General features: G+C 43.2%; 4 protein-coding genes and 1 long non-coding RNA gene across 7 annotated transcripts; 2 read left to right on the top strand and 3 right to left on the bottom strand.

Annotated features, from left to right (window-relative positions):
• The first annotated feature begins 19,473 nt into the window (after nt 1-19,473).
• On the top strand, nt 19,474-20,225 carry LOC116175628. The gene is made up of 3 exons (XR_004146334.1): nt 19,474-19,618; nt 19,675-20,125; nt 20,172-20,225. It is a non-coding gene; the product is annotated as an uncharacterized LOC116175628 (long non-coding RNA).
• A 4,120-nt stretch (nt 20,226-24,345) lies between these two features.
• LOC116175606 lies at nt 24,346-38,605 on the top strand. Of its 3 annotated transcripts, XM_031493828.1 has the most exons (10): nt 24,346-24,535; nt 24,587-24,769; nt 27,448-27,519; nt 27,773-27,823; nt 27,880-27,936; nt 27,993-28,070; nt 28,119-28,326; nt 28,380-28,542; nt 31,849-32,011; nt 37,903-38,605. In XM_031493828.1, exons 1-7 carry the CDS (start codon nt 24,394-24,396, stop codon nt 28,145-28,147), a joined length of 612 nt encoding a protein of 203 aa, XP_031349688.1. In that variant the 5' UTR covers nt 24,346-24,393; the 3' UTR covers nt 28,148-28,326; nt 28,380-28,542; nt 31,849-32,011; nt 37,903-38,605. The 3 variants fall into 3 exon arrangements, with proteins under 3 accessions (XP_031349688.1, XP_031349682.1, XP_031349672.1); XM_031493822.1 differs by lacking the exons at nt 24,346-24,535; nt 24,587-24,769; nt 27,448-27,519; ... (4 more) ...; nt 28,380-28,542; nt 31,849-32,011 and adding exons at nt 36,465-36,724; nt 36,805-36,945 and having other exon boundaries at nt 37,903-38,097; nt 38,134-38,605; XM_031493812.1 differs by lacking the exons at nt 24,346-24,535; nt 24,587-24,769; nt 27,448-27,519; ... (4 more) ...; nt 28,380-28,542; nt 31,849-32,011 and adding exons at nt 36,465-36,724; nt 36,805-36,945.
• On the bottom strand, nt 29,119-31,065 carry LOC116175620. The gene is made up of 2 exons (XM_031493841.1): nt 30,869-31,065; nt 29,119-29,887 (listed from the first exon to the last, which is right to left on the bottom strand). Exons 1-2 carry the CDS (start codon nt 31,044-31,046, stop codon nt 29,139-29,141), a joined length of 927 nt encoding a protein of 308 aa, XP_031349701.1. The 5' UTR covers nt 31,047-31,065; the 3' UTR covers nt 29,119-29,138.
• LOC116175603 (putative nuclease HARBI1) lies at nt 36,938-39,049 on the bottom strand. Its single transcript, XM_031493798.1, has 2 exons — nt 38,601-39,049; nt 36,938-37,816 (listed from the first exon to the last, which is right to left on the bottom strand). The coding sequence occupies exons 1-2, from the start codon at nt 39,021-39,023 to the stop codon at nt 36,995-36,997; spliced, it is 1,245 nt and encodes a 414-aa protein (XP_031349658.1). The 5' UTR covers nt 39,024-39,049; the 3' UTR covers nt 36,938-36,994.
• Nucleotides 39,050-52,382: 13,333 nt separating this feature from the next.
• LOC116158967 lies at nt 52,383-55,548 on the bottom strand. Its single transcript, XM_031471848.1, has 4 exons — nt 55,021-55,548; nt 54,637-54,881; nt 52,898-54,113; nt 52,383-52,841 (listed from the first exon to the last, which is right to left on the bottom strand). Exons 2-4 carry the CDS (start codon nt 54,774-54,776, stop codon nt 52,383-52,385), a joined length of 1,815 nt encoding a protein of 604 aa, XP_031327708.1. The 5' UTR covers nt 54,777-54,881; nt 55,021-55,548.
• Nucleotides 55,549-71,325: the final 15,777 nt, after the last annotated feature.

Raw genomic sequence — 71,325 nt, 5'->3', positions numbered from 1 at the left:
TTTTTTTTTTTTTTTTTATATAGAGGTTTGGGAAATCCTTTATGGACTACCCCCGCTTGCGGTCATAGCGGGGGGGCGTGCGGGACTCCCTTCCATCTAGGTAAGGTTTACCCGCTAAAACCCTTTCCTCTGCCAGGTGTGACATGGCCGGGTATCACCTCCCGGTATTCTTCTGCAGCCATGTCCGGCCGGCGCACCTATCGTGCGCCTGGATGTTACCGCACCCTCCTCTCTCTTGCCCTGGCTTCTCTTTCCCTTATGCCTCCGATCTTTTCTATCAAGGCCCCTATCGCACGCCACTTCCTGTCTTCGCTAATCATTTGCCCAACGATGCTCTCCGCCACGAGGCGAGCTCCTATCTCACTCTCTAGTATGATCCTTTCGCTCTCCCATCGCGCACACTCCATCACCGCATGCCCCGGAGGGTCCTCCTCTCCACAATCTGCACATTTATTGTCTTGCCTCTTCTTGATTTTCTGAAGATATTGTCCGTTTTCACCATGCCCTGTCAGAAACTGGGTCAGATAGTATCCAACTTCTCCATGTCCCCTTTCGCACCACTCGCGCACTCCCCGCACTAGTGTCCTAGTCCAGGAGTTCCTCACTTCCCACCTCCTCTGCCATTCCAGATATACCCTGTCCTTTGGCCACTTTTTTGCCCTTGCTTCAATAGCCACTTCCGCCGGGCAGATCCCCGCCACAACCAGCACATCGTCTAATTGAACTGTCCTGTACGCGCTACATATACGAATTGCCAGCAGCCGAATGACTTTGTTCGCCGCCGCCATTGCCACTCCCCATTTCGTGGCCGGCAACCACACCTCTGCCGCGTATAAAAGACTCGACAGCGCCGCGTACGCAATCACCTTTCGCTTACTTGCCCTTGCTCCTCCAGTGTTTGGCATAATTTTGCTGAGCGCCCCATACACTCTCATAGCCTTTGCGCTCGCCTCTTGTGCGTGGGGGATGAACGACAGATTTTTGTCGACCCACACCCCCAGCACTTTTATCTTGCCTTCCGAAAGAATCGTTTGTCCCAAGGCTTCAAGTCGTACCACCGCAATTCTTCTTTTCCCCGTGAGCAGAGCCAGTTTCGTTTTCCGTGGCACCAGCTCCAGACCTCTTCCTTCCATCCACTTTCCCACATTCTCGATTGCCGTAACCATTTTCCTCTTCGCCCTTTCTAGTTCCCTATCACGCACTATCAAAGTTATGTCGTCCGCAAAGGCCACCGTAACCACCCCGCTTTCACCTGTTAGGCGCAAAACCCCATCGTACATCACATTCCAGAGCAGGGGTCCCAGAACCGACCCCTGCGGCACTCCCGCACTATTTATGAATGTGTACGATGCACCCGACGGCATACACGCGCTCACTTTCCTACCCGTGAGGTAACTACGCACCAAGCGCACTAGCTTCCAGGGCACTCCAAACTCCCGCAACTCACTCACGATCGCCTCCCGCGAAGCCGAGTTGAATGCATTTCTGACATCCAACGATGCCACGAGGCACACTTCTCTCCTTCTCCAGGTCCCCTGGTTGGCTCCTTCCACTTGTTCAACTATCTCCTTGAGGGCCTCCACGGTTGATCTCCCTTTTCTAAAACCGTACTGTGCCCCGCTAAGTCTAGGCTCGACCACCGCCTCCAGCCTCTTCTTAATGACCTTCTCCGCCACCTTCCCGGCGAAATCCGTGAGACAAATCGGTCGGTGTCCGCCGCCGCTTTTAGGTATTAGTACCAGTCGGCTATCTTTCCATCTGCTAGGGTAATTACCAGTTTCAATCGCCCGGTTAATAGCTGCAACCCAGGCCTCCGGAATCGTAGTAGCAGCCGCCTTCACTACACTAGCAGGCACCCCATCAGGCCCAGGGGCTTTCTCATTTGGAAGGGTCTTGGCTACCTCAACCACTTCCGCCTCCACCACCTCCTGTATACTTTCCTCCGGGTCACCCGCCTCCTCGCCTGGCCCTAGCTCCGGGTGGGCGGGAAACAAGCCCTTTACCGTTTCCAAAAACGCCTCATCTGTCCATCCTACCTCCTTAACTTTTCTACCGATCTTCCCCGTCACAATCTGGTACCCTTTTCCCCAAACATCAATATCAAGCTCGTCACACAGCTGTTTCCAACAGCGCCGCTTACTATCCTTGATCATGTCACGCAGCACTCTGCGCTCCCCTTTCCAGACTTCCTTTTCCTGCTCCGACACCCTCCCTGCTCGCAGCCCTCTTTGGTGTATCCTTCTGGCCACATTGCATTTTTTGCGCTGGAGAGCGATCTCCTGCGTCCACCAGTAGACCGCCCTCTTCTTCCCCAACCGTCGCCTTGTCGTCACTTCTTTGCAGACCTCCTGGAGCAGTTCGTCGATCGTATCAGCTTCCCACCTCGACCTTTCAGTAGCTTTCATCTCTAACAGTTTTGTCGTAAGCATCTCTTTGTTAATCTTCCTCGAGTTCCATGGACTGTAAGGGTCGGCCCGTTGCCCCTGTTCTATTGTCGCCTTGGGACTTCCCCAACTCCAAACTATATAGTTATGATCGCTGAAGGAGTCTATTTCCAGCACTTTCCACCCCGTCACCAACTGTTTAACTTCATCTGCCACCACCACAATGTCTATTATGGTCCCGCTGCCCCTCCCCTGGAACGTGGGCAGGGTTCCTTCATTTACGCAGACCATCGCCAAAGCCGCGACCCATTCCTCCACAACCTCCCCCCTTCTATTGGTGTGCGGCGCCCCCCACATAGGGGATGCCGCATTTACATCCCCCGCAACGATCGCTTTTGCACGACCGTTCTCCCTAACTGCTTCACCTAAGCCGTCTAACCTCCATTCCAACTGCACTAAAGTGTCATTTGGCGGTAGATATACACTATATACGAAAACATTTTCTAACAACACCCACACAAATCCAACCCCTTGTCCAACCTTGTCCACAATAAGCCTGTCCCCCGTCACCATTATACCCACCGACCCAGTCAAATCCTTAAACACTTGCACTCCCCTCGTGTCCGGGCCTACCTCCGAAAGCACAAGCACTTCCGCTCCCACTTCCCCAGCCACTCTCACCGCCATATCCAGGGCCACCCTGCTGTTGTTGAGATTAATTTGCAGCGTTCTAAACACCATCTTGGTTGGGTTTATCTATTTCCTCCTCCTGGTTTTGGACTACCTCTTCCTCAGTTCGTGCACCGGCTTGCTCGTCCTCCGGTGCCCAATATGGGTCGTCTCTGGCTTGGGCTTGGCTCCGGGACACCTCTTCCTCCTCCTGTTGGGCTATTTCTTGCTCTTTCGCTTTTTTCCTGTTTTCGTACTCGCACCGTCTGGTGAAGGCTCTGTGTCCTTTACCGAGACCTTGCTCGAGCCCCTCACAACGCCTGCACGTTGGCTCTTCCTTGCAATCCCTGGCCTGGTGTCCGGATTTGCCACAGTTGAAGCACAGGGCGCTCCTGTCGACCCCCGTGCACCTGGCCGCGGTGTGTCCAACCTCCCAGCAGCGAATACACCTCACGAGCTCCGCGCTCAGCCGCACCCGGCAGGACGTCAAACCCACCCGGAGATACCCCTTCTTGGCGATGGAGTCAGCAGCATCTCGATTAACCTGCACGTATGCCACCTGTTGCCCACGGTCAACTGGCACCATCTGTTTAAACCTGCATCTTGCTTCTGGCGACGTCGCCCGCATTATGGCCTCAAGCACCTCCTCGCGGGTGGTTACTGCGCCCAGATCTCTGATGCATAGAGTGCAGTACTCTTCCAGCATCGTCACCTCCCTATCGCTTATCGCAGCACGGATCTTGCAGAGCACCGGGTTCGCTTTGCCGGCACCCTTCTCCACCCTCAGGAGAATATCTCCTGTCCTCGTCTTCTGGATACTTTCGATTCTCGTATCTACTCCGGTCATGTCGGTCTGTCTTATTCGTTTCAGAATGTCATCGCTGTGGTTTCCCCCTTTCAGTCGGACCGGCACCGCCTCCGCTCGTGGCGCCCTACGTTTGGTTGCTGATGCCGCCCCCTCGCTATCGCTGGTCGCCTGTCGCTGCTCCTTGGCTTTGCCCTTCTTCCTGCCGACCTGCCTCCACTCTCCCTCGGACTCCGCGTCGGTGGGGGTTTGTGTCACCAGTCGACTCTTCTGTGCCCTGGCCCTGTTTACTGTTGCCACCGCTTGCGCTACAGTTTCTTCCTCTTCTATCGTGGTAAATCCGGCAATTTCCACCCTCTTCGTCGTTTGCCCTTTGCTGATAGTCCCTCGTCCACTCATCCCCGAGGGTCCCGGCCTCGCGGTAACCGTTGCGTATGTGCTCGCGACTTTAGGACTCGTCTGCGACTCCGTGGTTTTCGTCTCTTTCGTGATCCTGGGTAGTTTGACTGCATGCCCCATATGCTGTAGCCGAACCACCGGTGTACTGCCCTGGACTTGGGTTGTCACTCTTAAGCTGCCGACGTATCGGCTCCACTTTTGTTCCGTAAGACTGCGGTGGTTTTCCAACGCCGTGAAGGTTTTCCCAATTCGTTGGCACAGTGTTTTTAAAACGTTATTTGTGTTTCTTGAGCTCTTGATAAAAGCCAGCGTCTCATCTATCGCGTGCTGCACCTCCGTGGCCATGATTTGACCCTCGGTTTGTAGTTTTCGGATGTCCCCCAAATCGCCGATGGCCGATTTAGGGGAAACGATCACCGTGTCCTCCGTTGTGCTGGCGCGTTTCGTTCGTTTCGACCGGCTCCGACCCGTTCTTACGTTTGGGTCCGTCGTCGTGCTGTCCTCGGAATCGCTGCTCGTATCCTCGCGTTTACGACTCGCTTGCTTTTTGGGAGCACACCCGTCCGGTGTCTCCGGAATCTCCTCATCTGACTCAATCTCCGTGGTCTCTGTGGTCTCAGTGGTCTCCTGTGCAGTTCCTAGCGACTGTCCTGGCCTCTGCCCCGCCGGTGGGGTCCGCAGAATCCTGGGTCTGCTCTGCATAACTGTCGCATCCCTTTCTGCCGTTTCCATGTCCGCACCAACCACCTGTCTACTCACTGGGGATTTCGCGCCTCCCCGCGACCGCTAGGTTTGTTGTGCCACTACACTACTATATAAACTAAAAGTTAAGTTAACAAACACTATATTAAGACGTACTCGCGCACTATCCTAACAAACCCGGTTTTATTATCCACTAGCGCTACCAAAAGCGCTGTACACTCAATTAGGACGTCCTCGCGCACTTTTTACCGAAACCACCCCCTGTTAGGGGTGTCTTCCACCAAGGGGTGAACCTACCCCCTGCTTGTGGGGTATCGTTGCAACCGCCGCGCGGAGACGAATCCAACGACACCTCCCACGTGCCAATGCGACGCACACCGCCTTCGCTACGGGCTTATCTGTGCTAATTTTAATTAGCACAGATAACGTTTGTTTACCTCGATAACAAGCACTTATAATAATTGTTTATTTTGTAAACAACTTATAACTTGAAACTTCGAAAAATCACTACGCCCACAGTTACTGTCCGATCTTGGTGCGGTTTTTTTTAAAAATCGTGGTTTGAAAACCCGCGTTTTTTAATACCACTCCCGTAGAAAACAAACAATAACTTCCGCAACGCAAAATAAACTCAGCCGGAGCTCACGAAAACACGTCTTACGCCTTTGAACGCTTCAGCCAGACTAACCCAACCTAACCTAACCTAACGTAACTTAACACTAACTCAACTTAATCGTTCACGAATGTCTTTTAATTGGTTTCCTTTTGCATTTCAAAATTTGTCCTCTCATCAGTTAGGTTAGATCGAGATGTGTTATTGAGTTAAATCGAATTTTTTTACTTTGAACTTGATCTTGAACTTTGAACTTAACCTAACCTAACCATTTTACTTTGAACTTGATATTGAACTTTGAACTTAACCTAATCTAACCTTTTTTTTTTAATTGAGGTTTGGGAAACCTTTTATAGGCTCCCCCGCTTGGCTCTATGGCGGGGGGTGTGCGGGACTCCCTCCCATCTCGGTGAGGTTTACCCGCTAAAACCCTATCCTCTCTCTAAGACTTTATAGCTCGGCCGGGTATCGCCTGTTGGCATGCTTCTCAACCGAGGACGATCCGGTGGCTGGTGTTCGCCACCTAGGTGTTAGCCTAGTTTACGTGAGATCCTCGCTTTCTTCACTGGCCTCTTCTCCGTGCCTCTTTCTCCCTCGTTTCTACTACTCTGATCACAAACCGTGCTATCAGATTCCAGAAATCGCTCTCGTTTGGTGGAAAGTAAACACTATACACGTATACGCCCTGAGTTAGTATCCATACAAATCCCCTGCCCTCGCCTACACGGTCCACACCAATGCTCACGTTTACACAGGTCCACAAACATCCCCCCGCTCGCGCGCGCACTACCGAACTCAGCGAGAACTAGGAGGTCCCTTCGTGTCTCTTGAGCTTTTTGTACGGCCAGATCCAACGCTTCCGCCCTGTTGTGTAGATTCACTTGTATTACTTTAAACATGGTCTACTTGTTCTTCGATGTCTCGGTCTTGGTTCTCTTGCCCGGCATCCTGCTGTGCCGTAGTCCCGCTGCTCTGCGCCCCGATAGTTACTGCTGCCTCTTCCATTTCTTTCCTCTTTTTTTCGTTTTGGCATCTTCTCGTGTACGCCCTGTGTCCGACTCCCATGCCCTTTCCCAGTCCCTCGCACCTGCGACACGTGGCCTCCACCACGCAGTCTCTGGCATAGTGGCCAGTATTGCCGCAATTATAGCAGTGCGAACTGCGGTCTTCACCTTTGCATTCCGTTGCAAGGTGACCAACCTCCCAGCACCTGCTGCAGCGCACCTGTTCGAGGCTAAGTCTTAATCTGCAGGAGGTCAATCCAACTCTTTAAGTACCCCTGCCTAGCAACCACCTCGCCTGCTGCCCTGTTTATACTTAAGTACGCCACTTTCAATCCCCTTTCTACTATTAACATGGTTTTAATCCGACATCTAGCATCTGGGCAGACCCCCCGTATGGCCTCTAATACCTCCCCTTCCGTCGTAATCGCGTCCAAATCTCTAACCGCCAGGGTGCAGTTGTCTTCTAGCAACGCCACTTCTCTGTCGCTAATCGCCGCTTTGATCTTATTCAATACTGGCTCAGCTTTCCCTACGCCTTTCTCCACAGTCAGCAGTATGTCCCCATACCTTGTTTGCGTAATGCTTTCGATTTTGGTGGCGACTCCGGACATATCCGTTTGTCTAATTTTCCTTAGTATCTCTTCCATATGGTTTTCCCCTTTTAGTTTAACCACTACCGCTTCCGCCCTTCGGGGCCGCCGCCTCATCTTCACTGACGTAGTTCCCTCGCTACCACTCGCTGAGTCTACTTTGCTCTTCTGTCTTCTCCTTTCCTTTACCCGCTGCCACTCCCCTTCCGTTTCCGTACCAGACTCTCGGTCGTCCGTGGTCGTCTTGTCTACTAGACGCACCTTCTTTCTCCTTGCCGTATTGATTTGATCCGTTATCGTGCTTACGTTCTGCTGGGGTAACTCCATTCTTTCCAGCCTGACTACTGGTTCTCTCTGCACTCTTCCACCGGCCGCGATCTTGGCGTATGAGTCCATATCTGCTCTCGCCTTCGCTTTCTCCACCGTACACGTAGCCGCGTCGCGCGTGAACTTCGGCGACATCCCGGTTGCCGTGTTCACCCTTTTTCCCCCAGATCCGTGTATGTCCGCGTCGCGAACTGATGCCACTTTCAACCCTCCCACATACTTGGCCCACTTATTCTCTGTCAAGAGCCTGTGGTTTTCCAGCCTTTGGAACTCCTGGTTGATCTTCTGAATTAGTTCCTTTAGAACATTGTTCGTATTGGTCGATTTCCTCGTAAATGACACTGTTTCGTTTATACGCCTCTGGACATCTGCCGCTAGAATTGCGCATTCCGTCTGTAATTTTCGGATATCGCCTAGGTCTCCCATTGACGACTTGGGAGACACTATCACTGTTTCGTCTCCGCTTCGCTCTCTTTACTTGTACTTGAACTGGGTTGTCGCTATCAGTCTCCGTCCCGGAATCTTCCCTTTTCCTCCTACCCTCGACCGGAGTCTCGGGTACCACGTCGTCATCTGTGGTTTCTTTCTCCTCCATAGCTCCCGGCGTTTCTGGTACGTCGATTCCACCTTTACCGCTGGGGGGAGTCCTTACGGTTCTGGGTTGGCCGGCCCACGAAAGGTAAAACGAACCATCCCTGACATTCATATTCCGCGCTCACAAAAAATCGGACCCCTGCGGTCCCATTAAATCTACAGTATATTCCTGTAACCTCCGCCTTCCGGTCATAAGCGCCACTTTCGTTTTAGCAGGCACTAATTGAAGTTTTCGTGCCCGCATCCACTCGTTGATTTTGTCCACCGTACTGCGCAGTTTAGCTCCCGCGCGTTCTAAACTGCGGTCACGAACCACCACAGTGAGATCATCCGCGAAACCGACCACAGTCACTCCACACTCACGCAGCAATCTTAGCGTACCGTCGTACATCACTATCCATAGCAGTGGCCCCAAAACGGACCCCTGCGGCACTCCCGCACTAGCTTTAAAAGTGTACTTCTGTCCCGACGGCTTCTTCACTGTCACGTACCTCCCGGTTAGGTAACTGCTCATGAGATTGACCATGACGTCGTCGACCCCCAGTTCCCTCACCGCTTCAACTATGGCCTGTCTCGACGCGAAGTTGAAAGCATTCTTAACATCCAAGGACGCCACAATGCAAACCTCTCGCGTCCTCCACGTACCGCTATTTGCGTCCCGAACTTCTCCAACTATCTTTTCCAACGCGTCTTTCGTAGACCTCCCTTTGCGGAAGCCGTATTGGTCCGGGGACAACCTGTCTTCGATTTGTTTAAGGATCCTTTCCTTGAAAATCTTTTTTAATATCTTCCCGGCGAAATCTATTAGGCATATCGGCCTAAGCGCCCCTGCTGCTTTTGGAATCGTCACCAGGTGGCTCCTTCTCCACTGCTCCGGGTATACTCCGGTTTCAATAGCTCTCGTGCCGATTTGTGTCCAGATCTCCGGTCTTGCCTTCGCCACTGCCTTCACTATTTCCGCCGGAATTATGTCTGGTCCTGGTGCTTTATTCACTGGAAGCCCTGCTGCCGCTGCCAGCACCTCCTCGCACGTCACCGGCTGGATCTCCATTGGCCCGCCTGTCGCGTTTGGTTCGAGATCGTCGTGCTCCGGGAAGAGCTCCTTGACTGCCTTTACATATTCTTCATCGGTCATTATGAGGGGCTCCCTTCTTCCTATTTTCTGGGTCACAATCTGATACCCTCTCCCCCAGACATCGCTATCCAGTTCATCGCAAACCTCTTTCCAAGCCGCCTCCTTGCTATTCTTTATCAGATGTTTCAGCTTTTTTCTCTCTTCCCACAGCACTCTGTCACCTTCCGACACGTCCCCGCCACTACGTCTCCTGTGCTGAAGTTGCCTTCTCAAGTTCACGCAGACTAATCTTTGTGCGGCGATTTCCTCACTCCACCAGTACGCTGGTGGTTTCAGGCCCTGTCTTCTTTTCGGCATTGTGCTATCGCACACTTCTCGAAGGTACTTGGTTAGCTTGGGTACCTGCCAGTCTTCATTTCTCTTTGCCTTCTGCAAGATTTCCCCCAGGGCCGCTCGATTTATCTTTTTGCTGTTCCATCCTGCCGTGGATGCCTTCGACGTCTGCCGTGGTCTCGGTGTGAGAGGGCTGTCCCCTATCTCCCACAGAATATAGCGGTGGTCGCTCAAAGACTCATCCTCCCACTTCTTGACTCGCTCTTGTAGTCCATTCGCGACAAAGGTCACATCGATGACGGACCTCCGAGCACCTTGCTCGAAGGTAGGCGTGTTGCCCCTGTTGAATTCCTCTTCTGTTGACAGCCGTGGCACCCCACGTCGGAGATGCCGCGTTGACGTCACCCGCCACTATTAAATCGCGCGCGCCGTTTGCTCTCATGTCTCTTTAACTTTTCGAGCGTAGCCTCAAATTTGTCCGTCGTATCGTTTGGTGGAAAGTACACACTATAAATGTACTTTCCCCTAGTCTGAACCCACACATAATTGTCTCCCAGTCCACATTTATGTACACAAAGATCCCCGTTAACTAAAACTATGGCCACTTTTCCCGTCAGGTCCGTCAGTAACCCTCTCCTCACCTTAGTCCTCCCCAATTCGGAGATCAACACCAGGTCAGCGTTATAATGTCTGGCTGTCTGGATCGCGAGATCCAGCGCCTCCCGTCTGTTATTAATGTTTACTTGCAGCACTTTCGTCATTGTTCGTCTGTATGTACTACTGTGTCCTCTGTCTTGTCCGTCACCTGCACTTCACCTCTAGCACCCCCGTTCTCAATTCGCTTGAGATGTTCCGCCCTCAGTCTCTCGTACCCGCACGCCTTGGTGTACGCCCTATGCCCATCACCGCGCCCTTGCTCCACTCCGTTGCACTTAAAACAGGCCGTCTCTTGATCACACTCCCTGACGAGGTGGCCAAGCTTTCCACAATTGAAACATCTGTTGCTGTGATCACTCCCGCTACAGTCCTTAGCCACGTGCCCAACGTCCCAGCAACGCCTGCATCTGAGCTGGTCTTCCTTAACCCTCACCCTACATGAGGTTAACCCAACTCTCAGGAATCCTCTCTACTCGGAAGTGCGCAGCGGTGATGCTATCTACGCTCACGTAAGCTATTTGTTGCTCGCGTTCAATCTTAATCACCCTCTTCACTCTACACCTCGCTTCGGGGCACACACCTAGTATTTCCCTCAGGACTTGCTCCTGCGTGGTAACCGCGTCCAAGTCCCGTACCTCCAGCGTTTTATTGTCCTCTAGAAGCATCACTTCTCGGTTCGTGATTGTGGCCTTGATTTTGTTCAGCACTGGTGTAGCCTTACCGACGCTCTTCTCCATCCGCAGTAGCAGGTCTCCGGTCCTGGTACGGCTTATACCCTCAATTTTCGTGTCGACGCCTCCCATATCCATTTGTCTAATTTTCTTCAGAATATCAGTCATGTGGTTTTCGTTCCTAAGCTTGACTAACACCGCCTCCGGTCTCGGCCTAATCTTTCTCCTGGTGGTCGCCTGCCTGCCTTTCTCGACCTCGCTACCGCTAGTCGCCCCGGTGTCCCTCTCACTGTCTGTACGCCTGGGTTTTCTTTGCCTTCTCTTGACCGCCTCCCATTCCTGATCGGTGTCCGTCTCCACCCCTTTCTCTACCATCGTGACCTTAGCAGATCTTCTCCGGTTGGTCTCTTGTATCCAATTGGTTGGTCCAGCCACTTCCCTATCCTCGTAGGTAACTCTCTTTCCATGGGGACTCGTACCGTGTTCCTTGTAGGTCCTTGGGGTTACGCTGGTGCCCGCGTCCCTCTTGAGCACTTCAGCGTACTGCACTCTCTTTACGGGGGTAGCCGTTTCCTCATCGTCAGTTGTCGTAAAGATCTCCCGATTTAGCAGCACCCTGAGGGTAGGGGTAGTATCCTTTGGCGCCGGAACTTTTGCGATCCGAAGCCCTTTTACGTATTGGCCCCATTTTTGTTCTACCAGCTGCCTCTTACACTCCAATTCGTAAAAAGAGTTGCTGATCACCTTAACAAGATCCTTGAGCGTGTTGTGAGTGTTTTTCGAATTTTTGATAAAATCCATGGCCGCGTCAATCGCCATCCTCACCTCAGAGGCCTGTATCCCCTCTTCCGTTTGGAATTTCCGCAAATCACCAATGCAAGTAACATTCCCTTTCGGCGACACAATCACTACTTCTTCCTGGGTTGCACCCCTTCTTTTCTTCCGGCTTGCGTCCTCGTCGCTGTCGTGTCTCTTGCGTGTCGTCCTAGACGCACCGGCGGGCGTCTCCGGCACCACCTCTTCCTCGTCCGGCATTTTCCTTGGGCACTCGCGCACTTTACGCGGCACCAAGTGTCTCGCGCTGTCTTATCACTATTCACGTACTACTACCCTAGAAAACTATATATGCAACGTCGCATAAGAACTAACTTAACCTACTATTTACAAGTTCGCACTTCTTCCCCCAAACAGCACTGCGCGCAGGGGTGTCCCCCACCCCCTCGAGTGGGGTGTCAAAAGACGCGGCTTTTTGCACCTAGCCGCACTGCACTGCTCCCTCAACAACGTTCTCGTAATAATTTTCCACCAGCCGGCAAAAACCTCCACCGAAAAACACAACCCTTAGGGGTGCTCCCCCCCCCCGAGTGGGGTGTCCACGGATTCGTCTTTTCGCCCCGGTTTCAAAAAAGTGTGCCCGGTCGAGATCCCTCCACCCGTTCCGACACTACACCCCTATCAGTCTTCTATGCACGGAAGCTGATAGGGCTGCCACTCCCGAACGCGTGCACCGATTTATACGGACCGCACCTCTAACTCTCCGCCGCACCACCACCTATCTAACGGCACTAGTTTTAACACCGCCCGACCCCTCTTTCCGCGCCCCAAAAACCACGTGTCGCGCCCTTAGCGTGCGCGGAAGGGGCTGCGCTACCCCCTCGAGTCAGGTGTCAAAATGCTCGTCTTTGCGCGCCCAACACCAAAAACTAATTCCTACTTCTCTAACACTTACCCCTGCGCCCCGGTGGACCGATCAGTGTTTATCGCCACCGCACAGATAGCCCTCTAGCGCCTGCGGGGGTGACCCGATAAGGTCGACCCGGTGCGGGTTCGACTCCCTGTGCCAAGGACTGTCCAACGACACCTCGCTTGTCCCGCTCACAAGTCGTTTACCGCTTCTGCCAAAAACGTGGTCCACACGTAAACAACTTTCTCACGAGAAAACTTAAAAAATTCGCTGCTCCTGATGTACAGGTCCGATTTTATCGCGGTTTGCACCAAAAGAAAGGTCTTTTAAGCGCGCACACGTTGACACCACTCCCGTATTTTTCTTCCGAAAGCTTAACGTAACTTCGTTTTGCGAGCTCTAGAGCGCTCTACAACACGTCCGCTCAGTACGAATCCTCGCGCGCGACTACCCTAATCTAACTTAACCTAACCTAACCTTTTTTTTTCTCAAGTGGGGATGGTGGAATGCCTACGCACACCTCCGCCTGATAAATGGGATCTATGGCGGAGGTAGTGTGGGGCTTGCACTCACTAAACCACTTCCCCCTTCGTTTTCTATGAATGCGACCTCCTCTGGGCATCGCCAAAGCATTCTTCCAGAGGTGCGCTTGTGGTCCTTGTTTCTAAGTTATTGCGGCGAAACCGGGCTCCCTTGCTTACTTTTCACGTGTCTGAATCACCAGTTGTATGTATTGACTAATCTTCGTCCATTTGCGAGGGCTCTCCAACATTGTTGGGACTATATTATCAGAGTCCAGAAATTCACCTATCTCTATGTACAATCTCCAGCGGGCCGGCTCCCATCTGGTGTACTGCAGAACAGCATGACCCTCGGTGTCCCTTTGTTCACAATCTCTGCATTTATGGGATCTTCTCTTTTTGAATCTGTGTAGGTACACGCCTACCTCTCCGTGGCCTGTCAGGAATTGTAAACCAGTAATTGGTTTCCCCATGCTTACGTCTAACCCATGGCCTGAGGTCTTTAATAAGTATTTTCGCCCACGAAGTTCTGGCTTCCCACTCTTCTTGCCATTTATCGATTGTCTCGGTCCTGTTTCTCCCATTCATCCTCTTCTCTATCAGCAGCCTGAGGGGCGGGGTGCTTGCTACCACAAAGATGTCTTCTGTGGAGACCGTTCGATATGCCGCTGCGATACCGAGCGACACTTTTCGCTGCAGCTTGTATATCATCTCGCGCACTTTCCTGGTTTTTACAGCAACCGCCCACACTTCACATGCATACATCACTATGTTCATCACTGTCGATGCAAGCACTTTTCTTCGCCCTTCCCGTGGGCCGCCACAGTTCCAAAAAAGTCGTTGTATTTGTGCCGCCGTCTTGCTCGCCTTTTCTATAACTCTCTCTGCGTGTTTGATATATTTTAGACTACAGTCCAGTCGAACTCCAAGGATGTCAATATATTTAGCGAGTGTGGTCTTGGTTCCATCTACCTCCACTAACCTAACCTAACCTAACCAAACGTAACTTAACACTAACTCAACTTAATCGTTCACGTTCACGAATGTCTTTTAATTGGTTTCCTTTTGCATTTCAAAATTTGTCCTCTCATCAGTTAGGTTAGATCGAGATGTGTTATTGAGTTAAAACGAATTTTTTTACTTTGAACTTGATCTTGAACTTTGAACTTAACCTAACCTAACCTTTTTTTCATTCCCGGAATTAAGGGAATGCCTATCGCACACCCTCGCCTTGAGTCTTCGGTGAGGGTAGTAGTGGCCGGCTCGCACCCACTAAACCCCTTCTCCCTAATCCCAGTTCTTCCCTATTTAGGTATCCACCTCTGGGCATCGCTATCGCATTCTTCCAGAGAATGTCCTTATTCCTCCATACTACTCTCTAGCTTCCCTCTCCTGGCATGAATCACTATTTCTATGTAATTTGCTAATTTCTTTCCCAACTTAGCCGGCCTCTCCAAACATCGTGTCCACCAGGGCCCCAACGGGCAGTTTCCCATTCGTGGGACTGACAGATTGCGCTGCCCCTCCGTGTCAGTCTGTCCGCAGTCCCATACCACCTATCGGCTCCCTCTATTGATTTTAAAAAGGAGGTTCCTACCTCTCCGTGCCCGTTTAGAAATGGAGTCAACCAGTAATAACTACTCCATGTTCTCCTTCTCACCCATGGTCTAGTCTCTTGATTAGCTTTCGTGTCCAGGAGGAGCGGTTTCCCATTCCTCCTGCCATATTTCATGGTCTCCTCTCTTTTTCCTCCCCGTGCCTTCTCTTCCACCAAGAGCCTCAGAGGAGGGGAGCTCTCCACTACAAAAAGATCCCTTCGTGGGACCGGGCGGAATGCGACGCTATTCCAAGTCATTTTACGTGGTACTTTATCTAATTGGTCCCGCACCTTTCGGGTCCTGAGCGCTCGCGCTCCCCACAACCTCACTTCAGAATATAGGATAACATTATTCACGGCTGCGGACAGCACCCTCCTTCTGCTCTTCCCGAGGGCCCCAGTTCCAGAACAGCCTTATGCAGTTAGGTGTGGCCGTGCGATTGGCCTTTTCAATCACCTTTTAACTACCGTGTTTGATATAGTTGAGACTGGTATGCTATTCTAACTCCTAGCACGTCGATGTATCTACCGCGGCGTTATTTGTGTCGCCTGCTACCTCGGGACGTGGATAGGAGAAGTCTTCTTCTGCCGGCATAGGATGCGCTTGTTGTTTTGGCCCCCACCAGCTGGAGGCCGTGTTCTTCTGTCCACGTTTCTTGAATGTCTTCTACCGTCCTATTGGCTAGTCCTTACTGCGTCTCGAGGCTTCCTATCCGTCCGCCTATTACCGTCAGGTCGTCCAGCATACGCAACCAATTCTACTCCCTCTAGGGACCTTCAGCTTTAAACGGCGTCTACGCCGCGTTCCATAATAATGGTCCCAGGACCGGAGCCCTGCGGAACTCCACCGTTAGATCTCAAAGTGTGCCTCCGCCCGACCGGTATAATTTGGCCCCCGCCTTCCCTCTCTACACAGGAGCTACTGTAACTAGTCGTACAAATTTCGATGGTACCCCCTTCCTCTCCAGAGCTGCTCCCTATTACCTTAGTGGGTACGCGTTGAAAGCTTGCGGAATACCAGAGATGGTCACAACCGCCACCTCCCTGGTTCTCCATGTGCCCCTTAAGGGCTTTTCTGCGATGACGTGGATCTTTTTCTTTGCGTTCTTGGTGCCGGTTCCTTTTCGGAAGCCGAACTGTCTATCCGATATATTCAAAAATCGCCTCGTATGCCAGGATCCTTCGAAAAGTTTACCCAGTGACTTATAAGCGATATCGGCCTGACGAGTCCTGGGTCCTTTTTGATCAGGCACCACCGTCGCTTCCTTCCACCTGCTGGGTAGGTCCCTTTCTAGAGCTCCATTAAAAGTCAGGTTTCAACACCTCCGAGCCTCTCGCGCAAAACCATAGCCACAAATTCGCGGTGGAAAGCCGTCCGACCAGGAGCTTTCTTCTTCGGCATTCTTCTAAGCCGCTTTCTATTATCTCATTTATCGCTAATTGCTCGACTCCGGATCGACCGCCATTCTTTAGGACCCCCGTCCTCGTCCTTGCCTCGATATAGTTGCCGTATTTTTTCAATAATTCCTCGCGTACCGATACTCTCTAACCAACCTAACCTAATAACCTTTTTTTTTTATAAAGGAGTGGAAATCCATAATGGACACCAGGCGCCTTAAGGTCTTTCAGCGCAAGGTAGTGTGGGACTCGCACCCACTAAAACCACTCCTGGCCTTGTGCTTTATCTGACGGGCACTGTCTCGCACTTTCATCCGTCAGACGTGGCCAGTTTAGAATTATTTCCTCTCTCGATCGTCCTCCTCTTTCTGCGAGATGATCATCTCTACGTATTGTTTAAACATCTTCCATATATTGTGGTTTGTAATTGCCTTCGTTACAATGCTCTCTGGTGTAACCTCCACCATCGCTGTCCAAAGCTTATCCCTCTGCTTCGTCCACTTCTCGCATTTGAAGAAGGTGTGTTCCGGGTCATCCACCTCTGCGTCGCAGAATTTACACTTGGTGGTCTCCCTTTTCCCTATTCGGTTCAGGTACGATCCGAAACATCCATGCCCAGACAGAAATTGGCTAATATAATAATGAGTTTCCCCATTTTACTGCTCACCCATACTTCGATTTGTGGAATCAAGCGTTTTGTCCATTCCGCCTTCTGTGTATCATCCCATTGTCTTTGCCACTCTTCGTATAATTCTTTATTTGCAGTCTCAGTTCCGTCATAGCATACTTGTTCCATCATCTTCTTCCTTTTCTTGGCAAGAAGCTCTAGGGGTTGCATCTTGCTGATTACGCATAATGCTTCTGCAGACACTGTCCTATAGGTGGATGCAATTTTAATATTTATCTGCCTCTGGGTTGTCTTTATGATTTGGTTGTACTTTTTAATTCTCATAGCCTTGAGCCAGATTGGGGCTCCGTACATAATTATTGACTGGGCCGCCAGTGCTATTACTTGCCTCTTTGCTTGAGTGGGTCCTCCAATTCTGGGCATCAGTCTGCCTAGGTCTCCCATCAGTTTTAGCGCCTTGTTCGTAGCTGCTATTACATGTTTTCCCATAAGCAATCCTTTATCCAGGATCATGCCCAAGTATTTAACTTCCGTCTTTATTGGGATTACTATCCGCTTATGTACTATACACACCCCCTTCAGTGGTAGGTGCCTATTTAGCACCGCCGCTTCTGTTTTTTCAGGGGCTATCTGGAGGCCGTTCCTCCTCATCCACTCGTCCACAACGTGTAAAGTTGCGCAGGTCTTAGTATTAAGGCTGGCCACGCTTTCCGCCGTAGCCCAGATTGCCACGTCGTCCGCGTAGCAGATCAGTTTGACTCCTCTGGGCAGCACCACACCCATCAGTCCGTCGTACAGCACATTCCAGAGATCTGGCCCGAGCACTGATCCCTGTGGGACCCCTGCATACACCGCCCTTGTTACTCCCTTCGATACCGTAATCACTCTTTTTCTAAGATAGTCTTCAGTGACGTTTTGTAGATATTTATCTACCTTCCTTTTAGATAAATTCTCCGTAATTAACCTCCACGATGCCGCATTGAAAGCATTTTTTACGTCTAAGAGCACTACCACGCCGTATCTCATCTTTCCGTATCCCGTTTTCTCGGCCTCCTCGCTGAGCCTCCTATTTGCTGTTGTGGTTGACCTGCCCGTCCGAAACCCATGCTGATTATCATTTATGCCACCATTCTTTTTTATGTTGGCAAGCAGTCTCGTCTTCAGTACATTTTCGTAAACCTTTCCCATTACGTCCAGTAGACATACCGGACGATGTTTGACTTCCGCGTCTGTTATTTTTTGGGGCTTTGGAATCAGTACTAACTTCGACTTCTTCCAGCATTCGGGGAATCTATTCGTCTTTAGAAGTTTATTATACATTCTCATAAAGATATGTGGTTTAGCCTATCTCCGGTAGAAGTCCGTCAAGCCCCGGTGCTCTATTCGTCTTAATCCTATTTACTGCGCCCTTGAATTCTTCCATGTCTATCTCCTCGACGTCCGCGATATTTGGTTCTTCTTGTGTGTCGCTATTCTCTCATCTGTAGACGAAGAGTTTCTCGAACTCTTCTTCTTTCTGCTCGGCCGAAAGCTCGACCCTGGCATCTGGCATTTTGAGGGACCGCGCTACTATCTTGTACGCTTGTCCGAAGGGATCTTTGTTTAAATCGTTGTACAGGTTTTTCCATTTCCCCCTTTTTTCTTGACCTATGGCCGTCCGTAGTTTTTCTTAGCTGATCCGCCATTCTACTCGCTTTGTCGATTGCTCTTTCTACATGTGGTATAAAGCTTAGACTCCTGTCTATTTTAACCCCTAGTATGTCTTATTGTTCTCTCTAGGGGAACCCTCGTTTTGTCGACGACCAGGCTGGCCTCCGGTAACCTTCTTTTACCGGCCATTAGAGCCGCTTTCGTCTTTGCGCCAACTAGCTTAAGGTCTCTCTCTTCCATCCATTGTTGTGCTTTCTTTATCACCTCCGTTTTTTGCACCGCCCTATCGAGCTCACGGTCTCTTACCACCACACTATCATCATCCGCGTAGGCCACAAACTCCACTCCCGGCGGCACTCCCAATCTCAGCACTCCGTCGTAGGCAATATTCCATAGTATTGGCCCCAGCACCGAGCCCTGCGGCACTCCTCCGTTGGATTCAAAAGTATACCTCCTCCCTGTCGGCAGTTTAACTGTGTTCCTCCTATTGGTGAGGTAAATATATCAGTTTTCTTAAGTATCTAGGCGTATTCTTTTTCCCTAGTTCCTCCATAATGACCCTCGTCGGATGTAAGGGTTTTTCGGTGGGCATGCGGGTAGCTGCAGTCGTGCCCCAGAGTCTCTAAATAAAACTTATTTACACACCAGTTTTCTTTTATTTTGGACACCGTGTATCTACACCACAGAATACAGAAATAGTATTTAGTTGGTATCCCTGGTTTTGTTGTCGATACTGTAGTATTCTGCTATGCCGTTGCCTCAGTTTGCGGTCTTAGACCATATAGTACATGGACTGCTAATTGTAACTAAAATATGGTCAAGGACATCGCCTGGGTATGTGCGTTTCAGGGTAAACGAGTCTGTCCGAAATTGTCCGTTGAGACACGATTTGAGGCTGTCAACCTATAAATTCACAAACGTCAATTAATTAATAGTGTAGATATGGCAAAAAAAGCAAACCTATTCTTATTTGTGGACGTATAGAAGATAATCAGGAGTATTTAAAGCTTCCCGTACTACGCCGTTACCATAAAAGTTACTATTTACGCGATCCGAGTCGTGTTCATACGGCATTAGTTTACCCTGAGATTCACATACCCACGACTACAGTGCCCTCTATCCGTGACCACCCATTTTGTATTGAAAGCATAGGGCGATAGCAGTCCATGTACTATATGGTCTAAGGTTGCGGTACAATGGGCAATGGCGGCGATCTCAGGTGTCGAGATGTCGGAGCTGTTCGCTTCGGCTCAGCGGTACTCTAAGTTGGCCGGTAGCTGTAAGTTTATCGATTAGCGGGTTTTTATCCGGGAGTTGGTAAGCTATCGATTAATCGGGGTGCGAATGATTGGTACCGCCGGGTTCTATTTCAGGTGAATGACACCAGCACTTCCGAATACTCGGCCCGTCAGTGCGGTATGGTACTTATGCTAGAGGTGGTACACAGGATGTGACACGGCCACGACCCCAGTACACCACGCTCTAGGTTGAAACAAAATCAACGTTCGCAAACTGGGGGAATGCAGGTCGAAGGCCCCACAGTTCCCAGTTTCCGTACGTTGACTCGCTTCGTATCTAAGGTACTGGTGATAGTATGGTAACGAAAAGCAAGATGTGACACGGCCACTACCTCCGCTTAACGTTCACAACCTTACGACTAAATCAAGCAAGCGGGAGTTGGCTACATGCGGGTCACAGGCCCCACAGGTATCGAACTTCCGGGTGTTTGAGGGTTCGTCTTTCAAGGACTGGATGATTTCTAATGAATGGCGAGGTTAAGGGTGCAGGGACAGGTGGGTTAAGGATATAAGCGGAACGGAAACGGTATCGAATGCAAACGGGAAATCGGATGAATGATTATCAGTTTTAGGTCTGGATTCAGGTTTTCGGTCATCAAATGACAGGATAGAAGTGTCTTCTAAAATCAAGGGATCCTCCTTTTATACAGCCATGATTAGACTACGACTAGGAAGTGGAAATGACACTTGGTTAGGTTATCATTTATGATTAGCTAGCGACATCTATTGATGTCAATGTAGTGCATTTGTAAAGGAGCGTTTACACGCTCCATAAATAAAGGCACGGGTACATTGTTACCTTACACGGAATTGAATTAAAGGCATTTTGCACATCTAGTGAGGCAATAATTGCTACCTCCCTGGTGTGTCTGGTACCGCTCATGGCGTTTTTGGTAGTGTTCTTAATCCGGCCCAGTGCCTCTCCCTTTTCTAAATCCGAACTGGCTTTCCGATAAATTTGCATATGGCGCTATTCTTCCTGCCAGTACTCTCTCCATCAGCTTTCCCAAGTGGCTTACCAGAGAGATTGGTCTCACCGATCCCGGTTCCTTTTTTGGTATACGTACTACGTTCGCCTCTTTCCACTTCGCTGGGTACTCTCCCGTGGACATAACCTCATTAAACCCCTTTGTACACCATTCCGGTCTCGCTCCTGCCACTCTGCTAACCAGCTCCGGTGGCAGCCCATCCGGGCCGGGTGCTTTCTTCTTTGGCATTTTTTTAACGGCGTCCCTTATTTCCTGAACGGTGACTTTACGGGGGGTTTCTTCTTCTAGTTTCGTGTCCCATGCTTTCCATTCCGTGTCTTTATTTTGTAGCGGGAATAACCTATCTGTTTTTGCGATAATATCAGCGTCTGTACCGACTACCTTTGTTGTAAATTGCTGGACATATATCAGGGTTGTAAAAAACAAAAGAGAGTGGAAATACGCATTTTTTAGTAGTTATGTCAATTTAATTGTATCGTGAAAAGAAATAAAAAACCCAAAAGAAAACGGGTAGTTTTCATCAAGCTTTGTTAACAACCTTCGATCTTTTTCCCAGTTTGCCAGTTACAATTTTGTAGGCCCTTCCCCATATGTCCTCATCGAGTTCAGCACACAGCTTACGCCAGAAGGTCTTCTTTTTCTCTTGTATCTTTTTTCTTAAAGTCTTCTTCATATCTTTGTATATCGTGTTTAATGTGTGAGTCTCTTCCTCTCCTCCATTGTCGGCTCTCCTGTGTACTCTAGCGATCGTTCTCCTAAGGGCCATGCATTCCTTCCTCGTTGCAGCAATTTCCTCGTCCCACCAGTATGTTGCGCGTCTGCCTTCTCTATTCTTGCGCTTGGGCATGGAATAGTCTGCAATCTGCTGCATAACTTGCTGTAATCTTTCCGGAGAGTTAGGAGCGTCGGTACTTTCTAATATGTCTTTTAGCTTCTTCTCATCCAGCCTTTTAACCATCCATCCCGCATTATCGATGGGCTCTATTGTTCTCTCTCTATTATTTTTTTATTTTATCTCCCAAGAGATGTATTTATGGTCGCTTAATGTTTCCATTTCTTCCACTGCCCACATTACCACCTCACTGGTAACCGCCTCGCTACCCATAGTGACGTCTATAATCGATCGCCTACTCCCCCTCTCAAAGGTTGGAGCCTTGATTAAATACCACCAGGTCCAGCGCAGCCATCATCTCCTCAACTATTCTTCCCCTGGTGTTTGTCACAGTGGCGCCCCAGGTGACTGAGGCAGCGTTAACGTCGCCTGCTAGCAGCACTCTTCTGCTTCCCACTTTTCGCATGTCTGCTACCAGATTGTTGATTGTTCTGTTGAAATCCTCAAGGCTATCATTGGGCGGAAAGTAGCATCCGCACACCACTAGCCCTGCTACTTCCACCTAGATGTAATTTTCTCCAACTCATATTTTTTCCACGGTTGCCTTCTTATTCAAAACTGCTACTACGACACGGCCCGTACTATCTTTATACATATCGGATTTTACAGTCCTACCCACTTCAGATACCACTAGCAAATCTACCTCCCGCTCATTTGCGGTGTGCCAGAGCAGGTCAAAGGCCGCTCTTGAGTTATTAATGTTGGCCTGGATTGCCTTAACACTACGGTATGGAATTTTGATCATTATATAAATTTAACAGGGATTACACAACACGTTAAAAGGTTTCGGCTTGGCACCAGGTACAGTTGACACGCACACGAGTTAATAATAACTGATTATCACAGACTAATATCACGAGTGACTAGTTTTTCCTTGGGGCCGAGCTGTTTATTAGCCTCGACGATCTTCGTTTAGCCTCAGCATTTCTGACTGCTTGTTTGAACTTGGCGCACGCCATGGTCCAGGGCACATGTCCGTCCTCTTCACACATGTAGCATCTCTTCGGGTTCTCGCATTTTTCTTTGACATGGTCCGTTTGTCCACAGTTGTAGCATCGTTTAACGGACGCTTCTCCCTCTCTGCACTTGTGCCCTGGTTCATAGAACTCCCAACACTTGAAGCATTTTTCCACCTCGACCCTTTTCCTGATACGGCAGGGGACAATCCCTATCCAAACTCTGCTGTGGTTCTCCAGCTGCTGCTCTAGTGTCTTGTCCACCAGTATCGTAGCGGCCCTGCTGCCTCCCTCCGGTCCTCTTATGGGCCTTACCACCAGCTTATCAGGAGTGTCCGATTTCAGCAATGCCATTAGTGCCTCTTCTATTTCTCTCTCCGTCGTCACTTCGTCAATGTCCCTTAGGTGGAAGACCGCTTTCTCTTTTTCATCGCCCCTGACTGTGCATTTCGAGCCCATTTCGTTCTGGAGCTTTTCTTTGGCTCCTTTGATGTCGGATTTAGTTTTGTCTAGGACGAGGCGTAGGTGACCATTCCTGGTTTTTTGGATCGCCTTCACTGCGTGGCAGGGCTCTCCTACCAGCCCCTTCTTGGTTCCCTTTAAAAGGTCCGCGTACGTCTTCCCCTCTTCCTTTATTAGGAAAGATACTTCTTGCCTCTTTTTCTTTTCTTTGCGCATTCCGTCGAAGCAGTTATTCTATCGACTTGTTGTACAAGACACATTCTGCCACCTTCATCCATATGTCCCTCTCCTCGGGTGCGGTAAAGAATGTGACGTGTTTTTGCCCCTTGGCGCTCAGCTGTAGTGCTGCTTTCTTGACTGTGTTGATGACCCCTTTGGCCTTCTCCTCATTGGTCTTGCCTTCGATGGCTGCCACGAAAATGTATCTTTCTTTACCGTCTCTTTCCTCGTCCCCCTCCTCTATGACCGCCTCGGATTTCCGGAAGGTGGTTATACCTCCTTTAAACGTTTGGAGCCCTTTTACATGTTTTGCGAATTCCGGATGACGGCCCGCCAGCTCTTCCCGGACCGTATCGCCTTCAGCCGTTCTATACAGCACGACTTCACTCTCTATCCACGCTTCCCCGGCGTCCATCATTCCCCGTGCGCTTCCTTCGGGCCACTTCTTTTTAACCACCTCCCAAATCTCCTCGGTTTAGGATTCGTCTATTTCTGCCTGGATTTCCTCGCGTTCTCGATCTTCGGCAGCGATCACCGTCTTGCACCTTTGGCACTAGTTGGAGACCTGCCGGGCTGCTTCCTTTTTGCGTGCCATCGGATTCTTCTCCTCGATGAAGGCTCTTATCTCGTCATTCGCCAACTGTGAGACCGCGCTTCTTAGTTCTATGGCGACTTCTTTAATTTCCCTGGTCGTATTTTTGGTAATGAGCTCATCTAGGCGCTTGACTTTCTTTTGCACTCTTTCGATTAGTTGTATTATCTTGACGTTCAGTGCCCTTACCCAGGTAGCATACTGACGTACACTTGACGTTAGTTTTAAGTAAAGTTTCGTCAGTGACGTCATTCGTCGATTTCCTCGTGCGGCTCTTCAATATCCTGTGTCACGAACCGATCTCTAATCAATGTTAAAATGGCCGAATTTTGGCGCGGTCGGTGTGCTCAACAGCGATTTGCGCATAAACTGCAGCACGCAGCAGTGGTTTATGTTTATTTAATGGCGGTCTGCGTGTGTTAAGTTGTTAACACTTAACATTTAGGTTTGGTTTGGTTATTTGTAAGATAGTGTCGTGGCGGTTCCTTAGTACTCATATATAGGTACATCGATTGTACGTTTGTTACTTGTAAGTACCCACTTTCGTAACCTATCACCTGTAGCATGTGCACATTTTGGTTATCAGCTATATTATCAAGGATTTTTGCAGAGTGTACATATCATGAACACGTTTATAGGCATCGAGTTCGCAGACGAGGGAGCAGTCGCAGTAGTACATAGTTCATGGTTGACGCCAAAAAAAAAGAAGTGTACTGGCCCCCATACAAGCAACAGTATAAATATGACCAGGCTTTGATAAAAGCTGAAACTCCAAACGAACAACAATGGAAATTGCACACTGTTGCACGCTGTTTTTTTGATTGTGGTACTTAAATTTGACGATTGTATACCTGCGTGTTTCAATTTACATTTCTAGATGACTTACATAAAGCATACCAAAAGTTGAGACAATGCCAATACAGTTCGGACGTACAGAGTGAGGTTGAAGAAACAAAAACTGAAAAAAGAAAACGTATCCCTGTAAAACGAATGATTAGTAGTGAGGACGAGTCATCAGAAGCAAGTTCCTCTAAACTTCCTCGTCCTCCTAGATTTGACAGTAAGTTTCTTATGAGTAATTTATTAATAACACATTCATGGACACGATTGCTATAGCCGTCTTGCGTTTGGTGACAGGACGGCTATAGTCGGCATTGTTTAAATTCGCACAACGGCGGCACTGTCACGGAACGGAGGACGGCTATAGCGTCCATGGATGTGATAATATCGGTAGTCACCAGGAGAGGTTCATAGTCCATTTGACAGAACTGTTGTACCCAAGGATACTATACAATATAAGGATTGCTCGATCACTGAATTTTTTCGCTGCGTCTAGTGACGTCACTGTCGGACCCAGACGCACTGCATGCTTTGATTTTTAGATTTGTGCATCACTGTCATTTGTATTTTATATTATGTAAGATTCTAAGAGCTCCTTCTCACGATGCGTTTTTGAAACGCTGCGCAGAGTGGAAATTTTCTTCGAAAAAAAGATACGGTTATGCGGAAATGTCAGATGAGTAAGAACAGAAATTTATAAGTCTCTTCTGTACAATTTCTGTTATAATTTTGGATTTGCCACACCGTGCTACAATGGTTTTTACCACACAATATGAAGTGTTTAGTCTAATAGAGCTTCGCCTTCCTTCAACGGTCGAACTACAACCCCCACATATCAGTAATAACAAACTTAGCTTTATATACAAAATATCAGTACAAAAATATGTACGCTCTTTACTAAGGCACAAGTAAATCAACTCTCCTCAAACCAGACACAATTTTTTTAAAAAACGACGCCCTTCTTGGTACGTGCGCTTTTGTTGCGTGAAGGCGCTTCTGAAAAGCGCTTCGTGCTACTTGTGGCGCTGCAAATCGCACCATGTGAAGGGGTCAAGCTACCAGCCGCTTCAAAAAACGTCTGCTAAGAAGGGGTCTAATACGTCCAAATGGATGTTATAGGTAGGTATTTATATTAGAAACACTTGTAATTCATCGTCTACAAATTCTCCTTCGGTTTTTCGCATACTCAAAATATCGTGAACCCATTTCATCCTGCGTTTTTGGTTTTTTACTCTTCATCATCCATGGAAATTGCAGCTAAATCGGGTACGTTACGCTAATAAGCCCCCCAGGTATGATCATGAAATTGATAGAAATGGATAGAGGACACCTTAATAACACGTTTAGATTAAAAAAAATTGCGGAAGAGGGCCTAAATTTTCCACAATCTTAATTAAAAGCACCTCATTTTCTGGAAATCTGGTGTTATTTTACGTATATTTTGTAATTCTTAAGTTGGTGAAACTGAAAAATTTTATGTGACAGCTCTTTTTCCCCTAATAAACAAAGGTGACAGTAAATTTTTGTAGGAGGTTATGTTAACTCCTTCGCCTACTAAAATGAAATATGTTGGGTTTAACGTGTATATTAAGAAAATGTAATAAAAGTAGTACAACAGGTATAATATACAATACAATTTTAGGTTTTGTTCGACTTAAACACCAAATAAGCGACACTTCCATGTGACTGACATTTTAATAACACCACTTTTTGAAGCTTATACAGTCTAAACTTGAATGCATTAGGGAAGAAGGATGTCGTAGAGAAGGTTGCATGTGGCAACAATTTCTTGGTATCGATCACCGAGAGGGGAAACCCGGACACTTCCTGCATGTTTTATATGAATCGACGCTTAGCTTCCACCGCCTAATACGGTCGAGAGGGGAAGGAACATCTCTCGCATTTTCCATGGATCGCAGCTACGTTAGCGATCGCTGCTTAACTTAGAACGCCTTTTCCGTATCGATCGCCGCTTAGCATCCACCGCCTAATACGGTCGAGAGGGGAAGGAACATCACTCGCATTTTCCATGGATCGCTGCTTAGCAATGTAGGATGTAGAGAACTACTTACTGCTATTATGGTATAATTAAAAACATTGTATATCATTGTTTAAAGTTAATTAAATCGTGGAAAAATAACATAACCTCTTAAGAAACTAACTAAAGTTGGCACTCAGGAATGTTAAGAACACCAGTACCAACTGAAAAACAATCATGAAATTTGGAGTAATGTAACCTCACTTACGACGAAATGAAGTGAACTTTGAATGAAGATTGTGGAAAATGTAAGGCTTCTTCCGCAAATTTTTTAACTGATAACATGTAATTAAGGTGTCCTCTATCCATTTCTATCAATTTCATGATCATACCTGGGGGGCTTATTAGCGCGACGTAACCGCTAAATCAGTTTATTTCAACTTTGTCCATCTTTAAAATAACGATTTCTCGACGTTCTTCTTGACACTGGCTAAAATGAGCGCCAGTTGAGTGTAAAATGTGAATACTACCCCAAATTGTTATTACAGTCCCGTACTGCACGCCGGCGTTCAAGCATTTTTGTTGCAATATAGCGAACACATACACACAGTTATAACGCTAATGCAAAAACGTTGACAACTTAGCAAATTATAACTGTCAATTCTGACAGCCAGGTCCGTTGGTGACGTCACATATGACTTAAACTCGGGCAACATTACAAGTATAGGGATCGAGCAATCCTTATATTATATAGTATCCTTGTGTTGTACCTATGTTGCTTACGATTTCCCGCATGATTTTATGTACGATTCGCTTTTTCGATATACCATATGATTACGACCTCACGGTAATCACTCCTGGCGACGATATTGTTTGTATTGGTTTCTTTTCCTTGTACTCCCAGTAATTATTTCTTCAAGGTCCTATTAATACCTTCAAAGGGGATGGACCACGAAACAAAATTTCCGAGCCTTCAACTCCCGGAATTCAAGGTAAAAATAAAAAAAAGGTTACTTCACGTTTTTTATACATATAGCAATATAGTACTATATATTCAGTGCTCCACCTTCGTGGTTTATCATACATCAAATGAACTGCTAATATTAAAATTGACATTTCTGATTCTTGAAAGTACACTCGTCTTTAGTACATGTGAGGTACAGTGGCGTATAAATTTTGGATTCTTATTGTATTATGTAAATCATGATGTTTGCTATTTCTTTCAAAATATGTAACTTCTTTCAGGTATTAATAACACCAATCTGGAACATACATCATGCATAACCATCCTGTCCGGTATGTTAACCGTGTATCAGACCATAAACAATTTGTTCATTGCTATTAAACTTTAGATGCAGCACGAAATACCTCAGTTACTACTACTTCCACGCCAAGATTAGATCAAGCCGGTGGGTTATCGTTATCACTACAACAAACAATTGAGTTATTGTGTATTCAATTTTAGATTTTGAGCATATTAGTGAAGATATTAGTGGACTAAATACACCTGTAAATACTCATACATCACGATTAAGCCGAACAGGTGGGTTTAATTTTCATTAATTTCATCTATTTTTTTTATTTTTTTTAGGTTTTGAAAAAAATTCTTATCTTTATTAGTTCAAATAAATGAGCAAAACAAAGAAATAATATCTTTGCTAAAACAGGGTTATAATGGAAACACATCTGGTAATACATCTCGGCGACTAGAACTACCTATAAAATTTCCCATCAATTCCAACGAAGAATTGGCACAATTGGAATCTTATTAGGAAATTGTGGCTAATGCTTCTAATTTGGTAAGCTTTTTAAAACATGTTATTTCTGTGAATTTTTTCATTTTCTTCTACAGGTATCATTCTTATCTTCGATTGGTGGTAAGGATGCCACATCGAAAACAAACAGGATTTTAAAATATATTATTACAAATAACTTTGCATCACAATTTTCCTTTTATGGAAAACGGTCGCAAAAAATGCCGTTTGCAAATTTAAAATGTAAAAGTGTTGTAGTTGGTATGAAACTATTCCTTCTTTAAATATGTTGGTTTATCATTTTTTTGTTAGATGCTGTGAAGAAAACGTCCCCAAATGCAACTCTTAGGCTAGGTTCAGATGACAAGCGCTCAGCGCGCGTTGAACGCGCGTTGAATTTTTGTATAGTGTTCACATGGTGCGCGCTTGTCAGGCGTTAAACGCGCGTTGTTGCGGCCAGTTTGAGTTCTACATTTGTCGAAGATGGACGTAGAAACAGTTTTATCCGTGATTTTATACAGACGGCAGAAACGACACAACAGAAGACGGAGATATTGGGTTCACCCAATTTTGTCAACCAGGCTGACTGAAAGTCAGTACATTATTTTATATCCTAAGTTAAGGCAATTTGAGCCCAAATTCTTTAACTACTTCAGAATGTCCATCAAGTCATTTGATGACTTACTGACTCTCATAAACGATGAACTCGTAGCAGATAAAAACGCTGTGCGATATAGCATTTCACCGGAAGAAAAACTCATAATTACATTGAGGTAAGTTTTTTAATAATCAACATAATCTATAAATCAAATTAACTTGTTTAGGAACAATTTTTTTAAAGAAAAAATAACATTTTGTTACTCGCAGAATAACTCTAACTCTGATTCATTGCTGACATTAGTTGGTGCTGGCGATGGAGTAGGTGTTACTGGCGATGGAGACCCCATTGCTGTAGTATAACTATAATGTGCAAAATTATTTGACACACTAGACTGCTGTGATCTATAATCATAATAACGAAAGCCTTCAACAGAAGCTGATGACTGATGACGCTGCTCTTGTGATGAATAATTTCTTCGTTGTGATACCGGGTAATTTTGATATTCATATGTCTGTTGTTGTGGTCCTTGAAATTCATTTTGGTTTTGCAAAATTAAATTATAAATGGCAATTTTAGTTTGAAGTCGCCTATATTCCGGAATTTTTTTAATCTCTTTAACGAGTGACAAACAAAACAGCTTGTCTTCATCGTCATCTTCTTTTGGATGAGACACATTTTTCTGTGCTAAACTCTGCTCTAATATGTTTGCAAATCTTTCATCAGCAGGATTTAATTTTTGTTTTTTTCTTGAAGTAGATTTAGGACTCTTAAAGCCAGAACTTATTTTTACTTCAGCAACCTCTGACGAAGTTGATGCATTATCTGCATCGAAACTACTTTCTGTATCTTTGTTGGCAATTGATGCCTGTAGAAATTGTAGTCTATTATAATGAATATATGTCGAAGTTTTGGAAGCTCCTGATCCAGATTTGACAGTCTTTATTTTCTTCACCTCTCTCATATAATTATCCCGTAAACTCTTCCACTTTTTTTGCAGGGATGACGCTGAAAAAAAAAACAGTATTTAGTAATAGTTTATGTTTGTTTCCAGATATTTGGCCATTGGATGTTCATTTGGGACATTAAGCTACGACTATAGAATTGGCAAATCTACTGTGGCTACTATAATACCACATGTATGTGAAACTATTTGGAAAAAATTAAGGCCCGTTGTTATGAGTGAACCAACGAAAGAAAAGTGGTGTGAAATATCCACGATATTTGAAAAGAACTCAAAGTTTCCCAATTGTTTGGGAGCCTTGGACGGGAAACATATACGGTTAATCCAGCCTGAACACACGGGTTCTATGTATTATAACTATAAAAATTATTTTTCGCTAGTTTTATTGGCGCTAGCGGATGCAAACTATTGTTTTGTGTGGGTTGACATAGGTGCCTACGGTAAAAACAGTGACTCAGGTATATTCAAGAATTCTTCATTGTACAAAAAGCTGACAGAAAGGTCATTAGATCTACCTGAGCCAAAGGCATTATTAATACAAAATAGACCGACAACGTTGCCATATGTGATAGTGGCTAATGAAGCTTTTGGCATGATGGAGAATTTAATGCGTCCATATGGGGGAAGGTCACTAACTTATGCTAAAAAAATATTTAATTACCGTTTGACATTAGCACGCCGGTATGTTGAATGTACTTTTGGCATAATGTGCAATAAATGGCGCATTTTACACAGGCCGTTAGATGTTAACATCGGTTTTGCAGAAAAGATCGTAAAAGCGATATGTACACTAAATAATTATGTCAGAATCAGGGATGGCTACAATTTTGAAGACACACTTTATACTCCACCCCTGGAAAATCTAGCCTCACATTATACCGGACGTGCTGTGCGACAGGCGGATAATGTTCGAGTACATTTAACAAACTATTTCATTAATGAAGGAAAAGTAGATTGGCAGGATCGTTATATTTAACTTGTAACACAAATCGATTGTAAATGTAAATAAATATATATATACTCACATAATATTTTCTTCTTTTCTTCATTGTCATGTCCTTCACAAAATATAAGGACGAGTTCTTCCCAAGCCCGTCTTCTCAAATTCTTATCTGAATAATCGCTACTTGTCATGTCCCATATCGCAGGACGTTTCTCTATTTCATCAATTAATAATTCCGTATTAAAAGCTTCGGTTTCCATTTCGGACGATTTTCGGACGAACTTGACGAACCCTAAAATACGTCTATCCGCGTCGAAAGCGCGCGCTCAACTGAACGGAAACATAGAAAACCAATGATCTCAAAGCGGCGTTGACGCGCGCTGACAACAGTCGAGCGCTAGCGCAGCGTTGAACGCGCGCGTTACTAAAACGCGCGTTAGCATGTGTACGGCCTGAATAAAATGTATGTAGTTGTAAACGCGCGTTATCAAAACGCGCGTTGAGCGCTTGTCATCTGAACCTAGCCTTAGCCGAACAGGTGGGTTTAATTTTCATTAATTTCATCTATTTTTTTAATTTTTTTTAGGTTTTGAAAAAAAATTCTTATCTTTATTAGTTCAAATAAATGAGCAAAACAAAGAAATAATATCTTTGCTAAAACAGGGTTATAATGGAAACACATCTGGTAATACATCTCGGCGACTAGAACTACCTATAAAATTTCCCATCAATTCCAACGAAGAATTGGCAAAATTGGAATCTTATTAGGAAATTGTGGCTAATGCTTCTAATTTGGTAAGCTTTTTAAAACATGTTATTTCTGTGAATTTTTTCATTTTCTTCTACAGGTATCATTCTTATCTTCGATTGGTGGTAAGGATGCCACATCGAAAACAAACAGGATTTTAAAATATATTATTACAAATAACTTTGCATCACAATTTTCCTTTTATGGAAAACGGTCGCAAAAAATGCCGTTTGCAAATTTAAAATGTAAAAGTGTTGTAGTTGGTATGAAACTATTCCTTCTTTAAATATGTTGGTTTATCATTTTTTTGTTAGATGCTGTGAAGAAAACGTCCCCAAATGCAACTCTTAAGGATATAGAAGATTGCATTAAAATTTGGTTGAAGCATTCACCGCAACGTTTTAAATTAGAGGGAAAAGCCAATTTGATGGAGAATACAAATCAAGGCCTCCAATAGAAAGTTTTTCCGCCGAATAGGTAAATTTTAATTCTGTATAAGTAACAGTTTTTTGTTAGTTTAGATGTACGTATAAGTACATATTTTTATTTTAAGTTTGTTTTACATGATATCCAAGTTTTGTCATAGTTTATAGATTAATCAAAACCTTTTATAGTTTAGTGTTCAATCATTCGTATTCTTAAAATGAGTTCTCATAAAAAGCAAAAACTGGTATACAAACATAAATATCCTGTAGGAAGGCGACAGTTGTATCGTCGTGTTGCAGATGCAGTTCAAACGATAGCTACAGAAATCAATATTGAATCCTCCAATTATAATGATAGTCAACATTTAGAAAATAACAATTCAAGAGACTCTGAAAATTTGTGTAGTACTTCAAATGATTTTCAAATTAAAGAATGTATACAAGAGCAATATTTTGAAAGTAAAAACCTCCCTACTGAACTAAATAGTTCTGATAATTCTACAAACTCTTATGATGACCAATGCGTTCAAAGTGAAAATTTTAGAAGCTCTGATGAAAATAATATTTATGATAATGCATGCAGTGATGATGGTATTATTAATGATGACCAGAATAATGACCTCGCCACTTTACTAAGATCATGGACAATTCAGAGTCGCTGAGTCGCATTCCTCATGTTAATGTTACCGAACTACTGCACATTTTGTCACGTTTTCATCGTGAACTGCCATTAGATTGCAGAACACTGCTTAAAACTCCTGTCAAAACTATTACAAAAAAACTAGATAATGGCGAATACTGTCATATAGGGTTAGCTCATGGTCTTAAACATTGTATTTTGAGTTTCCCAAATTTAATAAATTCTCCAATAAATATAAGTATCAATGTTGATGGTATTCCTTTATTTCGCAGTTCAAACATTAGCCGGTGGCCCATATTAGTTCTCATTAAAAATATTAATAGTAACCCTTTCCCTATTGGAATATTTTGTGGCACTCAAAAACCATCACCATTAAATGAATATCTAAAAGATTTCGTAGATGAAGCTAAAATATTAACAGAAAATGGTTTTGTAGTGAACCAACGCAAGTATGTGATTAAAATTCACAGTGTCATTTGCGATGCTCCCGCACGAGCCTACATTAAGTGCGTGAAATCCCATGGAGGATATTCTTCATGTGACAAATGCAGTGAACATGGGGAATATTGTAATGGTAGGGTAGTTTTACGGGGCATTTCGTCTTCACTTAGAACTAATGAAACGTTTTCACAACAATTAGATGAAGATTATCATTTAGGGACATCACCACTTTCTGAACTTTCTTTGAATATGGTCAAGTGTTTTCCAATTGACTATATGCGGAGTTATGCGTAAATTGTTGAATGTGTGGGTTAGTGGTCACCCTTTACAAGTGCGACTTAGTGGTAGAATGACAAATTTACTATCTCAGCATTTATTATCATTGAAACAGTATATTCCGTGTGAGTTTAACAGAAAGCCGAGATCGCTCTCAGAGTTATCTCGTTGGAAAGCGACAGAGTATCGAACATTTCTCTTATACCTAGGGCCAGTTGTATTAAAGGACATTCTTGATGTATCAGTATACGAGCATTTTTTGCTATTTCATTTTGCTATATCTATTCTTTCATGTAATCGCCATATCACTCATTTTGGTTGCAAGTTACCAGGTGAAATATTAAATAAATTTGTTGTACATTGTGAAAAACTGTATACTTCACAATTTATGATATACAATGTTCACCTTCTTTGTCATTTAAGTGCAGATTGTGAATTATATGGAGAACTAGATGCATTTTCAGCATTTCCTTTTGAAAATTTCTTAGGAAAATTAAAGAATCTTGTTAAAAGCCCCACAAATCCCCTACAACAAATCTGTCGAAGACTGTCTGAAGCTAGATGGTTACGACTAATAACCGAAAGAAATACTACGAATTTTTTGTATCAATATGAGCATAATATGGGTCCATTACTGTATTGCACAAGTGTAAAACAATATAAAAAACTGATTTACAAATTTGCTACTTTTTGTATCTATACTCATTCTGCTGCGAATGCTTTCTGTATGGTACAAGGAAATAAAGTGATACAAATTTGTAATATTGTAGTTGATACTTCAAATCACATTAGCATACTCGTATTGGGACGTAGATTTTGTACGTATGAATCTTTATACCACTATACTTATCATTCAAAGAATTTAAATATTTTTATTGTCGGTAATCTGTCTGATGAAATAAAAAGTTATGCTATGAAAGACATTGTTGCTAAATGTGTTCTGTTTAAGTACAGTGATAATTTAATTTCTTTTCCCATAATTCATTCTTTGTAGTGATTTGAAATGCATCTGAAATACAACATATTGCTTGCGCCACCTATACTTGGGTATAACTCATTGATGTATATCGTAATAATATGCTTACTCTTCAAGGCGTCTCTTACAGTCTCACACATATTACAACTTATTAGAAAAGGATGAAAAGGATGCCAATTTGTAACTTAAGTCTGTTGTGCAATTCATTGGCCGGTCGAAAACGTACGTCTTGCATCTGCATTGTTTTTCATCTACTTTTGTAATTCACCAACCCACCTCAAATTATTACTCTTATATCAAAATAATGATAATTGCCTTTTTGATTTGCAACCGAGTATCAAATCTACGATATAAATTCAAAATTTGACGGATTACAGTAGAGACATCTAACGGCGCGTATTATAAAAAAACGAATATTAAACCCCTCACTTTTAAAAATGAGTCATACCCAAGTATAGGTAACCCAGACTATATCAATTTATTATGTTTCTATTAGATGTAAGTATTGCCATGTATTCTATTATTAGGATGTTGGTAACAAGATTACATAATAAAGGTTTTAATTAATCTGTATTTCAATTGTTACAAAGTCAGTATATAGTGATTTATTAGGGTGTTTATGACGTCATACCATATCACGTCAAATATCTGTGACACAAGTCATTTTAGACGTTCTTTTTAAGTCATCGTATGACGTCTTTTACGTGATTGTCGTCACCAAATTTCTTGGCTGACGGGAGCCCCTCTCCGGCCCCGTCGTGCTTTCTCTTAGGTGTCTCTGCTGGCCCCGCTGGAACCGATTTCCCTTCCTCCTCGGACCATCTGAACTCCCAGGATCCTACCAGGGGAGAGTTCGGTTCGGTGCCCTCTTTTTCTAAGACCGCAGCGATCCCTTCTGCCAGTGACGGCCTCCGTTCTTCCGTTCCAGCCGGAGTTTTCCCCGACATTTCCACTTTTACACTAGCCCCCCGAAAAGGGGTGCGCGCAGGGGGTGCAGCTGCCCCTCCGTATGAGGTGTCTGCGGACGCGTAAAAAGCGCCAAATACAGCGGGCCGAGGACCGGGTAAAACCGACCGCTCGTGGGGTGTTTTCTTTGCCTCCCCAAAAAACGGGGGGTGTAGCTACTCCTTCGTGTGGGGTGTCTACTGATGCGTCTTTGCTGCAAGGTGGCCAAAACGAAAGAAATCCGACCGCGCGTTTGGCTTCTATGGCCCTATCAGCGTTCACCGCGATCGCACTTTGTTTGTTAGTTTATCTACACCTACGTATTAAAAAATGTGCGCGTTTCAAAGTGGCACTACCGCCTCGGGATTGGACTCAAAATTTTGGTCGGAACAAGACGCACACAACTGCACCTGTTCCGATCTCACCGCGCACCCCTAACCGCCGCTAAAGCCCTATCAGTGCAAAAATGCTACAGTTTGATCGGGCTGCTACCGGCCTACCCGCGCGCCGATAAAAATGGGCTGGTGCAGACTTGACTCGCCTTGTTGAGGGCTATTTATTTACACTAACTCCTACCTTATAGCTGCTCTCCTTCCGGTAGTCACTAGCACGTGCCGTGTGTAGGTCGCCGCGGAAGGGATGTTCGCACCCCCTCGTGCCTGGTGTCAAACGATAGGTCTTGGATCCCCCGTTGCACCAAACCTTGTCGCGACGCTCTCCGCCGTCCGCCTGCGCCTCTATGGCCCTATCAGTCGCTATCACTCGAAACTTGATAGGCTTCTAGCACCCGTCTCCCTGGCTCGATAAGGTCGACCCGGTGCGGGTTCAACTCGTGAAAAGAAGGGCTTCGCCTGGGTACCCGGCACGACCCGCTACCCCTTGGCTTTCCGCCCCCGGTCTTATCACCAACACTCGTTCTAATTAAATTCCGTTTAAAAGCTTTAAGCGGCCTACTCACGAGGCAATTTGCAGGGTACAATTTGCAGGGACCCTGCGGATTGTCTCGTATGTATTGCAATCGTTCCAATTTTTTAACGACTTCACGATATCGGCTAGTTGGGTTCTCAGTCATTCCAATCGCTCTGCTCCCCTCCCGAATACCCTGCGAATTATTGTGTGTGTGGGACAGTTGGAGGCGATTTGATCTTAATAAATGAGGTTATAGGTCGGCCGGGTTATTTGTTCTTTCACGTTGATTATTTTTTCTTGTTTTTGGCTAGAAAAAGTGGATTAGTGAAATACAATAATTTAAAAACATAATGTTGGAAAAAGAAAAGGAAGTATGGACCGATATCATCGACACATTTCGAGATATGCCTTTTTTATGGGACAAAACAAACAGTAACTACCTGAATCGCGATATGAGACAGGAAGGCTTCAATATTTTGCTAGATAAATATAAAGTGTTCGACAAATCAGCAACTTTAGATGTATTCAAGAAGAAATTAGAAAATATGCGGACAACGTATAACAGGGAACTAAAAAAAGTAAGTTGTTAATATAGATTTTTATTACTTTGTGTCTGTAAAAAGTAGGCATTTTACTAGTTTTGTATTATAATTTTTAGATAAAAAATTCGAAAATAACTGGGTCAGGATTAGATGATATTTATATACCATCATTGTGGTATTTCGACCTGATGGGATTCTTAACAGAAAATACCCAACCAAGCCGTGACGGAAAAGATACTTTGGAAAACTCTACTCAGGTAAATAATAACAAATACTATCAATCTATGATTTATTTATTTATTTTTCTTATAATGGCACAACTCTCAACATATTTTCCTGAAAAGAAACACTGCCTTCTGCATTGAAATATTCTTTAAATACGTTTCGAACATATTTACCTTCTTCATTCCTTTGCCTATCGCTAATTTGTGCGAGAGGAACTAAATTAGTGCCTATATCACGCCACGCACCAAGGTCAAATGTCAAATTTTCTGTATTTTCTTTATCTACAAATGTCTGTGTGATGTAGCTAGATGATTTGTTTCTCAAATAATTATGAAGTGCACAACAAGCCAATACTATGGGATCAACATTGTCAACATTGGTAGCAATAGTTTGTAGTAAAACCCTAAATCGAGATACCATTATGCCGAAGGCGTTTTCAGAAACTCTTCTGGCACGAGATAGCCTGTAGTTGAATATCCTCTTTTCATGATCTATGTTTTTGAACGGATATGGTTTCAGAATGTGTCTACTAATAGCAAATGCACTGTCGCCGAGAAATACATAAGGGCCAGAACTGTTGCTATCTGGTAAAGGAGACGAAGGTGGCAAGTTTAGATAACCTCTAGTTAACATTTTAAAGAAATTTGTATTTTGTATAACACCCCCATCTGAAATACTTCCGTTTGTTCCAGTGTGTACATACATAAATTCATAATTTGCATTGACCACAGCAAACAGTACTACACTAAAAAAGCTTTTGTAATTGTAATACGCAGAACCGCTGTGTGGTGGCTTCCGTATTGCTATGTGTTTTCCGTCCATAGCCCCTAAACAATGACTAAAATTCCACTTGGTTTCAAATTGGTTGGCGACACGTTTCCATTCTTCTTCTGTTGTTGGCATCTAGAACAAAAAATCAGTGATAAACAATGATGAAAAAAATTATAAAATATAAACACAAAATATATTAACTATATTTTTATTTTCAGGAAACACCTCAGGTGCCTGTTGAGTTATCTAATGAAAATGCACTCGACCAAGAAGCTTCAGGAACTAATGCAGCCACTCAGGAGGAAATACCATCAACATCAAAAATGACAAATACTAAAAGGCAAAGAAAAAGCTTAGACAAGGCTAAAGAAGAAGTACTGAAAAAGGCAAATAAATTACTAGATGATACGGAACAAGAGTGGGAAATAATCGGAAAATCCTTAGGACTCCAGTTAAGTACAGTGGATCCACAGCAATCAGCTATTGCTAACAAATTAATTTCTGATGTTATTTTTTACGCCAAATTGGGGAAATTAACTGAAAATGCATCAATTATATTGAATCCCGCAGTCCAGACACCGTACCATTACCAATATTCTTCGTCATCGCCGTCGTCCCGCCATTCAGTAGCATCTGTATCTACTCCAAGAGTGTCTCAGTATTCAGCCTCATATTCAGCACCTCCCAGTATTTCGATGGGACCAATATCCCTTCAATACTTGGCTTCAGGTTCGACACCAACAACAAATCAAACAGCAAGTTTTTACCCTGTCGACCGAACACCTACTGTCGTCCATCCAACAACTTTCGATCAACCACCTCCTGAAGATACCGACATAATATCTCAGTATCTTGTGTTTAAATGATTTCAATAAAAATTTAATTATCAAAAGTGTATATATTTTTTTTAACTTACCTTTATATAGTGTTTCAAACAATTGTAGATAGCCCAACATGTTTCTGGAATTATACTAGATAGGAGTTGCGGGGATATAACTGCGCTAAATTTTAGGTCTTCGTAACTTCTTCCGGTAGCCAGATACCTCAAAGTAACAATTAATCGTTGTGTGGCACTAACGCTGGATCTCATTAAAGTGTCTTGTTTGGCAATTAAAGGCCCCACCATATTAAGAAGTTCTTCAAAACAGTTACTATCCATCCGTAAAAAGTTTTTAAAGTCCTCTGCTTCCAATTCCTTCATTAAAATTGTATGAGAAAATTGACTTCTTTTTAGCAACCATTGTTTTGTCCAGTACTTTCTTCTCTTTTTCTTTTCATCAGAGTCTAATGTCACTAATGCTAATGCTATACCAATTTTTTGGCGCTTTGAGGGAGCCATGGTGAGATACTACACGCACTCGGAAATCAACAACTCTACTGATAAATTGGGATGTGTAGCGTCTACACCCAATTTCGTTACAAATTGTTCCCTGCAAATTGTACCCTGCAAATTGCCTCGTGAGTAGGCCGCTTTAAAAATCTCTATCTCCGGATCTACCGGTCCGATTTAAATGATTTAACCACCAAAAACAGCTAATTTTAGCGCGCACACAACAATACCACCAAACAAAATTTACACATTAAAACACACGCCAACACTTTAAAACAGCCGCAGCTCGGTTAAAACACGTCCTAAACGGTACGAAACTCGAGCTACGACTAACCTAACCTAACCTAACCGAGTATGGTTCTCACGCCACGGCCAGGCATCACCTGAAGGGATTCTTCTAGCCGCTTTGTTTCTTGTTCTTACTTATCTGTACATTCGGCCCTCATGCTCCCTGGTATTAACTATCTTGTGGCAGTATTGTTCAATGCAGGTCCATTTTCGCTCTTCCGTGCACATTATATTGGCTATGTTCATTGGCGTTACTTCTTCCCCGATGTTGTTGTTTAGCTCCCTCCGTCCTCCGTACCATCTTGGGCACTCAAAAAACGCATGTGCCTTATCGTCATGCAGGCCACAGTCCACACATTCTTTATTCTCTCTCTTGCCAATTCTCCAGAGATAAGATCCATTTTCGCCATGCCCTGTTAGAAATTGGGTGAGCGTGTAGTTCACCTCCCCATGTTCCCTACCTAACCAGGTTCTCAGGTCCGGTATTATTTTCCGCGTCCATGATGTTCTGCTATCCCAGCGCATTTGCCATTCCATACACAGTTTCTCTTTTCCCCATTTTTCTAGCCTGGCCTTCACCATAATATCGATTGGCGGTATCCCCGCCACCACCAACACATCTTCCATAGCCGCCGTTGTGTAAGCACTGACCGTTTTTATAGCTAGGAGTCTTAGTACTTTATTGCACAGGTCCCGCGCACATCTCCACTTTAAGGCTTCCCCCCACACCTCACACCCGTACAAAAGCACCGATTTGATGGCACTACACATTACTCTTCTTTTCGACTCTCTTGCCCCGATGTTCGGCAATATTCTCTCCAGTGCTGCATAATTTCTCAAAGCTTTCTCTACCGCGTACCTGATGTGTTGTATGTAACTCCCGTTTTTGTCTATTACGACCCCCAGTACTCGTAGCTGTTTTTCTGTTGTTATTCTTTGACCCAGTATGTCCATGCTGACCTCCCCTAACCTCCTCCTCCCCGTTAGGAGGGCCACTTTTGCTTTCTCGGGGACAAGTTGTAGTTTTTTGTTCTCCATCCACCTTTGTACCAACTGGATTGTTCTCTGCAGTTTGCTCATTGCTTCTTCAAGTTTTTTATCTTCCACAGCGATGGTGATGTCATCGGCAAACCCTACGATTGTCACGCCCGGTGGTGTCTTTATTTCTAATACTCCATTATACATAATTGTCCACAGTGTGGGACCTAGGACGCTTCCTTGTGAGACTCCAGCCGTTGGACTAAATTTGTGCGTACCTCCCTCTGGCTTCTCTATCTCCACTACTCTCTCCGTAAGGTAACTTCGAGTGATATTCAAGAGGTAGGGTGGCACCTCCATCTCCTCCATAGTTTTCATTATATCCCGGTGTCCCACTGTGTTAAAGGCGTTTTTTACGTCGAGTGACGCCATAAGACACACCTTTCTCGTCCTGTGGGTGCCGCTATTTGCTCTCGCCCTGATGTTGCTTAAGATTTTGATTGCATCCATCGTCGCCTTTCCCTTTACGGAACCCGAACTGATTATTCTATCACAGCCTCCAATCTGTTCTTGATTACCAGCCTCCAATCTGTTCTTGATTATTTTTTCATATATCTTACCCGAGAAGTCAATTAGGCTAATTGGTCTATATGCCTAATCGTTTTTGGGTATTAACACCAGCCTGCAGCTTTTCCAAGCTACCGGGTACTGCCCCCTTTGAAAGTAAAGATTTGCTAGCTTCTCCCAGATTTCCGGTTTCTTAAGTGCAAGTCGCTTTACAATAACTGCTGGCACCATATCTGGTCCCGAGGCTTTGTTGTTCGGGAGTTCCCGCGCCGCAGCAATCACCTCCTGAATGTCTACTTTAGGATGCTCGGTACTTTGGTTCTCGGTTAATTCCAGTATTTCTCGTTTCGGGAAAAGGTTTGTAATAGTTTCTTTCATCTTGGTATCATTCCACCCCAAGGGGTATTCTCGTCTTTTAAATTTTTTGGTTGCTATTTTGTACCCTTTACCCCACACGTCATTATCAATTTCCGTACACAGTCTTTGCCAGCACCTCTTCTTGTTCTTGTCAATCGCCTTCTTTGTAAGTTTTCTCGCTATTTTGAGTTCGGTGATTACGTCTGTCAGCGGTCTTCCGGCCTTCTTCGCCCTGGTCACCGCACGTCTCTTAGCGACCCATGATCTTCGGAGTTCTTCTATTTCGGTACTCCACCAATATACTGACCTTCTTCTCGGCTTCCTAGCTGGCATGGTTGCGCTACAGACCCTTCTGAGCTCGTGCTTTAGCTGCTCGGCTACCTAACCTAACCAAACGTAACTTAACACTAACTCAACTTAATCGTTCACGTTCACGAATGTCTTTTAATTGGTTTCCTTTTGCATTTCAAAATTTGTCCTCTCATCAGTTAGGTTAGATCGAGATGTGTTATTGAGTTAAAACGAATTTTTTTACTTTGAACTTGATCTTGAACTTTGAACTTAACCTAACCTAACCATTTTACTTTGAACTTGATATTGAACTTTGAACTTAACCTAACCTAATCTAACCTAACCTTTTTTTTTTTTTTGGGATGGTGGAATGCCTATCGCACACCTCAGCCTGAATCTATGGCTGAGGTAGTGTGGGGCCTGCACCCACTAAACCACTTCCCCCAGAATTCCACGTAGCGGGTATCACCAGAGGTATTCTTCCGCTCGAGGGGGGCCTTACTGTTCTCTTCTCCTGGCCTCTATTTCTCTTGTACTTACGACCTGTGTGATAAATTTATCAATTTTCTTCCAGCTACTCTCGTTACCGATCATGGTGTCTATGATGCTGTCTTCATCTATTGGGTCCCCTACCTCCAACCTTAGCGCCCATCTGCTTCGATTCCATCTCTCGCACTCCAGCACCGCGTGTCCTGGTGAATCTCTCCCTCCACAGTCCTTACATAAGTCGTCTTGACGCTTTTTGAACCTATGGAGGTATTGTGCGTTTTCGCCATGTCCGGTCAGGAATTGTGTTAGGTAGTAGTGTACTTCTCCATGTTTCCTCTTATGCCATTTTTGTACTTCTGGGATTAGCCGGCTAGTCCAGGATTCCCTATGTCGCCACTCCTCCTGCCATCGAGCTAGGGCCTCTTCTCTGTTGCCCCCTTTTGCTCTCATTTCGGCTTGGATGTGTAGCGGTATTACGCTGGCCACGACGCAGAGATCTTTATTGCTCACCGTTCGATATGCCGAAGCTATTTTCAGGGTCACTATCCTCTGGACCTTCTCCAAGGTTTCTCTTACGATCCTCAGCGTAGCCGCTTTTCCCCACACTTCTGCTCCGTATAGCATGGAATTGGTAACTGCCGTGCTAATAACCCTTCGCTTTCCTGCACTTGGCCCCCCTTTGTTTCTAAACAGGCATTGTAACTTCTTCGCCATGGCCTTAGATTTTTCGGCCCGATTTCTTACGTGGTTGACAAATTTTAAATTGCTGTCTATTGAGACGCCCAGTATCTCTATAGCCCGCTCCACCTGTACGTCTACGCCTCCGATTCGCACGGCTTCCTGGGGTATTTTCCGTTTTCCTATTATAGCCGCCGCCTTCGACTTTTCTCCCACCAACTTTAGCTTGTTCCGGCTCAACCTTGTGTCTATTGCTTCTACGGTGTTGTCCATTTGTCGCTTCGCCTCCTCCAATTTCCTGTCCGTAGCCACTATGGTGAGGTCATCCGCGAAGGCGACTATTTTGACCCCCCTCGGCACCCTCATGCTCACTACTTCGTCATACACCATATTCCATAGCAGGGGTCCTAATACTGAGCCCTGCGGGACGCCTCCGTTAACTTCTATGCGACATATATTTCCCGACGGTAGCCTCACGTTTACTGTCCGATCTGTTAGATATGTATAAATAAGTTTAACCATTATCTTCGGAGCTCCCGTCCTCTCTACGGCCCCCACTATCACTTCCGTGGGCAGACTGTTAAAAGCATTTTGCACGTCCAGGGATGCCATTAACACCACCTCCCTGGTCCGCCACGTTCCCGCCTTGGCCGTCCTGGCAGTCTCTACCAGGTCTTGGAGCGCTTTCTTCGTTCCTCTCCCTCTCACAAAACCATACTGGTTTGGGGAGGCGTTCCATATAGATTTAATTCGCGCCGCCACTATCCTTTCGAATAACTTCCCCAGGTGACTTAGTAATGCTATTGGCCGAAATTTCCCCCTGTCCTTCTTTGGGATTAGAACCACATCTGCTTCTTTCCACACCTTCGGGTACACCCCTTCTCTCATAACTGTATCGAAGACGTCGGTGAACAACTCGGGGGCTCTCTTTGCCACCAGAGCCACGTACTCCGCGGGAAAACCGTCCGGCCCTGGAGCTTTTTTCCTTGGCATCATCTTCGCTGCCTCCATGATCTCGTTGTGGTCAATATTCTTTGGTGGCTGTAGATCCTCCGTCGTCATCCGCCATTCCGGTTTCGTTCTTAGTGGAAAAAGTGTCTGCAGCTGTTCCTGGGCTTCGGAGTCTGATCCAATCGCTTGCTCTCTCGCGCCAAACTTCCCTACTACTATTTTGTACGCCTTGCCCCATACCTCTCTCTCTATCTGATTGCAGAGCTCGCGCCAGCATTCTTCTTTCCTTTTTTGTATTGCGCTCTTCAATTTCCTGCGACTGGCCCTCAGTTCTGCCGCTTCTCTGTCATTTTCGTGTGACGCTCTTCTTCCGGCCCTGGTGCATCTCCTTCTGTTTTTTACACAGCTATTTCTTAGTCCCGCTATATCGGCGTTCCACCAGTATGTTCTACGTTTATTTGACCCATAGGATGTTTTTGGCATCGATAGATCTGCTAATTTTCGAATCTGAGCATCCAGTTCTGCTGGCGTAGTAGGCCTTTGTTCCGTTGCCAGTGCTTCCCATAACTTCTCCATGTTGATCTTCTTATAGTTCCACCCCTTTTTGACTTCATCTCTGGGCGGCTTAGGTCTGGCACTTTCGATGTTAAAACTAATATACTTATGATCACTCAACGTTTCTTCGTTCTCGACCATCCACTTTCGGAAACTGAAGTTATTGGCGCTCCCACTTGCCATTGTCACGTCAATGATCGAGCGGCTGGATCCCCTCTCAAATGTGTGGTCGTTTCCCTCGTTCACCACAATCAGGTCCATGGTCGCGACCATCTCTTCAATCATGCTTCCTCTTCTATTAGTTTTTCCGCACCCCCACATAGTCGAGGCTGCGTTAACGTCGCCCGCGACCACTATGTACTTCCCTCTTCCACGCAGGTCTGTTATCATTTCGTCGAGGTTTTCTCCGAAGTCCTCCACCGTGTCGTCAGGGGGAAAATAAACTCCGCACACCACTAATCCCTTCATATCTATCCACACGTAGTTGCCACTTTGCACTTTGTTAATTTCCACTTTTGGATTCATGACTACTATCGCTACCCTCCCTGTCCGATCTTTGAACATGTTGGGGTGTCTGGATTTCCCGCATTCTGATATGATGAGCAGATCTGCGCCTCGCTCGCGGGCGGTATGATTTAATAAGTCATAGGCCACCCTTGAGTTGTTTATATTGGCCTGCATAACTTTGATCATGTTGTAATCGTGTGTGTATAAATATGGGCCACCGCAGTTAGGATTATTATATATACAGAACCCAACATAGGACCTACTTATACTAAGTTATAAACTCCGGTACAGCGTGTGCTGCACCCCGGAGAATATCGGACGGACGGTGTTGGTGTATAACATGTTAAATTATATAAAATAAGGGACGAACAACAAGAACAGTTTAAAAACAAGGCTGTATATCGACACGTTTAAAAGGGGGGACAATTAATAAAATGGGTATAAAATTAAAAGACAGCAACAAACGACAGGTTTTGTATATCACAGTTGTTTGGACTCAAATGTATCACAGTTTCTCACAAAAGATCAGTCACTTGAATTTGTTTAAAATATCACTGGTTGTGTATCACAGTTAATCACTATTCCGGTCGCGGTTAACCAATCTGGAGGGTTTTCTACTCCTTTCTGCTGCCCTTATGGCCGCTTTGTACTCTGGGCATGCCATGGTCCAGGGAGCGTGACCTTCTTTGTCGCATATCAAACATTTTCTTGGGTTCGTGCACTTGTCCCTAAAGTGCCCTTCTTCGCCGCAGTTCAGACATCTGTTTTTGGCATCCCGGTCGCAACATTTTCCTCTTTTGTCGTGTACTCCCCAGCACATGAGGCATTTGTTGACCTCAACTCTTTTCTTCATCTGGCACCGCGTGATACCAACCCATATTCTGTCCACTTTTGGGAACCACCACCGTAGCTGACCTCCGTCCGTTCTCGTTCGTCCTCAGCTCGGATATCTCAATGTGCTCCTTGGCTTCTTCCCCGGTGATTTTCATGACAGCCTCCTTCACGTCCTCCCTGGTCGAAATTTCGTCCATGTCTCGAATGTAGTAGATGGCCCTGCTTGTGTTGTCTCGGACCCTGCACTGCGCCCCCTCGCCCAGTTCGGTTATTAATTTGTCCTGAAAGGATTTAATATTTCCTTTTTCCTTGTTTACTATAATTTTTAGGTGTCCCTCCCGGGTTTTATGTGTGGCTTTAAGAGATACTTCCTCGTTTCCTTCCAGTGCTTTCCTGGTCCCTTTTAGCAGGTTCGCGTAGGTGGTGCTGTCATTTTTCACTATTATGGCTACCGAGTCTGTTTTTGCCTGGGTAGGGGCGTTTTCTTTGGTTTTACTTCGCTGTCCCTCTATGCAGTAATTAATGGATTTCTTGTAGCACACGCATTCTGCGATTTTTGTCGCTAGCCCTTTCACGTGTCTTGGGGTGAATATCTTGACCTTGCTTTGCTTCTTGGCCAACAGCTTATCGGTCGCCTTTTCCAAGTTCTCGAAGATACCCTTGGCCATCTCTTCCTCATTTTTATCTTCCAGAGTTGCCGCGAACAAAAAGGTGTCCTTTCCGTCCCTTTCGTTCTCGTCTCCCTCATCAAGTACGGCCACTGACTTCCTGAAGGTAGTCATCCCGCCTTTAAAACCCTGGATATTGCCTATTGCCTTTTGTATTCAGGGTGTCTGTCGCACATACTTCCTTTGACCCTATCCTCGGCTCCGGTGCCGAAGAGAACCATCTCATTTTCGAGCCATTGGGACTCCTCCGCTATTTGACTTCTTCTCGTCCCTGCTGGCCAATCTGTATTCACCACGGCCCACACCATCTCAAAGTTGCCGCATCTTCCTATCTTCTCTTGTATTTCCTCTCGGAGTATGTCTTCTTTCCTGATTGTTTCTTTGCATCGTCTGCATGTTGCCTCTTGGTTTGTAGGAGGCGCCTCGGTGTTAGCTCTTCTGGTTCCCGGTTGGGCTTTGATGAAATCCTGAATGTCGTCAGCCCCCAGCTGCGACGCTGCGCTGACTAGTATTGGAATAAGGTCCTTAATTTCCAGCTTCGCAATGTTATCGGTGACCTTGCTGATTAGTTGAGCCACCTTTTTATTCATCGCCGCGGTGTTAATCCGTTTGGGGTCGGGCATTTGGATATCCGCTCCCAGCATTTTCCTCTTTGGCGTATAGGTCTCTGTTGGGACCGAGCGCCCCTCTTGCTCGTTCCAGCTAAATTCATGGACCGCAATTCAGGGTGATTTACCTTTGCTGGTTTCTTCTCTGGGAGAATCCCTTGGCTTTTGTGTTAAAAACAAATCCATTTGAATTTTCCTTAACAGGCGCGTTTATAATCTAACGCGCCCCCAAAAAGGGCGCGCTTAGGGGTGCGACTCCCCCCCCCCCCGTGTGGGGTGTCAAAACAGTCGTCCGCTCAATCCCTGTCGAACGCGACCCCTCCCGACTCGACCGCACTCTCCTACGAGCCCCTAGCGCCTCCCAAAGTTTAATCTGGGGTGAACTGATTAGCTTATCGCGGGAGAACCGCTGGTTAGCTCGAGACGGGGCACACTTTTTTACACTAGTCTACTTATTATCTTTAATTTGGCATGCAGTCCTACCTCGTAAGATGGCTCCCTGCGCCACCGAAAACCACGTGGTCTAAGGTAGTCGATGCGGAAAGGGGTTGGTTACCCCTTCGAGTTTGGTACCGATGTACTCCTCTTGATGCCCCGAATCCGCTGGGCCGCGTCGCGACGCTCTCCTCCGATCCCTTGCGCCACCACAGCCCTATCAGTGGTTATCACCGAAAATTTGATAGGGCTGCAGCTCCCGTCCCCTTTATCCGATTGGATCGTCCCGGTGCGGGTTGGATCCAGGACAAAGAAGGCTTTCCAGCGACACCCGGCAGAGCCCGCTAGCTCCACTCGTTCCGCCCCCGGCTTTATCAGGCGACGTCCACACTTGTTTACACTTTATAATTCACTTCAAAATTCGGTAGGTCCCGAACCGTAAACAAAACGTAATTTTACAGCGCACACGGCGGCACCGCTCACTAATTTTCCACACAAAAAACTAACGACAACACTTTAAAACCCCCGCAGCACGGTCAGAACACGTCAGAACGCTCTGGAACTCGGGCCACGACTAATCTAACCTAACCTAACCAAACGTAATTTAACACTAACTCAACCTAATCGTTCCCGTTCACGAATGTCTTTTAATTGCTTTCCTTTTGCATTTCAAAATTAGTAAGTCGAGATGATGGAGATTAGGTTAGGTCGAAATGGGCAGTTAAGTTCCGTCGAATTGGACAGTTCTGCCGTCCAATTAAATAATCTAGTAACTCGACTTACTATGTTATTGCTCTGTTTGTGCTTGGAAAAGTATAAAAATGAGCTTTATCAGTTACTATTTTCAATGTATATATACGACTTTTAATAAGGAAGATACAGGGACGCAAGTTTTAGCAGATCGATTTACTAAAAAAAAATAGTTTAGCATGTAGACATACTGCCTTTTGCTTTTGAAGATAACAATAAGGTATAAAATCACATTAGTAAATTATAGTAAGATGACACGCTTATATTGTTCCTTTTATAATTACAAAATAAAAATGTAGCATGTCGACTTAGTTTTGTTAAACACAAGGTTTTGATTTTCACAACATAGTAACATGGCATGCTAAAATTTAAAATACAATATTGAATAACAATACTGTAGTACGTCGATATACGAATAATTTTAAAATTATTTTCCAAGATGGATGGTCAGTACTAACCTAGTGATTTTGACTTGCTACTTTGGTTTTTCATCCATTGAGCTGAGCTCTGACCGTCAGTCGAGTCAGGTTAGCTGTTGAAGCAGGGTTGGTGTTGCAGGTGGTAACAAATGATATAATTCTTTTAACTAAGAAAATGATGTGTACGTCTCGCTCTAGTCGAATTCTGAAACTATTAACTGATAATGGACAACGGTATGTATTAACGATTGTTTTTTTATTTCAATGACAATAAAACGCATGTCGTTATTATTATCAGTAATTTGTAAAATATAAAATTATGTTAATCGTTTTACTCTCTAGGTCTAGGCAGTGAAATTTGAAACTATAATTCTTGAACTTTTACAAATTAGATTATTTTGGCGACTTTCATTCAATTTTTATTTCATAACAGTTACTTTTTCAACCTAATAGTCTAAATAACAATTTTAGATCCGAAGAAGCGAAGTGCAACGACCTCGTTGAAGACATTATGAATCTGGATTCGCCAGTGGATGATTCTGATGAAGATCCACATTACAACCCCATTCTTGATGAAAAAAAAAGAAAGGGACCACCCGAATATTTTAAAGAATACGATTTCAATATCGTTAGTCGGAAGAAACCATCGAAAAGGTCAAAATTTATAGTCTACAAGGATTATTCACAACCATTTCCCGATGAAGAGGAGTTTGAATTCAAAGGTCTAACAAATGAGGAAATCACCAAAGCACTTGAACAATTGACGGTACCAGGATCCAATTTACAAGTAAGTCAACCGTCTTTAGACAACGATAATGAAAATGTAGAACCTCTAAGTGCGATAACAAATTCCAATAAACGCAAACGCCAACTTAAACTTTTCCCTCCTTGTGATACAAAATGCAGAAAAAAATGTTCAGAAAAATTACCTTCTGATCACACAAAGACTATCTTCCAGTATTTTGAAAAACTTGACTATGGAAAACGACAACTTTTTTTTGATAAATATATTCGTAAAATGGACATTAAATACAGAAGGGTGGATGCAGAAACAAACAAACGGTTTTCGGTGTCATATAACTTGCCCATAATTTCTTTCCTTTCAAGTGTAAATAGTCCTTCATGTAATCAATCTGACAGTTCTATTGAACCATCACTTCTTTCCGGTAATATGTTATCTGTATGCAAAACAATGTTTATTCATACACTTGGGTACAAAACGGATGGTTCCGTTACCAGTTTTTTAAAGAGAACCTCAAATGATTTGCCTTGTCTAGAGGACAAGAGAGGAAAAACTCGTGCCACTCAAATGAAAGATATATCAAAGGAAAACTACACGATGGTTAAAAAACATATTGATTCATACCACCCACAAGTGTCACATTATAACATATCACACGCTCCTAATAGACGCTACTTGAGTAGTGACATAACCATACATCAAATGCATAAAGATTATTTGACCAAATACAAGCGTTTAAGCTACGAAACGTACAGAAAAGTTTTCGAAAAGGAAAATATCGGATTTACAACGCCAAGTCAAGATGACTGTGCAATTTGTTCAGTATACAAAAACCATTCACACGATGCAGAAAAAACACAAAACAGGAGTGACACCAATCAAACAGAAGTATCTACACCAAATGATGATGTTGTACCTAATGAACTAAATGAACAACATTGTTCAACATGCGTTACGTATGAAACCCACAAGCGAAGATACACATCCGCTCGGAAATTTTATACAGAAGATTCCACTCAAACATGGGGTGATGATTTCGAACTCTATGCCGTTGATATGCAAAAGGTTTTGTTGTTACCCAAAATGACAATTAAAGATGCGTTCTTCGTTAGCCGACTATCGGTATTTCATGAAACCTTTGCCAATTTAAAACCAAAAGGTAAAAACAAATGTGTTTTGTGGCATGAAGCTATTAAGGCAAGAAATGCTCCAGAAGTTGTGTCGGCGTACTACAACGTCTTAATTAGAATGGAAAGTACAACAAAGCACATAATATTTTGGGCCGATAACTGTACTGCTCAAAACAAGAATTGGACTCTTTTCACTGGCTGTCTCATTTTTGTGAATGAAGAATGGGGTCCCGAAACTATCACATTTAAGTATTTTGAACCAGGCCACAGTTTCATGAAGGCAGACGCAATACATGGGCAGATAGGCAAAAAGTGGAATAAAACAGCGGAGTTATTAGATTTTGAGGATCTTGAAAACCTGATTAAATCGTCAAACAAATTAAACGAAATCATTAGTTTACGTGCTGAAGACTTCAAAGAATTTGAAAATGGATGTATGTCGCGAAAAAAGGGTTCTTTAATGCCGAAACTGAACGACTTAAAAGTTGCACAATTTAGAAAAGGCAGCAAAAAACTTTTTTACAAATACGAACTAGAAGATGAGAATTTTTCAGACACTACATTTTTGCATCCAAAATTTAAATTAAAATTACCACGAGCTTCTTTAGGTGCATTTCCTCGAGGTCTAAAATCTGAAAAGAAGGATGCAATTATGAAAACTTTAGTGCCACACATGGGTGTTCGCAAGCAAATATTCTGGAATAATTTATTAAGTTCGCAAGACTTGCAAGATTTAGGTAAATCGGTGGCAACAATTGAAGCGACTGAGTGTGTTTAGGTTTTTAAAGTGGACGTAAATTTTGGCGCTCAAGTCTTTTTTTTTGTGTTTTTTTATACCTATTGTTCCTATTACAATAATTACTACCCATAAGTTTTTTATACATATAAATTGTTAATTACCCATAGATTATATTTACTAACGTAACTAAGAATCAGATTATTTCGTCTTTTTGGTTTGTACACGTTGTTGTTACTAAGAATGAATAAGTAAATGTGTTGAGTATTAAAATCTTACAAATAATTACAGTATTATTACTTTATTAGTAACATACCTTGCTGTATGTTTGAACCCCTTCGCAAAAAATATCTACTTGCTGTGTTTTAAAAGAGTGTGATGAAATGTAAGTTACTCTTAACAAAAGTTGCTATGTTCTTTAATTTGAATCAGCTTGATTTTTTTATATTTAATTGACTTGATACATTTTTATGCGGGATTTCAGTTTTGCATCAGTCTTAACTAGACATACTATGTTTTTAATTTGTGAACTGTAAAGGTTATTTGAAGTTAGTAACTCAAATTGTTTAAAATTTGAGAGAATTTACCAAAATAAGTGAAAACCAATTCAAAAATCTGAAAGGGCAGAAAAAATGATTAAGAAATGCATCATTTGGTTTATTAAAACTTCTGCTTTTAAAGACATCTAAGAGGTTAACTTTTGAAAAATTAAAAATGATTTTTTTCACAAACATTGCTTTATGACTTACTAGATTATACGATTGCACGGCAGAGTTAGGTTAGATTAGGTCGAGATTTGTTGTTGGGTTAAATCGAGATTTACTTTTTACTTTGAACTTACCCTAACCTTTTTTTTTTATTGAGGTTTGGGAAACCTTTTATAGGCTCCCCCGCTTGGCTCTATAGCGGGGGTTGTGCGGGACTCCCTTCCATCTAGGTAAGGTTTACCCGCTAAAACCCTTTCCTCTCTTCTTTGCCCTAGTTGACGGCATAGGGTATCGCTTAACGCATTCATCGCTGTGCCGGTTGGCCGGGGCGCGTAAAGGCATTGTTTACTACGGTGCAACGCAGTACCAGGTTGCACTGCAGTAAGGTATGGCAAAATGTACGCTGCGTTTGCTTTGGCAATCCTTACTGTTTTACAACGCTGCTGTATGCTGTAGTGTAGTAAGCTTTGACCGCTAAGAAGGCGGCGATGTTTTCTAGGACATTATTTACCACGCTGTAAACAATGTGCTTGATTTATTGTAACCTTACACAAGTGACGACTGAAAAGTAGTGGGTTAAGAAAGATTAAACAATGAGAATAAGAAAAATTAATTTTGTACTTTATTTTTTTACCTTTAATAACTGAATACAACACAAATGTAAAATACGAAAAAATGTTAATGCGATTTTGCATTTGGTCTATTATGTGTTATGTTCAGCCCCAGATTGTGCCGTCGTTTTTTTGTTTGATTGTTTTCAAGCGCAGAAGGACGTCCAGCTTGTCGACGCTTTGCTCCTGAAGTTAAGCCAGGGCGTAATTTTCTTCGGCTGATTGCAGTGGCCTGAACTCCGATTTTACGGGTTCTTTGGGATTGTTTAACGCTGTGAATGTAATTTAACATTTGCATCGGAGTCGAAATTTGTCTAATGACTTTGTTTAATTTCAATATGCCGTTTGTCATCTCGGGTGTTTTGCAATTTTTTGCAACATCTCTAAGTTTTTCGAAATGTGTAAATAACTCTTCAACTGCGGATGAATGAACTCCATGTAGGTGCTGAATCGGTTCTTCGCCGTTTGGTGATTCCGTGGTTGCTCCAATTCGATCCTCTTCATTCGCTACGGTGTATTGTGTGACCTATCCAAAATAGTTATTTTGTTAATTAATTACCTACCTATTAGAACAATAGCTACCTCATCCTGTTTTTCGATTTCTTCCTCCATGTCATTATAAAAATCTTTCGGGGCATCTGGTCCAAGTGCTATTTCGGCGTATAACTTCCTATCCCCAATAGTTAATCGAGGGGATGTTGGAAAAATTTTACCAAATTTATTTTGTATGGCACATAGATGCTTGCAAAATCTTCCTCCTTGCCCGTAGACGCAATCGCAAAACCCAACATCCAAATGAACAGTATAGAAAAGATTTTCATCATTTTCAGAAGATACCAAACAAGTTCTAGCATCTACTTCTTCTACCGACAATAACGCGGATGATTTTAACATGCGTCTAAACGCTAATTCATTTTTGGAACTTCGAAAATTAGCAAAAGAAAGTAGGTGTCTCTTGTGGTAAGACTCCAAAACTCTTGCAATGAAGTCAATGAGCGCACACGAATTAAAGGCTTTGCACCTTTCTAGGACTATATCTTTAAAAATTCTGATCGAAGCTTCCACGTAATTGTTCGTGTTATTCCCTCGCGTCAATAAATTGCTTCTACAAGCCAGCGACCATTCCTCTTTTCGAGCCCAGTAGTCCAAAATATAAAATTTCAAATTACCATACTTTTTTATAACTTCATCATTCATAAATTTGCTGAAATTTTCACTCAACTCGTCATTTGTGGTGGCGTATAACACCCTGCGAAAATGTGCCATAATGTGTTTTCGGTCTTGTTTCCCAATATCATTCTTGCTGTTCCACAACCAACGCCAAAAAGCCTGAAGAAGATGAAAAATGCAAAGTAACTTGCGAGACTCGGGAAAAACTGATTCCAGCGCATTTCTTTCAGCAGCAGAGTCATCACTCATTAAAATTTGAGGGAAACCATAGCCCCCAAAGCCATCAGTTTTCAAAGAATCTCGTAATAATTTAAAGGCCTCGGTGTAGTTTTTTTCAGTTTGCTCGGTATGAAGAATGCAAGCAAGTGGGATGGCTCCAATTTTTGTTGCGCAAAATAAAAATGTAACGCATGTACTTGTTTGGTCACAGGAACCACTAGAGTCTACGAATACCATTTCATGTGCAAACTCCTGGGAATGAGCTCTCATCATAATAGGAGTTAAGACAACAACGATCAGTGGATTTTCCTGTATAATGACTTTAATATTTTTTTCTTCGTAGCATTCTCTTTTTTTCTTTAAGACAGCCAACATATCAAAAGCTTCTCTACCTCCAAAATTTGCCCTCCTATAAATTAACGAAATTTATTAAAAAACCTAGCACCCAACGCAACGTGTGTGTGTGGTTTGACGTTCTTTTATGGTTTAGAAGATGTTAGAGATTAAGATTAAAAATATCAATGCGGTTGGTATTTTTGAATAGAAAACCTAAAATATAAGTGTGCAAACTGTTTCTTTCTAATACCAAAATCGCAAATTTCTTACGTCAGTTATGGATAAGGTCTTTATAGGTTAAATTTAAGTAGCAGTATGTATGCAGCCTTTCTTTTGAAAACTATTTTCGGCACGGTCAAGCTATCGTTGTAGGTAATATTGGAAATACAAGAGCCAATTAAAGTATATGCTACAACCATATAGGTACCTTCTCTCCACCGTGTAGGAGATAGATGTGTAGGTAAATAATTTTTTCCAAAAAAAAACCTGCGCCCCTACAATTTGGTACCTACTTTAAAGTATTTTGCAAAATAAAAAAAGATCATTGGGATGTTTATTTATCGTAATTGAGCGCACTGCATTATAGACATACTTACCTCCATTTTGAGTACAAATGTTTTATTTGTCTCTCTGTTGGATTTACTTGGGCATTAGCTAGAATTTTTGCAATTTCAGATTCTTCGTTTCCATTTTCAAGAGATATTTCATGGAAGTTTTTCGCAACTGCAGGAGTCATACCATCCTCAAAATAATTGTAAAACGTTTCCTCGGTATCCCTTAAAGTTCGCAAGTAACTAAAGGCTTCTGCTACAGCTACTGCATGTGAATGTTGAAATAAGATCTAAAAAATAAAATAATGCTCATGCTAATACCGACTAAAGATTTACAGCAGAGGAGTTAAGAGTTAAGAAAAAAAGTTAGGTTAGGTATATTACGTATGATATGCACGTTTCTGTTTGATCTATTGAAATTCCACTTACCTCGATCACTATGTTAAGTCCTTTCTTCAAATACCTATCATTTCGTATCGTATTGCGATTGATTTTCTTAAAAAGTATACTTATTTTTGCATTACAGTCTTTGGCCCGCTGTCTTGTGTCTTCCCGTTTTCTTTTTTTAACTTTATCGAAATTGTTGTGATGACAAGTGTATACCTTACGATAGAGATATTTCGTTTTGTTTGGAAATGTATACCGAACTATCCAGTTTGTGTTTGTAATCTCACTAAATTGCTCTACCCAATTTGCACACCAGTTATTATAAACATCACTAATCGTCTCGTTAGTAAGGGTGGTTTCAGGATCAAGTTTTCCTCTTAAATTCGCCGAAAAATTGTTGGAATTTATGTAGTTAAAGTTAGTCACAAGTTGACCCAAGTTAGTCAACGCGTTGATCACTCATGGCGAACGAGTTAAAACTAAACAATTTTAATTATTTGCGAAATAAGCGCTCGCATCTGCATAGATAAGACTTAATGCATCATTTCTGTTGCAGTGCAGTAAACAATGTCTTACTAACTACCGCGTTCTTTGCGGCCAAAGCTTACTACACTACAGCTAACGGCAGCGTTGTAAAGCAGTAAGGATTGCCAAAGCAAACGCAGCATACATTTTGCCATACCTTACTGCAGTGCAACCTGGTACTGCGTTGCACCGTAGTAAACAATGCCTTTACGCGGCCGGGGCAGATGTTGACCCCATAGATGTTGCCAGAGTGTGGTGTGTAGTGGCCATTATTGGCCTCTCCTTCGCGCATCGGTCTCTCTTGTTTTAATGATCTTACTTGCGTATCTCGCTATTTGCTTCCATTTGTCCTCGCACTCGAGCATGGTTGCTATAATGCTCTCCGGCAGCAGTGCCTCCCCCAGACTTGTCTCTAACTCAGTCCTGTGCCTTCTCCATCTCACACATTCGAACACCGCGTGTCCGGCATGGTCGATGTCGCCGCAATCCGCGCATTGGTCGTTTTCCCTCTTCCCTATTTTGTAGAGGTACGCCGCGTTCTCCCCGTGTCCCGTAAGGAGTTGGGTGATATAGTAATTATCCTCTCCATGCCCCCTGCTGCACCACTGTCGCACATCCGGGATAAGTGTCTTAGTCCATGGAACCCTCCCGTCCCAACGTTCCTGCCACTTCTCGTACGTTATATCTTTGGGCCACTTATTTGCTCTCGCCATGATGGCCACCTCTGCAGGGTAAATCCCCGCCACCGCCAGCACGTCGTCCACCTGCACCGTCCTATACGCACTACTAATTCTAATCGCCATCAGTCGGAACACTCGGTTGATTCTCGTCATCGCCACCCTCCATCTGGTAGCGCCCTGCCATACTTCGGCCGCGTACAGCACCACTGCCGACGCCATCACCCGCCTTTTACTGGCACTTGCACCCGTCATGTTTGGCATAATCCTGCTCAGTGCCCCGTACAATTTTGAGGCTTTGCTGCTGATTTCCTCAGCGTGGGGTATGAAAGATTGATTTTTGTCAATCCACACCCCTAGCAGCTTTATCTTAGTGTCGGAGTTGATCGACTGTCCGAGGACCTCCACCTGTAGCGAGGAGATTCTCCTCTTCCCCGTCAGCAACGCTAACTTAGTCTTGCTGGGCACCAGCTCGAGCCGTCGCTCCCCACTTGATCTATTGCATCGCGCATCTTCCGCACCGCACTCTGTCCGTCTCTATCCCGCACGATAAGTGTCAGATCGTCTGCAAATCCTATTATCGTCACGCCGCTTTCTGCGTTCATCCGTAACACTCCATCGTACATCGCGTTCCACAAGAGTGGCCCAACACCGAACCCTGCGGCACTCCCGCACTATTAACGAACTCGTACACTTCTCCTGACGGTTTTGTTGCGGTCACCACTCTTTCCGATAAGTAGCTCCTTAGCAGCCTTGTAATTTTCCTCGGCACCCCGAGCCCTCCCAGTGCGTCCATTATCGCCTCTCTTGAAGCGGAATTAAAAGCATTTTTCACGTCGAGTGACGCTACCAGACAGACCTCCCTCGTCCGCCATGTTCCCTCGTTTGCCCGTGCCACCTGCTCCACAATCGCTTTTAGGGCATCCACTGTCGACTTCCCCTTTCAGAACCCGTACTGTGACGCGCAAAGCTTGGGCTCAACTATCTCTTCCAGCTTTTTCTTGAGGACTTTCTCTGCCACTTTCCCAGCGAACTCCGTGAGGCAAATCGGTCTATGCCCCCCACTGGTCTTTGGTATCAGTACCGCCTGCTTCGCTTCCATGTCTTGGGATATATTCCCGTTCTCATCGCCTCATTTATTATCGTGGTCCAGGCCTCCGTTATTGTCGTCACCGCCTCCTTCACCACTCTCGCCGGTACCCCATCCGGTCCAGGCGCTTTGTCGTTGGGCAATGTTCTCGCCGCCTCGAATACTTCGGCGTCCGTGGCTACCCACGCCTCCTCGTCCGTTTCCGCCACCTCCTCGTCCTGTCTTAACTCGGTGTGGTTGGGGAATAGGCCGTTCACCGTCTCTACGAACGCATCGTCCGTCCATCCTACCTGGACCGTCCTCCTCCTCATCTTCTGCGCGACAATCTGATAGCCTTTTCCCCAGACCTCGTTGTCCAGGTCGTCGCATAGCAATCTCCAACATCTTCTTTTGCTGGTTTCTATCATTTCTCGCAGTACCCTACGTGCCCTCTGCCAGGCTTCCTTCTCTGGCACTGCCGGTCTCCCTGCCCTGACCGATCTCTGGTGTCTCCTCCGCTCCTCGTTACACCGCTTCCGCCTTCTGCCCGGCCGTCGTCTCGGCATCGCGTCGTCGCAAACCTTGCGAAGCAGCTGTGCGAGACTCTTATCGCTCCACGACCGGCCCCCTCCGCCTTTTTCTTGCAGGAGTGATTCCCTCAGCGCCTGTTGATTCAGTTTTCTAGGGTTCCACGCTGCCTCGTTGCTCGCCCGGGGTCTCTGCTCCGTCGTTCTCGTAGGATCGCTCAACTCCCATACAATATAGTTGTGGTCGCTGAGAGAATCAATCCCCAGCACCTCCCATCCGCTCACCCTATTGATCATCTCATCTGCTATCATCGTCACATCTATTATAGTCCCTTTTCCTCTCCCCTGGAACGTCGGTACGGTACCCTCGTTCGTACACACCAGACCTAGCGACTCCGCCCATTCCTCCATCAGCTCACCCCTAGCGTACACGGCGCCCCCCACATCGGAGAAGCCGCATTAACGTCCCCTGCGACTACCGCCCTCCTCGCGCCATTCGCTCTTATAACCCTCTGCAGTTCGTCAAGTTGCATCTGCATTTGTGTTAGTGACTCGTTAGGGCTCATGTATACACTATATAACACGATACCACCAACCCTAGCCCACACATATCCCAGTCCTTCCCCCACGCACGACCTACCCCTGATCATAATTCCAACCAACCCACTAATGTCCTTAAAAATATCGTGTCCATATGTGTCTCTCCCCACCTCGGGTAGCACTAGCACGTCACCACCCCTCTCGTCGGCCACCCGTACTGCCAGGTCCAGGGCCACCCTTCTCCTGTTGAGGTTGATTTGAATGACCTTAATCCCCATTGTCTGATCTGTTCTCCGAGTCCTGGTCGCGCATTGCCAATGTATTGTACAGCACAGAGCGGTCCATTTTCTGCAGTGCTCAATGCTTTGGCGATGGTATACGCAATAGGTAGTCTGCCAATCCATTGCTCGCTACAGATCACATTATAATGACATTACTCTGAAATGCACAATGTTTTGCAGTACCGCAATCACCCGAGGTGACGCCTTTCTATTAGCGGGCTCAGTCAGCTAATTAGTTTTATGGAAACAAAGTCTCGTCTTTGCGGAAGAAAACAACGAAAAATTAAAGTTCAGCCAACATCATTATCCCGCCGTAAATCTAGAGGTTTACCATCAAGTGGTAGAGTGCAAGCTAGAAGGCCTTCCAATAAGGAGCGCGTTAAACGCAAACATAATATTAGTTTAAATATTTCCCAAAATGAACGCCAAATTACATTAGATTTTATTTTTAAAAGAGTAAATTTGTAGCTTAGAATAAATAAAAATGAAACAAATTAAAATTAAATATTGTCGTTTCGGAGCAGTTTTTTTTTAAATTATTTGATGTACTGAAATAAAAATAAAACTGGAATAAATCAAGTTACAAATTCACTAAAACACTAAAATCATAAAAATAAAAAAAATCTTATAGGTCACTATATTTTTGATTTAATTCCTACACAAGTTTTACATTATGCATAATGAACGATAGAGATATGGTTGGAGCCGACAACGAAACGGAGTTTAGACATACATTCGCATTCACTACAAAATACTGTATACATTAAGTACCGTCATTATAGTGTGATCTGTAGCGAACGATGGATTGGCAGACTACCTATTGGGTATACCATCGCCAAAGCATTGAGCACTGCAGAAAATGGACCGCTCTGTGCTGTACAATACATTGGCAATACGCAGCCCGGTCTCGGTTCTCTTCCTCCTGCCCGATAGCCTCGCCCTGTCGTGCCGAGGTATCGCCGCCCTGTGTTCCGCTGGCCATCGTCTCTGCCATTTCCGTTTTCCTCATCTCGTACGTGCACTGCCTTGTGTAGGCCCTGTGCCCGACCCCCAGGCCCTTCGCCAGTCCCTCGCATCTTTTGCACGTAGCTTCATTTCTGCACTCAACCTAATCGTTCCCGTTCACGAATGTCTTTTAATTGGTTTCCTTTTGCATTTCAAAATTTGTCCTCTCATCAGTTAGGTTAGATCGAGAGCTTTCTAAAGACACCCATGAACCACTACCTACTACGTTCCGTTTTCGAGATATCATGATTTAAGTGTTTTTGTGGTATCAAATTACAAATCGCTAGATCTCCGTTGTTTACCGTACGATCGTGATGAAATTATGTAATGGTAGGTTTGGTGACTCGGGGCATACGTTCCCGCCATTTATGAGTTTATATCTCCATTCCGAAATTCTGACCATCTCATCGGTTAGATTACATCAAGAACTTTCCAAAGATACCCATCAACCCATATCTACGACGCATCGTTCTCGAGATATCGCGTTTTAAGTGTTTTCGGTGGTGTCAAATTACAAATCGCTATATCTCCGTTATTTACCATCCGATCTCGACGAAATTTGGTATTGTGGGGTTCAGTAACTCGGGGCATCCGTTCCCGCCATTTCCGAGCTTTTATCTCCGTTCCGAAAATTCCGACCCTCCCATCGGTTAGATTAAGTCGAGACCTATTTAAAAAACACCCATGAACCCATACCTACGACGTACCGTTCTCGAGATATCGCGTTTTAAGTTTTTGATAAAAAATCCAAAAAACAGTTTTTGCGTAGATCGTCTATAAATGCCGCGAAACGCGTGATTCCAAAGTAGGTCGAAAGACAACAGAGATGCGTCGGGGTGGGGATGGGAAAAAATTGAAAATCCCGTTTCGAGCCCCCGACCGGGTGCAGCTACAGTTCAAATTTGGTCCAGATCGGCCGGTAAATAAGGGAGATATTAAGAGATGCCCCTTTAAAACGCATCCGTGCGCGTGGACTTAGCAAAAAAAGGCACACGCCTCCCCAGCGCCACAGGCTGACGCCCGGCGCCTACTGAAGACGCGGTCGAAATTTTTCCCGTGTTATACGTATAATTTCGGAGATCCATCGCGTACGAGTAGATACGAGTGTATTTTTAAAAATGAGTATATATATATATATACCCGTTTGTGACCAAATTTTTTTATCGACGTTTCGCGACCCGTTTGTTGTCGATGAGGGAAGAATACAATTTGGACGATTCGCGACGGCGGCGTCGCCAAAATGCGAATCTCGGTAAAGGAAAGTCGTAAGAGGGTATGAGAGGTATCGTCGGAAAGGTCTCGACGGCGAGGTTACGATAGTTTACGTTTAGTGTGGATCCTACTCCCACCTCCCTCGGTGGTCGAGGCGGATCGAAAAAAATTGTAAAAGTGGTCACCCCTAACGGCTACGGATTCCGAAAGTACCGAGCCCGTAGGTCTAACAACTTTTCCTCCAGGTCCGAAAAGGTGTTTTTCGGGTTTTTTCACGTCTTACGGCAGCCCCCCCGCGGGGGGGGGCGAAACAAATTCTACCGTACACGGTTAGACTCGCCCGTCCTCGGTACCCCTCCGGGCCGCGGCGGCGTCCGCGCGACCCTGACCGTCCGTCCTCCGGAGGGTGTTTTATGGGGAAAAATGGGAAAATTCTTTCTTTTTTGCGGGTAAAAAAGTTGCCTTATTTGCTTATTGTATTATGAACTTAATAATAAATCGTAGTGCGTGTGCATTTTTCATTTAATATGAGCTTTGTTTAATGAATAAACATTGATATTAATGTGAAAAAAAGTAACCAACTTAAACTTTACCACAAGAGCATATAAAGTATAAACCGTACTCCTGTGCTGACGTTTTGTTGGCTGTCACAAATAACAGGGATACCAATTCCTAAACAAATAAAGCCTCCAAAAATCGTGTTAGAATGGAAAAGTTTTTGTAGTTTTATCTAATACTACGATATCCACTATATTATAAATACAAATATCGCTATTTATCACAGCTATAAAATCACCACATTTAAATTTTGTGGACTGATATAGAAGTTGTGAATAACATTGGACATGGGTATTATCTTTAAGCATGTTTTTAGAATTTAATAGTTCAACAATCATATTTTTAAAATTACGCTTCTTTTCATGTGTATTACTTAAATCTATCATTGGTGTCAATGGAGTATTTAAAATCAACTGGTGAGCAAATTTCAGTTGGTATTTTTTTGATAACGTAACACATATATTTTTTCTTGAATTAATACAGTGGCAATAAATTTTTGATGAAATATGTTTTGTTTCATATTTAAAACACCATAATTTTCTAAGTGGTCCAGATTGACGAATAATGTTAGGATAATGAATTAAGTTATGAAATTTAGGTTTTAATGTGTCGTTAAATAAGCTCTCTTTTAACATTGATGTTGAATTAATTAATGGTAGTCTAGTGTCATTAGTCTTACGTTCTGGAATTAATGTCCCCTTATCTTTTAATAAATTACAATGATCTTGACTGCTATTAAATTGGGTGCTAGTTGCAGGTTCAGTGAAAGAAGTGTCTAAAACATCTGCATTTTTGAAGCTTCCTAAATTTTGAAAAATTTGACCACATTGATCCTCACAACATCTAAAAGTACTATTAGAACCTAAATCATGTTTACGCTTAAAATGATTAAAAAGAATTTTCACACCATTAAATTGTTGTTTGCATAAAAAGCATAACATTTTTTTAATTTATACCAAGAGACACACCTTAATAATTATCTGATGAAACAGTCTTCCTAAAAAAAAGAATGCAAAAGTCTATACTTATTATCTTATTATTTTTAATAATTAAAAAAAACGAAAATACGAAATGTATAAATAGATATAATCTATTTTGCTGAAAATTCTAACCTTACTTTTTGTAACCATCAGTTATGTTAATAATGAACGAATGTACTAGTGATAGCGTTTGGTTTGTGTGCACGAGGTCGGTGGATCGAATCTCTGCCAGATTTGCCTTTTTTACTTCTTTTTTTTATTGAAATAAAAATTATTAACGGAACCCTTGGCCAGCGAGTGCAACTCGCACTTCTTGACGATTTTTTTTCTTTCATTTACTAATAATTCGAATAAAAAATCACACGCAAAGTATCATAAACAGACACAGCCACTTGGTTTTCCGAGTGAGTCGTTCTGTCAAAATCGATGAACGAGAATTTTTGATGAAGATAAATTGATTAATACTACATTAAATTTTGGATATTATACAAAAAAACACAAACAAATCTATGCTAAATCGGATCATAAAATTAAAACTAAAATTTATCTATTGGCCCGTATAAATAAAAGTAAGCAAATGCTTATACTTGCAAAATTCAAGGTAAATACTCGTAAGTGCTCCTTCGCACTGGGCGACTTAGCAGCCCTTCTAAGCAGAAGGACAGGACGCAGTGCAGCGCTGCTAAATCATGCTAAACAGACCAGTATGAAGGGGCAGTTACGAGTATTTACTTTGAATTTTGCAATTATAAGCACTTGCTTACTTTTATTCATACGGGCCATTGTCGAAAGGCTTGGGCAAACAGCGAAACCAGAAACAGCTAAGCTAACCTGACAAGCTAAAGCGCGTTCACAGTTTCGGAATATTCCGATTATTTGGGGTCCGTTAACTTGCCCCCCCCCCCCCACTGAAAGATTTGATAGTCGTATTATTTTAAAATGAATGCGCTCGTTATGCGCTCATATGCGCCACCGATAATAACTCTTGCGCCATTATCGTTTTTTAGAAATCCGAAAAAACATTTGGGGGGGGGGGCAAGTGAACGTAGCCCCCCCCCGTACGTATTTTGTCGCTTGTAACTAGGTCACCTGATACATTTGGTTATGCGCTCAATTGCGCCACTTGAATTAAAGCTAGCGCCATTACGGTTAAGCCATAAAATTTTTTTTAAAAGTGGAGGGTCTAACTTAGCGTTTTCAAAAGTTACGTTTTTTAACATGTTTTTTCTACTACATCGTACCTTTCATCATGCGCTGAAATGAGCCGTAAACATAAATCTTTGCGCATTATAGTTTTTGAGAACCTTTTTTAGTACCTATACAACTATAACGCTATTCATTTTAAGAAGGTAGCGGTAGAAAGCATAGGGACAGTTTAACCTTCACTGTGATTGGTCAAATCACGACTCACTATTACCCTGAAAAATAAAACGAGTGACGAATTCTGTCTGTTAGAAGTTTCAATTACGAACTAAACTGTCGAACTGTCATTAGCTGTCAATTTCAAAGATCCAAGCGTGATATCGTTTGATTTATAATTATATTTTCCAAATATTGTGCCGTTTTGTATTTTTCCTGTGTGTGTCGATCTTCAAACATATCTACTACCTTCTTATAATGAATACAGTATATATGGGTATGCGGTGAAGTTATGTTCTAATAAAATTGTGCAATTTTAATTCGGTTTGCAATAATCGCCAATAACTCATAGGTATTAACTTAGTTGGTTTGGAGTTGATGCAGTATGCCGCAATGTAGTTCATGTATTAACGATCCTCGAGATAGTTTATAATTTTGTACTGCTGTATGTCTGCCCGTCCGCCTGTGCACGATAACTTTGTTTTTCCTTTGTCCGGTCGCTTTGAAAATTTGTACACATGTTCTTAAGGATGTAAGAAAGGTCGCTATTGTTTTTTAGTTACGTAGACTAACGGGCCAAACAGTTATCTAATTTTTGTATTTGTTAAGATATTTAAATGAAATTGTATGTACGCACCTCGAACAAAAGTAAAAGTAATGCTAATGGGAATGCGGAGTAGTCAAAGATACTATTAATACGATGGATATTAGTGTTATTTGATTTGATCGTCTGTACTAATAGTAATAGTAAGAAAATGGTCATTCCATTAAAAAAAACCTGAGTTTTTAGTCTTTGAAGTTTCATAACTTTGGATCTTCATAGGTGCGGTTGTCCGCAACTTAACGTTTTTTTAAGTACACTAAATGAAAGCCCTATTCATTCTCTTTGCACTGATAAAAATGGGTTGCTATGACTACAACCGTTTTCAAGTAATCAATTATCAAAGTACCATCTGCATCCGCCATTTCTTTTCTTAAAGTCAAAATAACTTAAAAACCATAAATGGTAGATACGACATGTGGATATCAAAAGAACTGAAATTTCATGTAGAATCCAAAAATGTACTAAAAAATAGGGGGTTGCCATTTAAAGTAACGAAGTTACTAGCCACTTCCGGTATTTCCGGAAGTGCGTCAATTTTGAAAATATTTTACATCGATTCGGAGTAACTCCTAAGTACAAATTTTTAAAAACCTACCTATTTTACTTTCCCAGAAACGTTTATCTAAAGCTCCCAAAAAACACCCTGTATAGTGTTTCTGAAACACTATAATGGCTTTGTTTACGGCGCATTTTAGCGCATGATGAAAGGTACGATGTAGTAGAAAAAACATGTTAAAAAACGTAACTTTTGAAAACGTTAAGTTAGCCCCCACTTTTTAAAAATTATATATATATATATATATATATATATATATTATATATATATATATATATATATAAATCGGCCAGCACTCTACCAGTTCGTGGATGGTCTTAAGACATGTAATATTTTTGGTCTGATGGTAGATTATCCAAACACTTTCAAAACCGTCATGTGCGATGCAAAAGCACAATTAACTTTCAATGGGCCGTATGAATAAAAGTAAGCAAATGCTTATACTTACAAAATTCAAAGTAAATATTCGTAAGTGCTCCTTCGCACTGGGCGTCCTTCGATGCAGCCCTTATCGAGGTTAGTAGCAATTTGACCGCAGTTTGTTCCGTTGATGAGGTACGAAAAATGATTTTGCCAAATCACGGCCCAGTTTGATAATTATTTTTATCTCCGCGCTCTACCGAAAACCAGATTTTGCTCCCTCATATGTGGAAGCAAAGTATGCGTTTTTTTTTGCGGGAGGTGAAGTATCAAAAATTCCCTGCAGGAGGTAATAGTTATTTACATATGAGTATGGTAAATCGAAGTTTACGTTTGCAAGTGAGATGTTTACTGCCGAAGCGTAGCTGAGGCAGGAACGCTGAGGCAGGAATGTCGAAACGAGTAACGTAAATTGATTTAACATACAAATGATGTAGAACGTTTTATTTCATACTCCTCTAAATTCCATAAAAATTGAAATCATTTTTGACTAGAATGATGTACACATTCAAATAAAAGCAAAAGTCGATCACTTGATTTCTTGATCTGACAGTAGTTTGACGAATTAATATATACGTTTTGATAGATGTCAGCTGATGTTTAGACTACATTTCCAGTCTGGTAAAAATTTTCAGTTGGTAAAGTACTATTTCCCTTACTCAAATGAGTCTGGTAAAACGGCGATTACTAGATAGTATGAAATAAAGTATATACTATCTAGTAATCACCGCTTTACCAGACCCATTTGAGTCAGGGAAATAGTACTTTACCCAAGGATACTATATAATATATAATATAATAATACACTATAAGAAGCCTAACCCCGTGGAAATAAAGCGTGACAAAGATTGAACCTGAAGAATATAATGGGAACACTGTCAATAGTGTCCGATTCTTGAAACAGAGAATGAGAATTTGCTTCTCTATTTACCCGCAAGAAGAGGTTCGGTGGTCAACAACCAATGCGGGTGCAAGGGATTTGTCGCGCTTTCTTCCATAAGCGTTAGGCTTCTTTATAGTGTTTTTATTCATGATAATATATAATATAATAATAACATATAATATTAGTTATTTATGTATTAAGGGTATAATAGTGATGTTTATATTCTCGAGGGCGACGAGTTAAAAAGCTCGAGGGCCTATGGCCCGAGAGCTTTTTAGTCGCCCGAGAGTATAAACATCAGTTTATGCCCGTGGTACATACACAATTTTATGTTTTACAAATACTTCGTCAAAATTCGTTTACAAAATAATTCGATTATGTTTGATCAAGTATGCGTGGTTCGAATTTGTTAATGTGATTGAAACCATCCAAACGTCAAACGTAATTTTAAAAGTAATTCAATTCATCGTGAATGAGCAAGAAGTTCCAGAAACTATACGAAATAAAGCCAATCTTGTGATTTAATAGGTATTGACAATTAATAAATGACGTTTCTAATTTTCATTGACCTGTAAATATTTGTTTGTTTTGACATTAAGTATAAATGAGTTACTATGGTGATACTTAACGCCCTAGGGCATAAAGTGGTACTTTATGCCCGCGTATCACAGATATAAAATGTGCTATGATAGTTAGTAATACATATAATATTATATAGCATCCTTATACTTTACCAGACTGAAAGTTTTTACCTAGCGACATCAACTGACATCTATCAAAACGTATATATTAATTTGATAGCTTGTCAAGGTACTGTCAGGTCAAATAAATCAAGTGATCGACTTTTGCTATTATTTGAATGTGTACGACATTCTAATCAAAAATGATTTCAATTTTTTTGTTATGGAATTTAGAGAGTATGAAATAAAATGTTTTACATTATTTGTATGTTAAATCAGTTTACGTTACTCATTTCGAAATTCCTGCCTCAGCTACGCTTCGGCAGTAAACATCTCACTCGTTAACGTAAACTTCGATTTACCCTTAGACCATATAGTACATGGACTGCTATTCGCCCTACGCTTTCAATACAAAATGGGTGGTCACGGATAGGGGGCGCTGTAGTCGTGGGTATGTGAAATCTCAGGGTAAACTAAAGGCGTGTATACCATATAAATATATGGTGTATACACCCGTCGAGACAAATATACAGCAGCTTCCATAGCAACCACGTACGAAAAGTTTGAAATCGGAAACAGTGGTGTATAGTGGGTTGACTATAATCGTGTTATGCTGCAGCAGATATCCAAATTGAAGCAATTGATAATTATACCTATTCAAACTGCAATGAAATTCGCTTGAGAGGCGTCTTTATTTTTGTGAAGCGAAAAAGTTGATTTATATACAGTAACATACTATTTATCATACATATATATGCACAATTTATATCAGTGCGAACTATATGCATATTATTTAGCAGTTCGATTTGCTTATGTAGCAAACGCCCCTCTTGCTCGGAAGCTCTTGAACGCTTCCGAACGCTCCCGAGTATTCTAGAATGTTCTCAAACAAAACATGTCATATTTCCTAGAAACATTACGTCCCATTCGCCTTTGTTCTTTATCACAATGACTAATCTTTCATTGCGCCTCGATGGCTATCGGGATATTCGGAAATATTCATACAGAAATAATTTCACCAGCATTTTGATAGATCACTAGCGTCATGCTTACTGATGTTTAAACAGAATAATTTTTGTATGAAGATGTCTGACGTATTTGTCAATTTTAGAATGCTTTTTTTCTTCATGATGCATGCGAATAGTTAAATACACTCTTCCAACGTAGGTTACTAATTCTCTGTAATGTTCCGAATATTCGGTGAAATGTGGGGATTGGAAAAAGTACATATTATTATCGAATAAATTGCGGAAAACATCTCGTTCAAAGGTTGATGCGTACATGAAGTCAGATGAAGCTCGAATAATTTGTTCAATACGAAGACACAATTGAAACATTTCTTCAGATGGATATGACAAGAAACCTCGATTTTTAATATCGATTAAGGCCGCTGATCCAGGTTCTCCAACGATACACGAAAAGCATTCTTGACACGTATTGAGGGAGCAGCTTTCTTTAAACTTTTTAACTATAAATCCCGACACATATCTTACAACCTCTTGAACAAAGCTTAAAGGTACGTCGAAGACGAAATTAAATAGGCCAGTTTCTTGGAAATCATCTTCACATGGAACTTCGGTTTCAGAATGTTTATTTTTTACAGAACTTGAAACTGTAAGAAGTGGAATGTCGTCGGGTGAACAATTTCCACTTTCCACAAGAACCATTTGTTGTCGACTAATCAGGCGGCGCATTGCATATTGAAATTGATAGCAAGTAGGATTATTTGTGAATCCTCCTCTCATACGAATGGCCGAGAAAAACGATTCCAGCATATCTTGTAGAACCCTGTAACTCAGTAGGTATTCCCATTTATACAAAGACTGGAGATTCTTATAGAGATTAAAAATGTTTTTTAAACATATGATGAATCCAACAAAACCGCATTTTCTTCTTTCGTATATAAGTTGGTTTCCATTATGTCTTAATCCCAATATATAGTGCTCAATTTCTGCAGCTCTTCCGCGAATTTTTGTTTCAAATTCATCACACAAAGGAACTTTATATGGTTGTTTATAAACATTATTGTTATATCGCTGCCTGCAGTTCAGTATATCAAAAGCGTCATTAAATATACCACAAAATTTAGCCGTTCCCTCGAGATTGTCACCAACAACAATATTTTGGGATTGTACAAAAATTAGTGCTTCCTTCACTGAATTACTCAGCACCTGCGCGGCAAGTCGCACATTCATTTTATTTTCTTCAATATGAATGTGCCTTGCGGTCAATTTATTGGCAGCGAAAACACCTTCATCTTCTTGAATTTTGCAAAGCATAAGGATGTGCGTCCAATCAATTAGTCGACCTTCACGGTCATGAAGACGTCCCAATTTAGCTAAACAGTTTCGCACATTCTTTAGCATGTGACATGGATCCGGGAACAACCACACGGGATGACTAGTAATTGGGTGAGAAAAATACAATTTCTCTTTTGGAGAGTTTATCGAAATATTAGCTCCCAAAGCTACAACCATTGCTTCATTAACTTTATCACCATCGTAAGTGATAGAGTGAACATTCACTCCGTATTCGTGCAGAAGTTGAAGCATTATCATTACCAAGTTTGCATGTTCCACTCCTGTCAACGTATGAATGAGGAAGTATCCAGGCGTCGCTTTAAATGTGCCAAGTAAATCTACAATCATAAAGACGAGGGCATGATTTGCCTGTACTATGGATTCCTCAAATATGGGCTTCATCGTGAAAGGATCTACACCAACGTCCACGTATCCAAATCTTCTGCCATGTTTCCTCGTGGTTCCATATTTTAGTGATATTTGATCGATTATCAAATTACAAACAAACGGCTTGTTATTCTTTTCTGACGCTTTTTTTATTGCCTCAAGAACGTCTTTGTTGAAACCAGGATTAGCATTAATGGTGCAAAGCCACTTTCTTATTGTGGACGGCGCAGGCAACAGGTTATGAAATTGCGAACGCACGAAATTGTAGGCCGTACTCGAATAAAACTGAAGCGTCATGGGGAACCTGCGTAGCTCCGAACTGTATTGGTCACGCTTTGGATTCGAAGTCCTCTCGTTGAAATACTGGAGGGCATTCGGTAGGGAGTTCTAGTTAAAAGACAATAATTAAAGAAGGAATATTACACAATGATAACGTTCAACTTCTAATATCTACAACACGCAGACACAGTAGGTACATTTGTTTAATCACTAATTCCCAGTGAATTCTTTCAAAATATGTAAGCTTACCGTGATTTCATTTGCAGTGTTTTCATTTAATATTTTTCGGTCCTTTAAATCATTTAATGCTGCAAGCAAATTAGTAATACGCTTTTCCTTCCTTTTAATTCGACGCTTTAAATTATGGATAGTACAGCGTTGTTGGATTACAATATTTTTCAAATAATCAATGGCCATCTTCGCAGTTCTTAGACTACTAATAATCTGATGATGAATATCTCCTGAATGTCTAGGAAATTTTCGCAAACTTGGTGTTTTTGTAATGTAAGCGCTTCAGTGGTAATTAGGTTTTGAAAGTCTGCAATGAAAAGGAATGAAGATCTTACATATTGTTTAAAAATGGTTGCCCGTTTGGTTTATCCGTCCGAACTTTTGTGAAAGGAAACCTGTAGAAAATTTCGGAGTTGTAGGTATATATACGTGGTAGGATTGAATATGATTTTAATACGAAAGAGGTAGAATTGTGTACTTTCGTAGCATATCCTCGAAAAAAGCTTGATTGAACGGGTAAAAAATGTCTACAATAGGTATTCTTTTTCTCGGATGCACAGTAACCTTCACATTATTTGTAGGAACGTATATAAGTATACCTAGTTGCGCATCCTGTGTGACATAAACGGGTTCATCCATGGTATAATAAAAAGGTTCATCCTTCATTTGATCGGTACTAGTGAGAAATGTTGATAGATTCGAAGTAACTTCGTGATCTATACGATCAATTTCAATTGCACCCTGAGCCGAACAGCAAGGAACTGGCTCAAATGGTCCCGAGGTATTGATCTTTCTCTGATTGAAACTGTCATCATCTATCTCCATTTGGTTAACTACTGACGAATATGAAGCGTTACTTATCAAATTACACTTTGAAATTGTTAAATTGATTCCAACACCCTCAGATTTTTCAATAGTTAACCTTCCGCTATCCACAACCCTGCGAAATTTAATAATAGTTCCAGTAATGGGGTTAAATGTAGGTAATGAGATTACCATTGTCTTAATAGTTAATGGTATACCTATAGGTACCTAATTGTACAATTAAGACAATGGAATCACAAACATGTTTGTACCTTGTATTATTAAGAAACAGAGTAGGAATTGCGCTGTTTTTTTACAAGCGGGCGTGCGTTTGTGTCAGGATTAAACAATCGTCCTTTTTTAAAATGACGAACTACATCAACCTGACATCCGTTGAATCGGACCAACGAATACTGCAAGCCTTAAACCATAAATCTTTTCTATCAACCCTTTGGAAATCTAACAAGTAC

The sequence above is a fragment of the Photinus pyralis genome, unplaced genomic scaffold (genome assembly GCF_008802855.1).
Source record: "Photinus pyralis isolate 1611_PpyrPB1 unplaced genomic scaffold, Ppyr1.3 Ppyr1.4_LG1, whole genome shotgun sequence".
Classification (NCBI taxonomy): domain Eukaryota; kingdom Metazoa; phylum Arthropoda; class Insecta; order Coleoptera; family Lampyridae; genus Photinus; species Photinus pyralis.
The sequence above is the reverse complement of the archived record's forward strand: the minus strand, read 5'-3'. Positions and strand labels throughout refer to the sequence as shown.

Coding starts and splice junctions, on each gene's coding strand:
- LOC116175620 (XM_031493841.1), bottom strand. CDS start 31,046: ATGGAAACCGAAGCTTTTAATACGGAATTATTAATTGATGAAATAGAG. Junction 29,888..30,868: donor AGAAAAGAAGAAAATATTAT/GTGAGTATATAT, acceptor TTTTTTTTTCAG/CGTCATCCCTGCAAAAAAAG.
- LOC116175603 (XM_031493798.1), bottom strand. CDS start 39,023: ATGGCTCCCTCAAAGCGCCAAAAAATTGGTATAGCATTAGCATTAGTG. Junction 37,817..38,600: donor GTTTGAAACACTATATAAAG/GTAAGTTAAAAA, acceptor TTTTTGTTCTAG/ATGCCAACAACAGAAGAAGA.
- LOC116175606 (XM_031493812.1), top strand. CDS start 36,497: ATGTTGGAAAAAGAAAAGGAAGTATGGACCGATATCATCGACACATTT. Junction 36,725..36,804: donor ATAACAGGGAACTAAAAAAA/GTAAGTTGTTAA, acceptor TATAATTTTTAG/ATAAAAAATTCGAAAATAAC. Junction 36,946..37,902: donor CTTTGGAAAACTCTACTCAG/GTAAATAATAAC, acceptor TTTTATTTTCAG/GAAACACCTCAGGTGCCTGT.
- LOC116158967 (XM_031471848.1), bottom strand. CDS start 54,776: ATGACTCCTGCAGTTGCGAAAAACTTCCATGAAATATCTCTTGAAAAT. Junction 54,114..54,636: donor CATTTGTACTCAAAATGGAG/GTAAGTATGTCT, acceptor GTTAATTTATAG/GAGGGCAAATTTTGGAGGTA. Junction 52,842..52,897: donor AAATCGAAAAACAGGATGAG/GTAGCTATTGTT, acceptor TATTTTGGATAG/GTCACACAATACACCGTAGC.